The following is a 70,761-nucleotide window of genomic DNA, read 5'->3' as shown; positions in this document are numbered from 1 at the left end:
CTCTGGGGACGCGTCATAAAGTCCAGTTTCTTCATCACTCCATGTGGATCGGTGGGCTTGTCAGGAGCGCTTAGAGGGTCTTATATTACCGGGTTTTAGTCTCTCAGAGACTTTTTAATGGTGTATTTTAAACTGTTTCTTCTATGTCTACCCTATATTTAATAATTGAATGTTTTTTATGTCGTTTAAATTTGACCATTTTACATGAAATACTTTGTGGGTGACATCACAGTCTTTATATATGCCTGCTGATTTTCCTGCCAGAGGCAGTTTACAGCAACATACAGCTGTTATCTGCTCTATGACCATAACTCAACAATGCTAGTGTACAAATAAAGCTGATATTTTCCACCACATCAGACCAGAATTCCTTTATTGCAGTATTAACTTTGGAGAATGTGAGGCACTGACCCAAATCAGGAGCAGAATTATACATCAGAAGACTGTCAGATATGTCATATGCCCAGAAACAGCTCTGATGTACACATTGCCCTGTGAACAGGTTTAACCACATCAGAATGCCTGGAGTAAGACACATCCAGACATTAAAGATGTTACTGTAAAAATCCAGGTGAAATTCTCCATTCAAAGATAATACAGCAGGAACTGAACCAGCACCCTGCACTATGGAGGGATTTCATATGATGTTTCATTTTTATACTTCATTCTCATGACTGTATTCCTTTAGTCACCACGGTTACTGCGAATAGAGCTTTGCCATGCTTTAATTATTTTATGGTTTGTCCAAGTGGAAAATAACTGATAATTCCCACCATTGCAATAAGTACATGTCAATGATAAGCCTTGATTGCAGTCCATTTTAGTGTACATTAATGTTTGATAGACTGACAGGTCCTGCTGGTGAAAATTCCAGAATGCAGTTGAAGAATGATTGTTGGGTGGGCTTGAACCAGACCTCATAGGATCAGTGTACCACTAAAAAAACAACCCATATTCACCCCCCTTGTACATACCCATATGTAAGCAAGGTTTATATTCAGATCTTCACAAAGTCCAGACAGCCCCACTGTTGGCTGCTAAAATAAATCGCTGTTTGCTTTAAAGCCCTAGAGTTCTATTTGTTTTGAACACCAACCTCATTGCAGACAGACATCACAGAGGGGCAGTCTCCAGAGGGGATGCCCAACACCTCGTTGAGGGCCCTTACCAATCTGCAGAGGGCATTTGGACTCACCAGATGCCACCCACCAGTACCCCCCACCCGCCACAACCCCGGACTGAATGGCACACGCCTTTTCATGTAAACAAACAGCAAAGAGTGCATGTTTTCCCATGACTTACTCAAAACCAAAACTTAAAAGTGATTCACATGGCAGGCTTTGCTTTTACTCCTTGAACTTTTTTCCTCTTCCCTTTCATACTTCATTTTCATGATATTTTCCTTTCTAAACAGTTATTTGTGTTTTGCTGCATGTTGACAAGACAAATGACTTCAAGACTTTCAGAGCTTGTACCAGTCTGATACAGTTTCAGGAGCAGTGCGCTGCCAAAGCCTGTTACTTCAGATAAAGCAGAGTCATCTCTGTAATTTTCAACGATGCTTTCCCCCCCCCCAGGGTTTCAGATGGATGGACATTTCAGGTTTTTGAAGATGTTCTGAACCTGAGGTCTTAGGACTGCCTTAGACAGAGACGATTATTCAGCACAGTCATTGCAATTGTTAGGGGATTTGGGGGCTCTATTTCTGTAACTGGAAGGTCATGATGTCTGGTCCAGGGAAGTCCAGCTCAGAAACCTGCTTTGAATGGTTCCCTGATGTATTCTGACAGCACAAAAGGTCTGTCCTGCAGAACGAGGAAAAGCACATCATGTTTTAATGTAACCCACACTGACCTATTTGAGCCAAATCAGAAACATTTATGCACAAACAAGTACAAATTACATTTCTGAATACAACTCTACAATGTGTGCCTCACAGGACCTCGTTTAAAGTGTTTAGAGTAAACCTGACTCATTTATGGGTGTTTGTTAATCATAGCAAAAGGTGTTTCAAATCAGTCTAAATTAAGAACAACAGAGAGGGTTGTCAGTTATTGTGCATCACCTGAAGGTTCTAGAAATTCTACGAGTTGTATAAAGGGTCCTACCATAATAGGACTGAATTGCTTTGGTAAAAGTTAAGGTAATATAAAATTAAGCAAGATGAAAACAGCTGAATTTCACTCAATTCAGTGATCTAAACTGTTATTGTTCTCAGATGACAAAATAAGCAGTCTTCAAACAAGCCATTTTAACTTAGAGAGGGAAACTGGAACGTTCTGGAACAATGAAACTTCCATAAAACACCTCAAGTTAGAGCTGGCAGAAAATCCTGCATGGACTGTCACATGAATCAGATTCTGTGTCTGTACATTCATATACCCCAGGAGGCATTTCGTCTGCCTCCTCTCAAGAACCACAGAACTGAAGCTGGTCTTTGCAAATATACTGGTACTGTACTGCAGCGAGAAAGAAGGTTATAATGTACATAAATTTTCCAAGAACTCCAAGAGAACACATTGTGCAAACACTTCAATTTCACGCTTCTCCTCAACTAAAACCTTACATGACACATGTATTTCTACTTCAAACCTGTAAAATACAAATAGTAATCAATGCAGAATTAAAAGGTTGTTTTCCAGTTAGCCATTGTATTTTCATTCGGTTACAGAGAACAGACATTACTTGCTGAGTACTATATTTGGGGTTTCTGACATTGAACATACCTAAATTCCTTCTAAGAAAACTCATATCCTTTGCTCTCCATGATCTTAAGGACAAGATACAACTTTTGTGATCCCCAGGAATGAAATTGACTGTCATCCAGCAACACGGCAAGCATTAATAACTTCCAGCATACCCTCTAGATAGATAGATGGAGGGATGGATGGATGACACTCTGATGACACTATAGGCCTCAGAATGCAATATGGGGGACAGTCTGGACAGCTTTCTCTCTCCTCCACTTCCTAGGAGTCCAGTCTCAATTTTATCACAGCATTTACTTTCCAGCAAAGTGTGTTCAGCCTACCAGCTTCCTTCAACAGCAAAAAAAAAGAACTAATCACTGGTTTGTTATACATACTGTGGTACTTCTGTTTTAGATCTTTCTAGATTTAGGTCTGTCTTTAGAGCATAAAGATGGCCTATATGCCTCCTGCATAGAAATTCATCAATATGAGGCTTGTATGTCAATTTCAGAAATTGTGTACAGGTTTCACAAGTACCTAATATGTGTAGGTCTCGTAATGTTCTTTGTCCATAGGCTGAAATTTAGTTGCCGGGTCCTTTGGCTTTGGAGCATTAGTGTGCTGTATATTCCATCCGGCATAGAAATAATGGACATCCATCCACTTTCTGAAACCACTCTCTGGAGCCTATGGGCACAAGGCAGGGAACAACCCAGGATGGGATGCCAATATCCATCACAGGGCGTGCGTGCGCGCACGCACACACACACACACACACACACACAAACACACACCATTCACTCACCAACGCAAACCTATGGGGAATTTGGCAACTCCAATTAGCCTCAGCATGTTTTTGGACCCTGGGGGGGCAACATGAGGAGAAAATGCAAACTCCACACACATGGAACCCTAGCAGGTACTTGTCAGGCGAGAGTGCTAACCCCAATATAGGACATGTTAGCTTATATTATTTTTTATAGTATCACCAGTGTTAGGGGGCCCTGAATGTGCTTGCGATTTTGTCTATTAAACTTTGAAATGGAGCTTCAAAGTGTTGCATGTCTTCAGTAATAACCATTTGTTAAGAAATTCCTTGTCATTTTATTTATTTTTTATATATATATATATATATATATATATATAAAAAAAACTTTGCGGACTGTCAAAAACAAAGTCAGTGAGCGAACGCACATCGGGAGCTGGATTATTTCGCATTTTCAGAATTTACTGGATGTAATAATTGAATAACCAAGGTGTCTGTGCAGTTTTTAGGTATGTCACTATCACCAGTTCTGCGCCATAGGGGCTTTGGCAGGCAGCCTCGTTTTCAATTTGGTCGCCATTCCCCAGAGCACCAGGGTATCCCAATAGTTTTTGCCTTTTTGTTGTGTTATTTTTGTGTCTATTAGGGTAACCCGTTCTGATAACGTAAAACACACCTTCATCTGGGGATTTCCATTCAAAACACGGTAATCTGACTTTCTGATAACTTCGAAATTTCCTCCCGATCTTACCGAAAATTTCACTCGTTAAAACCTTCGTTGGGACAATAAAGGTAAGCAGAATTATTCTTCAAACTATGATAATTATATTTCTTAGTTAGTGTATTGTATTTAGGCGTATTTTGAGCAAAATGTATCGATCAGCAGTTCACTTTTTTGGATCCGCCGCGAGAGCCGGTGTTCTGTCGAAAAATACTACCTATCGAGACGTGCTATCGAGCCTTTCTGCGCATGTGCAGTTCCACCGTTTTGGGATTAGGGTTAGGTTTTAGTGGTTAGGGTTAAGGTTTTAGGGGTTTTGGGGGGTTAGGGTTAGGGCTATCGATTAGCACTACGGTAGCATTTTTCGACAAGGCAGCATATATCAACAGAACACCGGTCATGTTTTGTGGTGAACAGTGCAGCAAGAGCCGAAAATAGCATGATTTTCAGCATGGAATTTACAGCTTTAAAATGATGTGAAGGCTTTTAAATGAGGTTATATGTGTTTATGAATATATATTCTTGTAATAAAATGGAGTAGATACCCATCGCTTGCTTTTGTAACACAGATGATTGATAATTTTGAATGGGTTGGAAAGGCTAGAAATAGTTGCATATTGTCTTTGCAGTTACCTTTAACATGAAGAGAAAACGTAATCCTCCACAACCAGCACGGGCTGGCATAGCAAGGCAGCATCTCAAAGACTTCTTTTCTTCAACTCCCGGAGATCAGACAGTTCATACTGCATATTTACCTGTACCTTTTGATACTTTACTATGGACAATGCTTTTCAAATGTATTATTATTGAATGGATTATAATGATAACACAAAGTACTTTTTAATTTGATGCTGTGGACTCTTTGAAAAGACATTCTTTGTATTATTCACTACATACATTCTCCGGTGAGTAAATTAAATAATTATTTGTTTTATTTTCAGTGTATCTGAGACTGTTAGGCAAGGAATAAGCTTTCTAATGATACCTAGTTTATTAAAATCTGATAAACAATAACAGAGTTATGCTCATTTTTCTGAACACCATAAACAGGTCACAAAGTCAAGTATGGTTCTCTGTTACTAAGTGGATGTTAAAAAGCCTTAATTGGCGATAAAAAATATCCTATAACTTTCTTGCCATTCATCACAGAAAGAAGTTCTTCGTATCATTGGAAAGGTCTTATCCAACAACTTTGAAATTTTTTGTGACATACCTACAGTTTTACAAACATACATGCATCTGTGAATGTGGTGGTTCATTGTTTTTCTAATGTTTTAATAGAGTAAATAAGAAAATGTTCAATTCTGTGAATGTCGGGCGAATATCTAACTGACTGCTAACTTTACTCTGTCACCGAGCAACCCAAACAAGTCCTTATCTGTTATCTTAAAGCGATGCTGCATAACCCCTAGGGTTTCTTGTGGCCATATACTCACAGCTAAAAGAGTTAATGAATTACAGGAATACCGCGGTGCCTTGGTGTACAAGACCTCAATCTGAGCATCTAAGGCAGGGGTGTCAAACTCCAGTCCTGGAGGGTCGGAGCCCTGTGTAGCTTAGTTCTTTCCCTGTTCCACCACAAATGATTCAGCTCAACAGCTATGTGGTCATAAGCACAAGAAGCTGAATCAGGTGTGTTAAACGAGGGGAAACCCAAAAATGTGCAGGGCTCAGGCCCCCCAGGACTGGAGTCTGACACCTGTGATCTAAGGGGAAGAGGGCGACACAAATGTAAGCATCCGTCTCGTTTGCATACAATACCTCAAAATGCCTTCCCTTGTCGTGCCCTTAAAAAGTTGCTCAACGCATTGCAAAGAGAGACCGATTTAAATCCCAGGAGATCACTATGAATTCCTTAATGCCCGCCTTGAGAAGGTGCGATCGACTTATGTAACACGAATTCAGATGCAGATCGAGCCAGCAAATGAATGTCCCGTCAGCTGATCTGTCACAGTCACATGCTCCGGATCACAGGGTTCATACTGAGGGCTGTCATAGTCCACTGCCTTTCACCTATCAGCTTTTTACTTATTCTTCCTTTTCTTTCGTAGTCCTGTGTGCCGCCATGATTCCGTAAAGTGTGTTAAGTTGTACTCCCGGTATTCCTTCATGCGCCTGCCAAAGGCAGAGAAATCATCCATCTTCCCCGATCTCACGTTCCCCTAGTCACTCGAAGCAGGTAAGGCTTGCATTTGCCTCTTGTCCGCCTTTTTTCTGCTATACTCATCTGATTTTGTAACGAGGTTTTCCCTCAGTCAGTGCTTTTTCGTTGTTCTTTTGTATTTCAGAATAACAGCCACTAGATGGCATGCTTTCTTTTTTAATCGAGCCAATTTTTTAAAAATGTGACGTTCAAACAACCTGTTGAGTGTACAGTAGGTACAAAATGGCCAAAAGTTTTGAGAATGATTGAAAATTTGAGTATAATTACAAGCATTTCATAAGTGTCAAAGGATTTTATTAACAATTACGTTAAGTTTATGCAAAGAGTCAATATTTGCAGTTTTGGCCCTTCTTTTTCAATACCTCTTCAATTCACCCTGACATGCTGTCAATCAACTTCTGGGCCAAATCCTGACTGATGGCAGCCCATTCTTGCACAATCAATGCTTGGTGTTTGTCAGAATTTGTGGGTTTTTGTTGGTGCACCTGCCTCTTGAGGACTGACCACAAGTTCTCATTGGGATTAAGGTCTGGGGAGTTTCCTGGCCATGGACCCAAAATGTCGATGTTTTGTTTCATGAGCCACTTAGTTATCACTTTTGCCTTATGGCACGGTGCTCCATCATGCTGGAAAAGGCATTGTTCATCACCAAACTGTTCTTGGATGACTGGGAGAAGTTGCTCTCAGAGGATGTTTTGGTACCATTCTTTATTCATGGCTGTGTTCTTAGGCAGAATTGTGAGTGAGCCCAGTCCCTTGGCTGAGATGCAACCCGACACATGAATGGTCTCAGGATGCTTTACTGTTGGCATGACACAGGACTGATGGTAGTGCTAATCTTTTCTTCTCTAGACAATCTTTTTTCCAGATGCCCCAAACAATCGCAAAGGGGATTCATCAGAGAAAATGACTTTATCCCAGTCCTCAGCAGTCCAATCCCTGTACCTTTTGCAGAATATCAGTCTGTCCCTGATGTTTTTCTTGGAGAGAAGTGGCTTCTTTGCTGCCCTTCTTGACACCAGGCCATCCTCCAAAAGTCTTCGTCTCACTGTGCGTGCAGATGCACTCACACCTGCCTACTGGCATTCCTGAGCAAACTCTGCACTGGTGGTGCCCCGATCCCACAGCTGAATCAACTTTAGGAAACAGTCCTGGCGCTTCCTGGACTTTCTTGGGCGCCCTGAAGCCTTCTTCACAACAACTGAACCTCTCTTTGAAGTTCTTGATGATACGATAAATGGTTGATTTAGGTGCAATCTTCCTAGCAGCAATATCCTTGCCTGTGAAGCCCTTTTTGTGCAAAGCAATGATGACTGCATGTGATTCCTTGCAGGTAACCATGGTTAACAGAGGAAAAACAATGATTTCAGGCACCACCTTCCTTTTGAGACATCCAGTCTGCTATTCTAACTCAATCAGCATGACAGAGTGATCTCCACCCTTGTCCTCAACACTCGCACCTGCGTTAATGAAAGAATCACTGAAACGATGTCAGCAGGTCCTTTTGTGGCAGGGCTGAAATGCAGTAGAAATAGATTTTTTGGGATCATGTACATTTTCATGGCAAAGAGAGGCCTTGCAATTAATTGCAATTCATCTGATTACTCTTCATAACATTGTGGAGTATATACAAATTACCATCATAAAAACTGAGGCAGCAGACTTTGTGAAAATCTGTGTCATTCTCAAAACTTTTGGCCATGACTGTAGTACATCACCATTTGTATAGTACTGGCCTTATAATATTTTAAATTAATTAAACTGCAATTACATTTAGCAAGTTTCAAAATTAATATTAATAAAATTATCATGACAAGGCTCCATTGCTCATTGGTAAGTAGTATCCTCACTTAATGGTTGTGGGCCTCAATCTTGCTGCCTCACCTCCTACAATGGCTAAATTATTATTATCAATTACTCAATTATCACAACTGCAATATAAACCATAGACTATCTAACAAATATAAAATAAATCTGTGCAATATATTAACGAAGACATTCGGTGTTTGTTTATACAAAAGCTGTAGCTGTAACAGTAAATAAGTTCCAACTCATAAGAAAACACTGAATTATATTTGCTACGTGCTGTGTAGAAAAGGCACTATATCTCAAAGTGGATAAAGAATAATAATACATAGAAAAAAATTCTGAGCTTTGGAAGATATGTGTAATTCACATGCTAAATTTCATCAAAATAAAAAACGGTGATACAAAAACAACTTGTTGAATTAAAATGGACTGTTCCATTTATAATATAATAGCTAGAATTGACCTTTCTATTATTCAGCTGAATATGTTAAACCTCCACACTCAGACTGGGTCTGGCTAATAAGTGACATGGACGTGTCAGCTTGCGGTGTCTCCAGGGCACTAGAGGAGCCATGTGTCCCAGGTCATAAGCTACCAGGTGTTTCCATCCAGCTCACCCTCATCGCTTCGGTCTCACAGATTGCTGCCTTGTCTGTGCAGGTTGAAACGGTCCAGTGGAGCCCCTGTGGGACACAGGTAAATCATCTCTCTTAATCTTATTCTGATGGAGGAGACATAGTGAATATTTGAATGACCTTTTCCATCCAACTCTCATGTTAATTTCTGGATTTGTTGGTATATGCATAAGATCTACGTTTATATTTCTTATTATTGATTCCCAATGATTTGCCTTATATATTGTTTATACATATATTGTATAAATCTTGTCCATGATCTCTGAGCTCAGGGAACATTTTGAAGATGTACACCTTCTGTCTAACCCCATTGTCTAGTTACAGTCTACACCCATCCCACACCAGTGCAGAACTCATCCTCATGGCTCACAGACTGTTTGAGGGCAAGGGACATGCAGTTTCCTACCAAAAGTACAGATTATCCCCTTCGGAGCAACTAATAGGGGAGATCCTGGCCTTTCTGGAGAAAAAGGTAAGAGGAATAAGAGCAGAGAAGTCATGTGAGAGGCCTTTTAAAGACCTATGAACTCATTGGTGGTCTGAAGTACATTAGGTTGTGTGTTGTTATAACACCTGTGACCAGAGCTGAAACAAAGCTCACCTGCACACCTGATTCAAGACTCAAGATTCCTTTATTTGTTACGTACATAGTTATACAAGTACAACATGTGGTGAAATGTACCCCTGGTCACTCTGAAGACTGTACACAAATTTGGAAAATATACAAGGTATAGAGTATGCAAACTTCTTCAGCTGTTTCAAGTGGTAGAGACACAGACACTTTCTGGTGGGCTTTTATATGTGCAGTCCAGGTCAGCTCTTCTGAGATGTGAAGACCCAGGTGTTTAAAGGTGCTTGCCCTCCCCACTGCAGTCCTGTTGATGGTGAGGGGGGCATAGGGGCGCTGCTGTCTGCTGCTCAAGTCCACCACCAGCTCCTTAGTCGTGCTGACGTTCAGTTGGAGGCAGTTTTCCTGACACCATGATACCAGGTTCTCCACCTTCTTAGTATAACCTGTCTCATCATCGTTGATGACTTACTCATTTGCACCACCTGTCCGCCTGTGAGGAAGTCAAAGAACCAAGCACACAGGCGGCTGTTCAATCCCAGGTCCCTCAGCCTGGTGAACAGTGTGTGGGGGACTATTGTGCTGATAGCTGTTTATTGTTACTATAGTTTAGTTATCTCGCAAAGTTCCTAACCCTTATAGCACGGTGCTCCATCATGCTGGAAAAGGCATTGTTTGTCACCAAACTTTTCTTGGATGGTTGGGAGAAGTCGTTCTCGGAGGATGTTTTTGTGTTTGTGATACACAAGGGGCTACTATTGCAACAAAGTTTCCGGTTTCCAGTGGGAGAAAAACTGTGGGGCATTGTAAGCATTCACAACTTGCATATACTCTCGTGGATATTCAAACTGAATTGCAAATACCCGGTCGCCCAGAGGAGGATGGGGTCCCCTTCCCAGTCTAGGTTCCTCTCAAGGTTACTTCCTGCTGGAGGGAGTATTTCCTTGCCACTGTCACCTCAGGCTTGCTTGGTGGAGGTTCGGACTGGTTATATGTAAAGTGCTTTGTGACAATGACTGTTGTTAAAAGCGCTATATAAATAAAATTGAATTGAATTGACATACTGACGAATTGTATAAGTGAAATTTTAATCTATATTTCTGCCTGGCTAAAACTATAAGCTAAAGATCCTGACTATGTTCTTGGGCCTGGCTGTTTAACAGAAAGCGCGACCCTTCGGCTTGGCTGCGGATGTGGGCTGTGGGTCTGGCCAGGGTACGATTCGTCTCGGCCCGCATTTCCACCAGGTGGTCGGGATGGACGTCAGCCCTGCTCAGCTGCAGATGGCCCGTGCCTGTGCCAATGCCTCCAACATCTCCTACAGGTCATAAACACTTTCAGTAGAGGAGAATTGGGCGGGCATTAAATGTCCTCCACCCAGGTTTAAACGTTTGACATACCACGTCTGGTAAATTAATATTTAAGAGCAGAGTCTAAGACTGGTAAAACTATAGTTCTAATCAGATAGCGGATCCATAGGATGAGTATACTCTATTAGTCTCTGCCTAGTTTAACTTAACATCTGTATGAGTAATTACATTCTGCCCTATTCATTATCATCTCATTGCCTCATTACTACTTTTTGTTTTCATCACAGAAAAAGGAATAGTTTACGTAGAGGACAACTTGCATGTAAAAACATCTCATACTTTGCTTTCTCTAAGCAGCCATAGGGGGGAGAAGTGTGAGTTCTCTTATTTCACAGAGTACAAGGTAGGATATGGTCACTCGCAGACTGCAGGTATAGAATCAGGCCAGGAATTCAAGCTTGGTAGATCTCAATGGGAACTTTGTGTGCCTGAGGCCAGGGTATCAGAAATATTCTAGGCTGAAACTGCCCTCATAAGCTGAGAGAACCCAAGTACCAGCAAATGGTGTTTATCTTGGGCTAGGATGTAGAGTTTATAAAATGAGTAGAATTGAGACACAGCTGTTAAGTGTTCTGTTGGATTGTAATGTGTGTGCTTGACAGTAGATGTTTCACCTATGGGTGGTCATGGCTTTGAACTTTTGGACACAGGCAGTGTCCAGCTGAGGAACTGCCCTTAGAGGACGGCTCAGCGGACCTGGTGACGGCCATGTCAGCTGCCCACTGGTTTGACCGGCCACGTTTCCTTGCGGAGGCGTTCCGTGTGCTGAGGCCAGGAGGGAGCTTGGCCCTTCTCAACTACACCCTGGACATGGAACTTCAGTACAGGGACTGTTCCCAGGAGCTCAACCACATCTGCAGAGAGGTCAGGAGGATCCCTGTGGGGAACACCTTGTTTACATGGTGATGTACGTAGCCATGGTGGAACACACTGTTCAGCATATGAGCAGTGGGCATCACCGTACAACACTGGCAATGTCTGGCTGCACAAAACCATACCGTCCAACAGTGCTCTTAAAATAGGGTCTACTGATAGTCAATGCGATTCAGATAGCAACAGTTACTAATAGGGGTGTAACGATATACTCAACCCACAAGACGAGACACGATATTGGGTTCACGAGAACGAGATGAGATTTTAGCAATATTTTAAGGAAAACTTCAAAGAGGAAATATATTACTGGGAAGCAGCCTTTTATTTGATTAATTTGAAAGCCAAAAAATGCTTCGGTTCTAATGTGTTGAGTCGCCGAAACCCCGGATTTTCTACTACAGAAAATGGTCTCATGTCGGCTGCAATGAAAACGCCGATATCCTTCGTTATTGAAGTGGCTCTAGCACTTGACTGTGGAAGCTGGGGTGCAAACACATTTGTAACCCAACCGTTGTCTGGCTTTTTAATGTTTTTTTCACCGGTGCAGTGGATTTAAGTAAAGAGCTATGATGGTGCTGCAAATGGCTTTGTATAGTAGTAGCGTTAGCCGCTGTGTACGGCATTATTTTCCTACAATGCTTACAGATGGTTCGTGTTTTGTCTGTCACCCTTTCGCCGTTTATGTTTTCCGCCGGGTACCCAAAACGCTGCCACACAAAAGATTTAAAAGTGTCTGGGGCATCTACTATGGTAATTTAGTCAGACGCCGACATACTTCCAGCTGCTAATTTGCAGCGCATTTCGCGAAACCGATTTCTGCTACGACGAGAAATCTCATGTTGTAATATCACAATATCGCACCCCTAGTTACTCCCTTTCAAACTCCAAATGCCTTGCATACGTTTGATGAGTCAATAATAACCATTTTTCTGAATATTACTTCAAGATATTTTAGCAACAAATGATGCCTTATCACCCTGCAGTTTCACTCTGCTCTTCGGCCATATCGCTCTGCTGTCTTGGGTCCTGATTCAACCATTCTCTACAAAGAAATGTTTGACTCCATCCCGTACCCAGAGAAGGAATGGTAAGTATGACTTTCAAACAGAGGTTTGATGTTACAATGTTCTGTATTTTTATTGAATTGTGTGTGATTGTGCCCTGCGATGGGTTGGTGGCCCATACTGGGATGTTCCTTACCTTGTGCCCATAACCACAATGGTAAAATTTTAAGCACTGATTAATTAAAATTGCTTAAAATATTTTAGAAATTAGATGCCTACCATGTAGTAAGGGATATATTGTAAATATGATGATTTCTGGAATCCACAACACATAAGGTTATCTTGTATAAGTTGTTGGGAAGTGAGGATAGAGAGAAATTTACCTTTATTCTTATCAAACATCTCCACATTGACCGTTTTAATCTTGCTGGGATTTCCAGGCATGACTGTATATCTGTTAAGCATTCAGTACCAGTATCCAGCTACATTGGCATGGTGGAGTCCTTCTCCAGCTACCAGACCCTCCTTCAGAAGAACCCAGAGGAGGCCAGGAGACTGTCCCAGGATGTCACAGGCAGGTGGGAACTGAATGCCCCCCCCCCCTTTTTTTGTGGGGCTGAACTCATCTGTGCTGAACAGACCTAACCTGTTGGCTGCTGAACCCCAGGTCATACCTAACTTCCACTAACTGCATTATGTAACAGGTGCGTCAAAGACATACCCTGTATATCTATTTGGTTGTGTGAAAATCATACATGTAAAGACTGGATTCCATTCCACACTCCGTAACAAATTACTCTGTCCAGTGTTACAAATAACATTTCTGAAAACAATTACAATAAAATGCATAAAAACGTATCTGATAAAATGGTTAAAGATATGGAATTGTAATCAAAATGTACTTAATCTTGAGTCTAGTAGGAAGTCTTTCACCATCAGAATGCTAACTTTGGTGAACAGATTCTTCCCCATCCCCATCTATATTTCCAGTAGTTCAATTAATTGCACATGCACTTTATGTAAATTGCAGTTTCTAAGCATTACTTGTTTTCACTGCACTATTGTACGGTGGGGGGCGGGCAGACGGACACCGACAGGATTCATGGTGTTCATGTGTTTCTTTTAATGACAGCAGTCAAAAAAACGCAGATATTTTTGTCTGCTTTTCAGGTGGTTGACGTTTTCCGCTGGTGGGAGTGTGCTCACCTGTGTGTGCGCGCACGTGTTTGTGCGCGCGCATCGAGGCGGAACTCCGCCATGTGCGATACAGAGAGCGGAGGAGAATTGTAAACGCGCGACCGTGTAAAGAGAAAAATGACAAGCTGTTGTGTAAATAAGATAAATAACATAAGGCTATTTAGTTTGTTTAATAAAACTACAATGTATAGACCTGTTCTATAGGAAAGGCAACCTTAAATGACTTCTGTTGTGATCTGGCGCTATATAGAAAATTAAATTAACTTAACCTTCAAGGGGGGGCGGGGCGCCTGTAATCTTGAATTGCTTCAGACGATAGCTGTATATGTAGGTACAGTGTGAAAAATGTTAACTAGTCTCTCTAAATAAGGCATATACATTAACTAAATATCAGCAATGAAAATAATCAGAGTATTCACTTTCGTGGAGAACAAATGCAGTATCTTTGTGTTCTTTGTCTTTCTAGACTGCTAACTGTGATGAAAGTCACATCTCCGGAAACAGAAGTTGGTTTGGTGGTGAAGTATTACTATTTTCTGGCTCGGAAGCCTGATGTGAGCTGAAGTCATGTGTCACAGAAGCTGGTAATTAGCCAGGTGATGCAGCCTCGTGATTCTACAATCTTCTGCTATTACTTTGTATGTAACTGATTTTATGTGCATTAACCTACTATCTACAGTATGCCTGTCTGTCAGGTCAATTAAGGTAATCTTAAGCCCTGAAGCTAGTTATCAGTTGGTGCTGTAATTTCATAAGAACTTTGTTAATGTTTAATTTTAATCCTCTATAGTTGTCTTTTATGTAAAGAATTTTATCTGCATTAAACTTTCACCAGCACTGGCCTGTGGGGTTTATTACTTTTAATATTTTAATATGACACGATTAAACTAAATTATTAAAACTAAAATATTAAAAGTTTGTTACTGATTTTATACTTTCTTTAGTACTGTTTAATCTTTTCTGTTTTTGGTTGGACAAAGTCTGGGAGGTCTGTGCATGTTTCAGGGGGGGCTGGGGGGCGCTCAAGTCGCTCTACTCAGCAGTAAATAATTGATAACTGAATAACGCAAGTTTATTCTATATGTGAGGAGGACAGAGTGAGAGCAGGTTTTCTTTTGTCAGATACAGAAACATGCACTATTCATGCGTGTAGTGAAATGCTTTTTCCCACCTGCTTCCTGGATTGTGCTCAAAAGAGAAATATGTAATGCAAAGAAAAAATATGAACAAGATAAAATATTAAAACAGCAATGTCAATAATAAAGAGTAAAATAAGTCAATATTATATGAAAAGCAATGATATATACTGGCACTGATAACTATTTACATGAGACAGTGTACACCAGGAAGATGTAAAATGAAAAGTGAGGAATTATGCTAGGGACAGATCTACGTGAGGGTAGAAACATGTTCTCGCTCTCTTGGTGTTGACCATCAGGCTGCAGTAGTGCCTATCTGACCACAGCAGAGAAGAGGCCATTGTTGGGGCGAGTAGAATGTTTAATTAATGGTTAATGGATAATGGTTAGGGAAGCTCACTTGTAATTGAAAGATGAATTAGCTGCTATGTCACGACGTCACATATGGGTTAAATGCAGAGGACACATTTCGTTGTTGTGCACTCTGTGCTGTGGTGTCAACAGTGACCACTGATCTCTAAATTTGCTTTGTCTCCTGTAAGTCACCTGCATATTAAGGCAAATAAACCCAAGGGTGCTGTTCTGTTTGGTGCAGCTCCCAAAATAGATGATGACGTTGCCGGTTAGGATGCTGTCGAGGACATGCGTGAAGAATGCTTTGAATATCTTGAGAGGCAGCCTGCACTTTAGCATCCTGAGGTAGTGGCAGTGTTGACATGCCTTTTGTACAATGTCAGGTCCTCCGTGATGTGGACACCTAGGTATCTGAAACTGGACTGTTGATTGTGAGTGGGTTGCAGTGCCTCGGCTGTTTCCTCCTACAATTCACAATCCACTCTCTTGATTATGGCTAAAAATTGCAGCAATCAGGGTCCACAGACCTTGAATTTCCCATGTCAATTCAAGCCACTCCCATCAGAACTATGAACCCTGTAGAAAATGAGGAATCTCTATTGGTGATCATCACACACCATACTTTTAAAGGAAATTAATTCCAGCTGTTTGTGAAATGCTCTTCAACATAATGAGAAGTTCTTAAATTTAACCATTTGACCAAGACTGCAGTTTTAAAGCCTACTCATTTGACTTCAGCAGTGTTTTAGTGCCACCTTCTGGTATCATGTGGAATGTTATGTCATTACTACTGCAAAGACAAGTTGAGTTAAAAGATCCTGCCAATGAGAATAAGTAGTAGGGGTGTAAGTAGTGAGAGCAGCTTCCATGACCAAGCAGCTGCATGCCAGCCTCACATCACCAAGCGCAATGCCAAGTGTCGAATGAAGTGGTGCAATTGGATTCCGGAGCATTGGAAACGTGTCCTGTGGAGTAATGAATCACGCTTCTCTGTCTGACAGTCTGATAGATGAGTCTGGGTTTGGTGGATGCCATGAGGACACTACCTACCTGATTGCATTGTGTCAACTGTAAAGTTTGGGGGAGGAGGGATAATGGTATGATGTTGCTTTTCAGGGGTTGGGCTAGATCCCTTAGTTCCAGTGAAAGGTACTCTTAATCTTGAGCATACCAAGCTATTTTGGTCAGTTCTGTTCTTCCAACATTGTGGGAACAGTTTGGAGAAGGCCCTTTTCTGTTCCAGCATGACTCTGCCCCAGTGCACAAAGCACTGGTCCATAAAGACATGGATGTGTGAGTTTGGTGTGGAAGTACTTGACTGGCCCGCACAGAGCCCTGACCTCAACCCCAGAGACATGATATTCATAAGTGTGTGCATGTTCCACTGTCTAGCTACAGTCTGCACCCATTCTGTAGTAGTGGAATAGATAGTCCTCATGACTCTGTTTGAAGGTAAGGGAAACGCTGCCTCATACCAGAAATACAGATGATCCCCTTTGGAGCAGCTCATATTGGAGGTCCTAGACTGTTTTGGGCTGCTCCTGAAACTATGATGTACCATATTTCTGAGCTGTTTAAGTATAATTTAAATCTCTAGTTGTACCTGTGAATTTGCAGACACGCCTAAAAGCTAGTTGGCAGTGTTTATTTTGTAACAGAAACAGAATTGTTTCCATACTTCCGTGTTTACATTTTCAGAGTCAAAAGAAGCCACAGAAACCGCCGCAACTGAGCGAGTCTTGCTGTAGCTTGAGGTAATAAATCTCAAACAACAAATGAATACAAAAGAATGCATCGCTGGAGACGATGGTGTATTGGACCAGTGAATATGAAAGGCACAGGGAGGTGGAGTTTTTCCGTGCTGATACGAAGGTGATACGTAAGCCGTAAACAAGTATACAGTGTACTGTTTTTGGGTGCACTCGCGGCCATTTTGGTTTCTTCGTTTTTGTGTTTCCTTTCTAGACCGTGTAGGACAACGCGGCGAGAAGTCAACGGAGCGACTGCATTCCCACAGCGAACGGGAACTTGCAGAATGGCTTATGTAGCTAAAATAGGTCCATCCATTTTAAACAGCGACCTGGCCTGCCTCGGCCATGAGTGTACAAGGATGTTGGACTGTGGTGCCGACTACCTTCATCTGGATGTAATGGACGGGTAAATATCATGGGGGGAACGATTAAATGTTTTGCTGCACAGCTACCTATCTGACCTGGTGAACTAAACTGGTTTGCCAGATATTACGAAGTGGTGAGCGTGAGGTTTCTGACTGTCGTTAAAACTCAGTGCGTGGGAATTGCCTTATACTGATTTAAAAAAAAACGAAGATGCCAACATGCAACTAGAGATAGTGAAGATCGGGTTTTCTGGAGTAACCAGTGCACTTCTTTTTTCACTCATGTGCGATGTATTGATTACAGTGTTAATTGCAGAAAACGCAGCTGGTGGCGCGCGTCTCGCGTGCATCTATGTACGACTGACGTAAAGCGGCGCAGTAAGGTGCCTTGTTCGCGCGACAAGCGAAACATCGTGTGTCAGCTCAACATCCTCTCGCTCCCGTCCACTTGGTCTTTAATTTGCTATAATATAATATTTATTTTCACACTAAATATTTAAAGTTTAGTAACATACCACGTGATTCAGGGTGCTCGTATCCAAAATTCTACTTTTAAGTTATATTTTGAAACTAATGTTCTATATATAAATTAAGGTATCTGTGCTGAAGCATTTGTAAGAACCTTGGTTTTAACTCAAGTTCGTTTCATTAAGGTAGTAAATATTATGCACCTCAGATACAGATCCCAAATCCTACAAATCCCAGGATATTAATAGGCTGAATAGTCTATTTCTTTGCAGTGCAGTGAGCCGATATTTAACATATAAACTACATTTAAGGTACCGTAAAGTAAAAGCGCCATGTCACCATCTCACTTTTCACTTTTCAATTCACTTTTTAACTTATGATTATTTATTTTTTGAATATCGTTTAGGTTGGCAAGTAGAGCGTGTTATAGGTATACATGCAACCTTTTGGGAAAAGACACATATAAGTACAGTACATGTGTAGCGGTATGTGGTTATATTAACCATTGTTACAACGTAGCACTTGGACTTTTCATTAAGTTGGAGTTGTTACAGAGATGTTTTTTAATAGAAAATTTAACATGTGAATTGGGTCTTTAGGAAAGTTCTTTAACAGAGATGTCAATGTGTGGTAAATTATATTAGCTGAGCTATGCTGGGAAGGGCACTATGAAATATATTGAATTAAACTGAATATTTCCACATATCAGGGATTTTTATAACTGTGTGTTATTTTGTTTTTCAGCCACTTTGTGCCAAACATCACGTTTGGTCACCCAGTCGTGGAGTGCTTGAGAAAGAACTTGGGAGCAGATCCCTTCTTTGGTAAGTTGTGATAGCCCTGTCACTGTCACTACCAATGTGCATGCCAAAAAAACTCTTTAATTAGGTTACTCCACACATACAAAATAGACTGTTCCTCCTCATTTGTACATTGTATTTTATGCGTTTTTTACGCATGTCGCATTTAAATTTCGATATATTCCAAGAGTATACACAAGTGGCAAGTGCTTAAAATGCCCCTCAGTGTTTCTCCCACTGCCACCAGCATGACTTAAACTTCATTACAAATGCAGCCCCTTGTGTATCTCACACTGTAGTGAGCGCATGTAACAGCCCAAGCTAGCGACCCCTAAATCATCCATTGCTTTGTTCCTGTTACTTGCGTTGTATCGCACAATTACATGAGCTTTGTTTAGTGGGATGTTTCACTAAATCCTACTTCCACCTCACAAAGCTTTGTTTTTACAAAGATTGCAAATCGCTGTGCTACAATTTGTTAAAAGCGTAAAATACTTCCGGATTGTTATCCACATATCTGATGTTCTTACACACCTCCTACTGCAAAGGGTATGCGCATGACGTAACAGCAGGCAGAAGGCACTGCACTCACACCCACTGAGTGGCAGCATTAGCTTTCTGCTTGAATGCTGCGAAAACGCATCTAAAATGGGAAAGAATTCTCGTGTGATTGATTGTATAGATTGATTTAACAAGAAATTGGAGCTCTCTTTTTACAGACTCCGGAAAACTAAATAAGTAAGTATCAGACATGGATCAGTCACATATGGCCGATACCCGATCCATCTAATAGCTTTGGATCGTGCTGTCACCAATCCAAATATCGGGTCCATCCATCTCTAAATTTGTGTTGAACTTAATTTCAGTTTGGTATCCCATGAAGCTGAATATTTGTTGTGAAGGTGTTAAAATCAAGCATAGTAGGTGACATAGGAGGTGCTGGTGACCAATAATTTAACTTATCAAGTTGCTCTGCTATTTTGTGTTTTTAGGGAGATTGTCACTTCCTGGTGATGCTCTGGATATATACTGGTGATTTGGGTCTCAATAAACTTGTTCATCTACAGACATGCACATGATGGTGTCCAGGCCAGAGCAGTGGGTCCAGCCCATGGCTGCTGCTGGAGCCAATCAGTACACCTTCCACCTAGAGGCCACCACCAACCCTGGAAACCTCATCAAGCAGATCCGGGAAAGCGGCATGAAGGTTAGCAAGCGGGCAGCTATGTCTGGCCACATGTGACCAGGAGGTCACAGTCTCAGGTCGTTTCACTACTGGAATGCTTGTTTGTGTTCGTGATGAAAAGTATCTCACCACTAGTGATAAGGAAAATTCTGGCCAATACTGATCCCGATTATTGCGAAAACTGACACAGATACCGATTGTTTGGGAGGTCCTTCTTAAATAACTTTAAAGGGATACTCCACCCAAATTAAAAAATATATTACTTTTTATTTTAATTTATTATTATTATTATTATTATTATTATTATTATTATTCTTTTTTGGTAAGAAAACGGCGACTATAACATATTGGATACTACAACTGTCTCAGAGAACTATATTTTATAACTGTATACATCTTATATATTTATAACATTTATAATGGGGAATCAATAAATAATCAATAAGTGTGATAAACGCCATAATTTTCCAAGGAATATCTTTTGATTTCACACTGTCTGCACTGAATTTTCTTTTGCCATCAAACATTTGATTTACTGATGGACTAGTGTTATCAGGGGGCAGCTAATTCAGCGCCCGGGGAGCAGTGCTTGGGGGGTAGTACCTTAGTCAGGGTACCTCAGTGGTGCCTTGCTGGTTGGGGATTTGAACCTGCAATCTTTCAATTACAAGTGCACTTCCCTAACCATTAAGCCACTACTGCCCAAGTTTTTATCAGTAGATCCTCCTTGTGAATTTTTAGCAGGGCAATGTTTGCAAAATGCATTTCTGACTTCGTTTTCGCTAACGTTACAATTATTCCACAAAACCGACATTTTGTCACTGTTTAGTATGTGGATGTTGCAAAGCAATATGGATCACCATTTTAAAGGGAATTATAGACTGTACATATCGGTTCAATTTTAATCATCGGCTGATACTGATAATTGGTCAATACAATCGGTGCATCTTTATTCACCACCCAAGTAAAGTTTTTTTTATATTCAGGAACATCTGAGGTTATATGTATGAACTCAGCCCCATTGATGGGGCTGATTGCAGTGCAGTGTTAGGGAGAGATTATAGGCTGCTCACTTCTTAGGATTCGTTATCTGCTCAGATGTATACCCATAAAGGTTTTGTTCTAGATTGAATGATTTGCAAGCTGCCCATTTTTGATTGCTTTGGATACTTCATATCACTTTAAATGAACTAATTTAGAACGCCATTTGCATTCATATCTTTGAGAAGCTTGTTTGAATGCCTGGATGTAGTAAGGAGAGCAAAATTTTATCTAGAGGCATGTATGAAATCATACTTTAGTCAATGCTCACAAAATATTTTTTTATGTCAGTATTATAAGAAGAAAGGTTGTATGGAAAGTATGATGGGGATGGTTTGTAGGGTGTTTAGGCATCCAAAAAAGGATAAAACATATATATGCAAGTGATGTAAGGAAACACAGGCTGTGATCGATATGAATCATGGCAGACAGTAAGGAAAGGGTTTGGCTTGAGGTCTGCTGTGTGAGATTGTAAGCCAGTGCCCCATCCCTTTAGACCAGGGTTCTTCAACTCTGGACCTCGATTCCAAATCCAGGCCGTGTTTTCAGTTCTCCCAGGTAGTTGTTTAATAATTACTGATTCTGATTGGTCAGAGGCTTCACACCTGACTGACAGGTAAAGGAAGGCTGGAAAACCAGCAGTGCTCGGACCTCGAGGACCGTGAGTTGAATAACCCTGCTTTAGACACTTATATCCTGTAGAACAGAAGGTCAAGCAAGCAAAGTTTATAACACATTTTATTGACTGCGAAGTCTGTATAGCAAACATCCCAGACATAAATTTGGCTATGCAGTTTTTTCTAGTTTTATTGGGTATGAGGTATTTGTCTTCAGTGTCTTGGTTCTTTGGTCCCTAGAGATCCCTGTTTCTTTTAATTACACAATGATTAATATACAGCTGAGCTGCAGAAAATACTGAGACCACCGCACAATTTTTTGTTTCACTCATTTCTCAGTTTATCGGTGTGCATCTGTGAATTATTTATATATATATAAATAATATCCTCCACTGTTTCTCATTAATGAAAGCCTCCTTCCTTGCTTTATGGGACTTCAGTCCTGCTTCTAGGAGCCTCATTGCAGTGCACTTCACACCTATGCTTAGTGTTTCCCATTCCTTTTGAAGGTCACTTGATGTCATCTTACGATTCATGAGAAACTGTCAGATAAGTTAACAGTCATCTCTAGCATTAGAAAGTCGCTTTACCTGGCTGGTTTCTGGTCATTCCCAGTGTCTCCTGCTTCACCTTATTATTGTGTACCGCTGTCTTAGAAATTTTGAACCTGGAAGCAACCTGCTGCTCAGCGTAACCTTCTGCCAGCAGAAACAAGATTAAACCAGGATTTAAAAATGCAGATTTGATTAAATGTATAGAGTGGTCTCTTAATTTTTTCCACGGCTGTATATCTTTCCTGTGACCAAACACGGCCGGTTTGCACCATCACTGCCTTAATGTCAATGGGCTTCCGCACAGGTAGGCTTGGCCATTAAGCCAGGGACCTTGGTAGAAGAGCTGGCTCCTTGGGCAGGACAGGTAGACATGGCCTTGGTCATGACAGTTGAGCCTGGCTTTGGGGGTCAGAAGTTCATGGAGGACATGATGCCAAAGGTAAGACTGGAGTTTCTATGATCTGAAGGTCATATTGTAATGAATAGTGTCTGTTGTTTTTGCTTTGTTAGAAAGCAGAAACTAAAAAAAAATCCAGTTTCCATAAAATAGTTAGAGCAGGTGGTACAAAATGTAACATTAGTGTGAAAGTGCCTTTCTTGTAAAGATGGCCACAGTAACAGGCTATATAATTGTTATCCATTGACTGTAATAGCAATGTCCTGAAAGGTAGCACAGATATGTGAATAATTCAGTCTATCCATCGTTAAGCTGCCCGACCTGATCGGGGTTGTGCAGGAGTGGGGATGCTGTGATACCTTTAGTATTTGCTGTGATGATTTGTGGTTTGTTTAGGTGAGTTGGCTGCGCAGCCAGTTTCCCTCCTTGGATATTGAAGTAGATGGAGGTGTGGGCCCAGACACCATCCACAAGTGTGCAGAGGTGAGAAGGCAAACTATTGCTCAGTACTACAGCGTACGGAGCTCCATCAGCAAATGGATTCAGGAACACAAAACCACAAAGTGAAGCTGCTGTGGTCCAGTTCAGATCAGAAGAGAAAATATCCCTTTACTCATAATTGAGGCTGGTCTAGTAGCATAATTACAGTGAACTTTAGCACCTCTGCATTTAGTTAGTGTCTGTCTGATAGACAGTGTGTCGGGATTGAGTCAGAACCTCCCATCCACCCCCTGGGAAATGCTTCATCAAGCTGATAACTTGCTCTGTCTTTCTGCGCCCCCCCCCCCCCCCCAGGCTGGGGCAAACATGATCGTGTCTGGCAGCGCTGTCATGAAGAGTGAGGATCCTCGCTCGGTCATCGCCCTGCTCCGGAACGTTTGTGCAGAGGCCATCCAGAAGCGCTGCCTGGACCGGTGATCGCGGGTCTTCTCTCCCATGGACTGTCTCACCTCTTTGGCCTCTCTGATCCTTCAGAACGTGACCCTCTGGCAGCGTGACTGCTGATAGATTTTTTTGTCCCATGTTAGTTTGGTTGGTGCTTGAAACATTCCTTTGGACCTGTTTAATATAGATTTTTTGGAACAAGAAAGTGTGACACAATGTAATTAAAAACATTAAATAAGTACTGTGTTGCTTGTGATTTCTTACCTCTCTGATATCAAGGCCCTTACTGTATAACCCAAAATAGTACCTTTTATCCATATCTGTCAGTGGAATCCATGTTAAGAAGGAGAAATTTGAATATTGCAGGGAGGCAATTCATGTCGGCAGAAGAAAAGCATTTTTCGTAATTTGAAGCGTTTTCCCAGAAGTTATCACACTTTATCAAACAGTTTTATTCTGTTTTAAATGTTAATGGTTGTATGGTATTCTTTTGGCTTAAATTTGAATATTATAAGAAGACATTGACTTACCCAGGGTGACCAGCATTTAACTGAATGCGGAGGCTCTGGATGCTGTGCAGCCATAACTGTATCAAAACATTGTCTATTATTGTATCAGCTCCCTCTGAAGCATAATTTAGCTACAGTTGTATATTAAGACGTCCAACGGTTTATGTGACAATTGCTTGACAGCTGCCATGGTAACAGGTATTGCTTTTGGAGACGTTTTTTTTCCTGGCATGATTCATAAATTTTCATTTGGGAGTTTATTCCTTTGAATCCTGACAGGCCCAACCATGTAGAACCACATGCATATTCATAGACTTAGTCCTCATTATTCCTACAATGAAAAATTAGTTGGAGAAAGCTGTGTTAGTACTGCAAACATTTTAGAAAATGTCATCTCAGGTTCCCCTAACTGCATGTCTCAGGACTGGCAGGAAACTGGAATAATTTTATAGTTTCCTCACGCAGTCCAATTTTTTTTAATGTGGAATAATGTATTTATAATCAAGGTACAGTATAAATTGGTACATGCCTGTGTGAGAATTTGCCCATTGCGAAGTCTTTCAGGACCTGCATCCATAAACCAATGTCGCAGGCTAATGGAACGTCCACCTGCGCAGATGTTTGCGGCCTCTTTCTCAGTTCTGTGTTGTTAGTATGTCCAGCGGCTTCACAGCTTTTCATCCACTTCCTGCTTTGTCGTCTTGTGATTTATAGGCTTTCAAAACCATACATGTTGGTGTAGGAGAGAAATCGACATTGGTGGGGACAATAATTTAAATGTAAGGTTCTATTTTTTAGGAGGGAAAAATTAAGTCACATTAAATATTTGACGGGGCACGTCCCCCTGGTTGTAATATTATTTTCATTTGGTTCAGTTATAAAGTCTTTTTGTCAAATCCTCACACTAGATCCATTGTTCCAGTCCTTTTGACGTTGGACTGGGTATGACAAAAATATTTTTTTTAGTAGATCTATTGTTCCAGTTCTTTTGATGTTGAAACATATAAGACAAATAATCTGAAGCGAAAGGTCTCCTGGAGAATTATTTGTTGCAAGGTTACGCCTGCCTTATTAGAGACACACCTATAAGGAGCAGGCACAATGAGACGGGAAAGCTCATTCAGTGAGTTAAAGCTTACGTGGGCACACATTACTCTAAATGGGGATGCGAACTCTTCATTTATTGGTCAAATTCCTGGTGGTCTTGAGCACGTTGTGTGTCAAGTTCACTTTGTAGTTCTGACAGCACTGACGACTCAGAAGACTTTTCCGAAGTGAAACACTGGTAAGCTCCCACAGTAAGTTGTTCCTTAAAGGAGTATGCTACTGTATAGCATGCTGATTCGTTTTTACTTTCTCTACAAGCCGTTAGTTTGAAATCCAGTAAGTAAGGAGACAAGGTGAAAGATCACCACTTTGTCACGACATAGCAAAGATGGTCAGATGAAGCTGATAGGCTAAATCTCTATGACAGACCTCACGTAGAACGTGTGGGCCACATCAAAAATAATGTTTTGGAAATATCTGCTTTACATTTTAGTTTATAAATATATCATATCCACGTCAACAGGTATGTATTCAAATGCTGTTTAAGGTCATGTTCAGAATGTATTGGTTTACTTGGGGTTCTGACTGATACCACTGGGGTTTCAGATCTGATTTCCACCACACACGCCACATATCATCCTATCATGTAGCATTCAGTGTCCATGTGGAATGCAGGTTTAATGATATATGGCAGCTTTTCTGATTGTTTGCCCAGTGTCAACAGAGCAGAGGTGTGTTAGAGGACCTGCACACGGTGAATGACATGTATACATGAGGGGCAGAACGCAGTTTCTACAGTACAAAGGAGATCTGGTCACAATCAGCACACTACTGGCATGACACAAGAGTGAAAAGGAGGAACAGATTCATAACCATCTAATCCAATTCTGGTGTCCTGCTTAACCAATACCAGCGTAACCTTTTCAGAATTCTTGCTATGGTCTCCTCTCTCCACAGCTGTGTGACTTTAAAATCTTTACAAACCCTCATAGACTGCTGTACACAGATTACACCATATCCTTATCAGAATGAACTGGCCATTTTACGTGTGTTCATACTAGCAGGACCCTGCACCTCCCATTACATCCAACAAGTTTACTACTTACAGATTCCTCCTGTTAGTTTTGCATTATTAGAGGTTTTTAATGTTTTTTTAAGGCAGGCGCACATCTAACAATTGATCAAGAAGAAAATACTTAACATGAAATTCTACAACATTATGAAAACAGTCTGAGATGATATGAGCTTTGTGACAAGGCGTCTTATCCTGGTGGAAGTGTGTTTGTGTTTATAATTATTACATTGTCGAGATCGGATTTCCCCACAATGTGATAAAACCTGTTATTTTGACATGGTGACATATTTTGGTTGCCGCAAGTGGGAACTCAATTTTATAATAATCTGTGACTACAATCAAAAAACAAAAAAATGCCGAAAGTCTTGTATTTTGTTTGGTTACTTTTGGTTAAGGTTAGGACTGGGTAAGGGTTATGGTTGTCATTGTCGGGATTGGGATTTTGCCCATAGAAGTCAATGGAGAGTCCCCATGAATACATGAATACATGGACTGTTTGTGTGTGTACATTTTATATATATATTGTATATATGTATATGAACATTCATTCAAATGAAATCATTGTGTTTCATAATATTAAAATTTTCATGCCTGCTGTCATTCTCAGGAATTATAGATTGCAGAGAGACGTCTCTATGAGAACTGAAGAATCGCCTGTGGTTTTGTCCAGTGAGGTAATCGGGAACATGGACAGCTACAGTTTCAATAGCCTTTCCTGTGTGAAAGAAGAGACAGGCGATATTAGGGAGGTATGTACAATTCAAGGATGGTATACAACCCTGAGTGTCAAGTTATCTGGCCACTTCACTTCAACTTCTACCCAAACTTGAAAAGGGTTTAACCCAGGACTGCCCAGCCCTGCTCCTGGAGATTTACCATCTCAGTATTAGAGCCAGCTTAGCGTCAACATAGCTGACGCTGAGATGCTACTTAAGGGCCTGATTATCTATATCAGGTGTGTTAAATTAGGGTTAGGGTTAGGGTGGTAGATCTCCAGGGGCAGGGCTGTGCAGCGCTGGCTGAGCCAGTCCCAGGAACTGTCTGCCACAACTCGCTTATTTAATAACCTTTAGTGTTTTATTGTTGTTGGGTAATTTTGCTGTCGTTCACGGTTGTAAGCATTCACAATGCATAAATAAATAAGCAAACACAAAACTGCCATCATTGTAATCAATAAGCCTACACAAAATATCTCATATTGACTATGAATTAAACACAAACTAATCCGCAGAGCAAAACATTAAGAATGATATGCTAACAGTTTAACATCAGCCTAATGTAACAGCGAAGTCTAATAACAACATAGGTATAACTAACCCACCAGCGGCATCTCTGTAGAGGGCCAGTAAAATGAGGCTCTCCCCGCTCCAGTTTCAGTTTCAAACCCAATGCCTCTCACACAGAACCCGCTTGGTCTCGCTCCCACTGTGACTCCTCTTTTCCCTTCCGCAAATGAGCTATACAACATGTAAGGACTCACCTTCTCCTGTGTCAAAATCTGCTGCTTCAAACGCTGCTGCTTATTAAGGATCTGGCACTGCATGCTGATTAATAGTGCTGGTTGCTCTCAGAATGAAAAAGTATGCTATTCAGATGTACTTTTAAGAACTTTCCTTGACTGCCCAAGTGATTGTGTATGTGTGTGTGTGTTTGTGTGTGTAAAACCCAGGTATATTCTGTTGCAGCCCCCTTATCCCAGGATAGACTGAAGCTTGCTGTGACTGAATTGTTATTAGAAGTGGTTATACTACAAATCACCATGATAAACTACTGTTTGAATTAAGGTGGGCAGACAAAGGTGATGAATCAATTTTAACCTTAAGTATGATAGAGTAGCAATAACACAATGTAGTCTAACAATGAGAAGATTAAAAGAAAAAAATGGGCAACATGCTGACAGAGAATAGCACTCCTGTTCCATGTAAACACCGGACATGTGTTTCCAGAAGGAGCTGTTTCATCTCGCAGGGCATCCTTGATATTATCGAGAGGAGTTGCAGTGCACGACTTGGTGGCAACGCCAGTCTGTTCAGGGAACTGATGAGGACGGTTGTGAGGGTTCTGAGGGCAGATAAGGAGGTGATTGTTAGACTAATCTGTGAGCAGGTGACACACCATCTGTGGTCTAGTGACCCACGTCCTGCTTACAGAAAAATCAAAACATTATGTAGATCTGAATCTGTTCCTCTGAGACTTGCAGTCAGGGCGGGTTCAATTTTAGGACCACTATTGTTCCTAATTTACATTAATGATATTGACACGAATACATACAGTAAACTGGTTAAATTTGCAGACGACACTAAGGTGGGCGGGGTAGCAGATACTGATCTAGCAGCAGAGAGGCTTCAACGAGATCTGGAATTAATTAGCGAATGGGCTGATACTTGGCAGATGAAATTTAACACAGATAAATGTAAGGTAATCCATGCAGGGAGCAGAAATATACAGTACAGATATTTTATGGGTCCCACTGAAATAAAGGTAACTGATTACGAGAAAGATCTCGGTATGTATGTTGATGCTTCCATGTCCCACTCTCACCAATGTGGGGAAGCAATAAAAAAGGCGAACAGAATGTTGGGTTATATCTCTAGATGTGTGGAGTTTACTGTAAGTCAAGGGAGGTGATGTTACATTTATATAATTCCTTGGTAAGACCCCACCTAGAATACTGTGTGCAGGTTTGGTCACCATACCTCAAGAAGGACATTGCTGCCTTAGAAAAGGTGCAACGAAGAGCTACGAGAATGATTCCTGGTCTTAGAGGAATGTCTTACGAGGAGAGGTTAGCGGAACTGAATCTGTTCAGCCTTGAGCAAAGGAGACTAAGGGGGAATATGATTCAGGTGTATAAGATTCTAACGGGTCTGGATGCTGTTCAGCCAAATGACTATTTCAATATTAGTCTAAATACTAGAACTCGTGGCCATAAGTGGAAATTAGCGGGAGAACATTTTAAAACAAATTTGAGGAAGCACTTCTTTACACAGCGTGTAGTCAGAGTATGGAATAGTCTTCCTGCTATTGTAGTGGAAGCTAAAACCATGGGTTCCTTTAAATCAGAGCTAGATAAGATTTTAACAACTCTGAGCTATTAGCTAAGTTCTCCCCAAACGAGCTTGATGGGCCGAATGGCCTCCTCTCGTTTGTAAATTTCTTATGTTCTTATGTGACAGAACGGTCCTTACAGATGACACTGCAGTTGTGACCTGCTGGGCCGGCTACTTTGAGCAGTTGTTTAGTGCTGAACCTCCGGTTAGGATGATGGACATCTCCAGGTTCAAAGTTCTCGAGGCAAATCTTAGAATCAGCTGTGAACCACCCAATCTTACTGAGATTGCACGGGTGGTGAATCACCTGGGGGTAGGGAAGACCGTAGGACCTGTGGTATTCGGGGTGAACTTCTCCAGGCTGGTGGTAAGGCTGTTCTCCTGGCATTGCAAGAAATCTTTGCTTCCATTTGGGAGTATCATCCCAACTGACTGGAAAATGGGACTTGTAGTCCCTATCTGGAAAGGGAAGGGTAATCGCCTGGATTGTGGCGACTGCAGGAGGATAACACTGCTCTCAGTGCCACGTAAGGTCCTTGCTAGGGTCATCCTTAACAGGATCCGTGATCACTTGAGGTAGGGTATTATGGAACAGCCACTAGGTAATAGCGCCACCTTTTGGAAAGCCCCACTCTCGTCTGCAAGGCTCATCACTGCAGAACCACAGACCACAATTATGATAGGAGTCCATACCTTGAAGCCTTGATAGTTAGGTTTCTGTGGCTGGTACCATAATTCCAAACACCTTCTAATACCACAGGTGTTGTTTATGCAATAAATGTCCTGCACTCATTCACCAAAATAAAGTAAATGAAACCACTGTAAGGTTTTCTATGGGAAAGTAGATCTATGTGAAACTGCTAACCTGGGTGACTGGAGTACTCAAATACAGGATTGAATGTGCGAATTGCCTTCTAATTCACAATAGGAGAAGAACAAATAACGTGGTTTTATTTACTCCGACAAACCAGGAAGAAGACACCCAGTGGTGGGACCAGTGTCACAGCTACCTGAATTGCCATCACCGTCGAGTTCTGGAGGACTTGAAAGAGAAGGAGGTGCAGTTCTCCAGCATCCTTGTGGAGAACAAGGAATTGGAGCTGAAGGTAGGGCTCCAGTGTTGTTGCTCAGCAACGCTGCATCATTGCAAGGATGTCTGGCTGCAACCTGCAGGAATGTGCGGTTGGACAGCCAGCCCAGCCCACCATGCGTCACCTCACGAGCCTGTCAATCATGCCGCTCATTCAAGACACCTGTAAGTCTGTTGGATGCAATACAACATTGTGTGAGCCTTCTGTTGTGCACCTTCATTTTACAGACACAAAATGCATGCTGAAGTAATAGACTTGCAGTATGTAAGGTTATCAGCTGTGATATAACGATATATGGATGATAGCACAGGGCCGTTACTAGCTAGCTAATAACTTGCGTCTGTGAGGCTGGAAACACATATGAAGCATGCTTAACAGCTGTTTGAGCAGGCGCTATACTATCTGATGACGCACAGAGTCTGTAGTTATCAAGTTTTAAGTCTTGTTAACTTCATGGAGGCTATGTCATCAGCATAAAGTTCATTACCTAGTTATAGTTCAATAGTTAGTTGGCTAGACAGTTAGCTAACTGGAAAGATATGACTAGTAGCAAAACAACCGAGTACAACCACACATGTCACATAGTAGAATCTTTGTCTATTTAATGAGGGGCGTTCGTGTATCTAGCAGAAATGCTGGCAGCAAATGACAAAAAAGCTCTGGAATTATACTGGGCTGGGTTGGATTAGGGTCACCAGGTAATCCGTGTCAGGGAGGACACTTTGAGCTAGGACAGGATTCATAAACTACAATTTCAATTAAAAGGACCTGGATTTCACTCAAGCACTGAGTTTTTGCTGTGTGCTGATTGGTCAGTCTCCTATAATCATGCATGTGACACTAATGCTAATATGAAACAGCTGGATGCGTCTTTCAATGAAAGAAACAAACCAGACAAAGTGCAAGAAGAACTGAACTATTTAGCCAAGCACAGGAGCCTTTCAGTTTTAAGTAGTTCAAAGTAGTTTGTAGCTCAAAGTGTCCTCCCTGACACGGATTACCTGGTCACTCTGTGTTTGATGTCCAGCCCTGCCTTCTTGCACGTCGCAGTGAGAGGCTTCTCTATCATTCTTGTTAAAAGTTGGGCCTTTGGTTAGCTGCACTTCCCATCTCATATTCTCTCTAGCTTTCACATCCCGCCCTACAATATTCATGTGTACAGCACCTACCAGTGCTGTACACATGAATAGGGGACAGGTTACTGGATTCTGTGCAAAAAACACAACCTTAACAATTCAGAACCGTGTCAAGCTGGATCAGATGGCTTTTGTTTTACTGAGATGAGAGGAACACCAGGTGTGCTGTTATCACAAAAAAGCCAGAGAACAGGCACCTCGCCAACCTGTTTGAAATAGGCCAAAACTTTGGCTTTATAGAGCTTATTTATATTCGTATCCTGCAGGGACCTGTGTGTCTTTATACAGATGAAACCTGCAGCTGGCGACTGGCATTCCTGGCCGCTTAGCTGTCAGTCCTCATACGCCTGCCTGCTTTGTGTTCTTACCTGTCCCACCATCCCTTCTGTCCAGCTGCAGGTGCTGCAGGAAGCGGGGGGGGCCGCTCTGAGAAGCGCTGCAGGGAGGCTGCTCGGCCAATACCAGCATCGGGCCCGACGACAGAGGGAGACATACATCCAGCAGATGACTGCCTTACAGGTGGGGGGGGGGGGGCTTTCTCATTAAATTGAATTCCTGTATAACCTTATAACTCCAAACCACCAGATCAACCCACATAATTCATGTTTGTTTATCTGTCCATGTCTTAAAATGACTTTAGGGAATGTCTGTGTAAGTACTTGCTGACCTTAATATTAGTCAATACCTTCATTCAGTTTCTCAGTAATGATTAGAACTGTAGATAATGGCTGTAGGCAATACATTTTTCCATTTAAGCTGATTTTATCTGTCTGGTGGTGACTTAAAAGGAAATATGTATTATGTACAACAGTCTGTACTTGCATTATTACAACAATAGTTTCACTGCACTGTATATGCTGCATTAATATGGGGTCAGCCTGCAGGAGGCTGTTCCTGGACAGAATCCTGACTTGGTTTATATATTTTTGTTTGTTTTTGTTTTTTGGTTGTATAAGACACATATTGTGGAGCAGGAGCACAGGCTAAGGAAGAGCACCGAGGATTTAAAAGCTATGCAGAGAAGTCTGGAAGTTAAGCAGAGGAAACTCTCTGATCTAGAGCAATTTTTGGAGAGGATGGAGAAGGTAAACATCCAACTTAAATTACGGCAAATAGCTACTTTAATTGTTTAAACACAAGTGGCGAGGATACGCTTTGAATCTCACTGAAGCTTTTTACTGACCAGATAGAAACAGTAGGTTGACGTCAATGTAAGCACATGCATTTTGACCCCTGCTTCACAGGAGAGGGTTGCATTAAAGGTGAAGAAGGACTTCATTGAGCACCACGTCAGACGCAGTCTTTGTGAGCCTCGCAAGGCAGGTCCTGAAGCAGAGAGGTGGAGTACAGAGCAAGTCCCTACGCTAAGACACAAACAGTATTCCTATTAACATTATTATTCTTAATTGATAATAATAATTAACATGATTATATACTGTAGAATCACAGCACTCAGAATTACACACACAAAATACATATTATGAAGTCAAAGGGCAAAAGAAAGATGATAAAATTTTAGAACAATGGTCATTGCCATAGCTGTAGTGCGTGTGTTTTTGTGACTTTATATTATATGGATATTGCTGATTTCAGCTGCAGTGCTACTGGTCATTGTAATTTCAGTTTGAGGAAAAACAAAATTGAGATCTGCACTTTGGAGGAAAAGATCTGTCACTTGGACCACTTGGTCCACAGGCAGAGCAGTAAGATGCGCACTTACCTGAAACAGGTGAGCAGGTCCCTCCATTCTCAGGCATGTGCTACCTCATGATCTCACTGGCTCTGGGATGGGCTGAGATTAGACTACATCATGTGTTGTTTTTTAAACTGATTAGAACCACCATTTGTAAGAACGCGGCACCACCATTTTCCCATATAGACATTCGGACATTTGTTGTAATTACAGTAGCAGCATTTTTTTTTTAATAATCAGTATGTGGCACCCCAGGCATGCCACTTCTATCCATTGGCTTCTACTTGAGGTTTGTTAGAGCAATCAGACTGTGATGGATATATTACCACCTGCTGGTTCAGATATGCTATAACATGTGTTAAATCTTTTTAAAATGCTTACCAGTTTTACCCAGTGCAAATATATCAGTCATACCAAACAGCATCACACTCAGATTATTTTTATGCTAAAAAATATAATAGTATTAATCAGTGATAGATCTTAGGTAAAAAAATATATATTATCCTGTGCTTCAACAAGGCATATAAATAAACAGTACACGTTCAAGTAAAGCCTCAATGTTTTGTTTTTCCATAAATTTTAACAGAGGACTTTCTAGATAATGTATTTTTCCTTATTGTGTGTGTATTGGATGGCTATTCAGGGAGCTAATTGTAAATGATCATTAGGACATTAGCGATACCTCCCTAAGCAAAGGATCTATGTGGTAGAAACCAGCAGAGCCTCTATTAGTTATAAAAATGTATTTTTATAGGTCCAACAAAACATTCTTCTTCAGTGTGTGTTACTAATAGCAAAGGCCTCCTGTAAGCCCCTTTGCTTAAAGTGTTATATGTGTGACGAGTTCTCCTTTCAGACCCAAAGGTAACATGTGCCGTGTTGTCCTATGCCATCAGATTAAGGGGCTCTCGGCAGAAGTGTGGGCGCGAGAGAGCGCGGTGGAGTCATTGACAGAGAGACTGCATGCCGCTCAGGCCCAGGTGAGCAGGTTGACCACCAGGCCACAGTCCTGACTCCTGTGTACCAACATCTTCAAACAAACACTCACCATAGTATTAGCCATATAAACCAACTTATTCTCTGGTGTTCGTGTTTTATCATCTCTCTGGTGAGCTGATCTAGAATATTCCTTTTGCCTCAAACTTGAATGTCAGGAGCTGTTCATAATTCATAATCCTCCTACTTCATAATATATTGAGGTTTAGCGTAGTCATCCACTCACACTCATCCATGTCCCTAAATATAGGTAAATTAGTTCTTTATAATAAAACAGAGGAGATATTTAGCACCATAATCTTTTCACCTGAGCAATATACTTCATAAATATTCTTTTATTACTCAAGGATGAAATGAATAAAGATATTTGGGAATGAGCCCAAAATGGCTATTGAGAGCTCTTCATTTCCATTTTTTCCTAATAGAATGTGGAGCTGAAGTACAAACTAGAATTCTGGAGCAGTCAGGATCCCAAGAAGAACTCTTTGGGGATGTCAGTATGAACTGGCGAGGAGGCTAACCGCATTTTGTCCTGGTGGAGTGTGATGTCTGGCTGGTTAATTAGAATGTTTAATTATAAGTGTGTTTCAACTGGGAATAATGGGGATGAGGCATCCAGAAAGAATAGAAATACGGATTATAGCGACTCACAAAGGCGTGAATGTTACTGACCACAGAATGGGACAGGCAATGGATGGAAAGAATCGGAAGAGAACCCAAGGAAAAAGAGCTGTGGACATGCAGACACAGGGCTGATGGCAAAGGGGAAGGATAGATTCTGGAGTCAGTATAAAGGTGCATGTGGGCACCGATATCCTAACAGAGGTGCACACTATGTTAACTGTACAATTAATGCAGTGTAGAGCAGTATTAACCACGCTGCTTTGGTTTTAAGTCATCTCTCCAAGTGAATTGATAAACAGATACAGCTGAAAATAAAAGATACTTACTGAAAGTAAAAGAAATATTTGCAGTAAATATTTGTATATGTGCAAAAACACAAACTGATGATGACACAAACTAATGATGATAATGAAGCACAACTCCACTGACGTTAGAAATACCACATTGATATGTCTCTCTTGAGAAATTAACTCTGACTCAAAGCATCCAAGTGTTTACATGTTTCTCATGTTGTTAGGAGAGTTTTTCTATGAACCACACTGTGTCCACGCTCAGATTCAGTCTAAAGAATACTAGATGTCTCCTATCAAAATTAGGCATTTTTGTTTTCTTAGCTAATTTGTGCTAAACAAATCTGGTGCTTGTCCAATGACAGAGATTTATGTAATATCTGCGTGTGGGGCAATTTGCTGTTTAACAGTCACTGCATTTAAGAGAAACATTTCTAAAACACCAAGGTTGTGCAACATAATCATTTTATTCTAGTCTTACAAAGGTTTGATAATAATGTTGTGGATTAATGACTTTTTCAAAATAAATAAATAACATTAAACACTTGAAACCACTTCCACACAATAAGTTACTTCATATTACATATTTGATCAGCATTATAAACTACTGACATTTTACAAAATTAGTCTCTGACAGAAAGGCTTGTAATAGGAGTCATATGGTGTATTTAACATTTCAATTTAAAATCAGATTTGACCTCTGCTGAATTACTCAAACAATTTACTTAAGTACAAAAAACAGGCAAAAATGTAGTCTAGTAAATGTTGAAGTACCCCACTGGCCTTTCAACTTAAGTAAAAGTAAGTAGGTACTTGCTTGTAAATATACTTTAAGTATTACAGTAAAAGTATTTGAACTTGTACGCTGATGCAAATGTATAACATGGCATTGTCTATTGGACGTATATTTTGTTGAACACAAAAGTTCAGGCATGAAAGTGTTGCATTTTTCAAACATTTAAAACTAAATGCCAATTTATAATAGGAGCTTCAGAAATATATTCAATTGTATTAACTGAAATTAGGTTTACATAAATAACCAGCTACGGTGATTAATGCTGATAAGCACATCTAAGCTGAGCACATGCTCTCAGCCGCAGTTTTAGCTCTGATATATGTGTGTAAGGCTGTGCGCTATAACGACATATATCATGTGATGATAGAGAAACGTCTATCGTTTCATATTACACTTAACGATTTTTTCGTTGGGTCGCAAATTACAGGAAATTTGCGTGATCCCGGGCATGCAGTAACACCAGCCGCATGTACGCTATGTTTCGCGCATGCGTACAGAGCACAACATTTTACAGCGCTGCCTATTCTGCGCATGGTGGTGCGCATATTCCAAGTTTGCGGTTTTCCATTTATTTTATACATTAATATCATATATTTCGTTACATTTCTAATTAGGAATTTGCGCAAATGTTCTAAATAAAACGGAAAAAAATTAAATATGAATAAGTACCATTTATTTGTCGAGTAAATTATTCAAATATAATACAAAATAGGTTTTTCCATATGGTGGTTTTATATAAACTATTTATTCATTGAATTTACAGAAAATGTATTATATTGTGATATGTATTGTTATCGGGATGTGAGATTTTGGTCATATCGCAAAGCCATACATGTGTGTTATTAAATAAAACTTAGCAGCTAATGACAACAGGATGCAAATTTCAACACTTTTGTCATGATACTGTCTACAGGCTATTCACAATTCACCAGTAACGTAGGCTGATCACAAACATCCAAGGATCACCTCTTTCTATTTGCCAAGCCACTTCCCATAATATATCAAGATCGTATTGCCTGTAGGCCTACGTAGTACAAACTGAATAGCAACTCATCCCTCCAACCGCTAAGCAGAAAAACTAAAAAAAAAAAAACACACACAATGCCCAAAAGTTTTCAAAGAGCCGACAGGATTCTAAACCTTTGACGTCTACTGTCTGCTTCAGGTCGCTGGGCTTTACTTTTTGACAATCTCGTTGTTATCTGTCCCAATAATACCTTTCCCTGTCGTGATACATCTGAAATAAATGAAAAAAACTAGTGCTGTCAAACAATTAAATTTTTTAATCAAATTAATCACAGGGTTGCTGTGGATTAATTTCGATTAATCACGATTAAATATCATTCATTTTTAATCTAATCATGAATTCCAATTCTAGCCCGGTTAATTGCCATTGATGATTGTTAGCAATATCATTTGATAACACATTACGTGCGGTGCTTTACATATAAAACTCCGTAGCAACACATCCACAGATAACTTGGACGGTATAGCGTGTGCGACCGATTTAATGAGCCACAACTGAGAAGTAGTGCTTAAACAGTAAAACTACAACTTTCCCTTCTGTTGATAAAAGGCGCAGCCATCTTGGATTTTGAACTCGGAACTTCGGAAGTCGGGGTCCTTCGTGGAAGTTCGTGCTGCTCCGAAATATTTCTCGGATCTCCGAGAAACGGGAGCGCATGTCATCACTTCCGGCTTCAAAACTCCGGAATCCGACTCGGAATACGAGTTCCGAGGGCAAATGGAACGCACTAAAACTGCCCGAAATTGGTTGACAGAGACATTTCAGGGATTTTGAATCATTCTGCGCTGCAGATGGGTTAATTGCGTTAAATTTTTTTTTTTATCAGATTAATCATGATGATGGATTAATCCGCGTTAACCCGTTAATTTTTATTTTTTTAATTAATTAATTTTTAATTTTTTTTATTGCCCACCACCACCCTCCCTCTTCGGAGGACAACTTTATTTTACATTACATTCAAGAGCAAAGAGCGTGGCCGCTCCGAACTCACCCGCGCCGTGGAAAAAGGAAAAAAAAAGAAAAACAGGGGGGATACAGAAACAACAAGCGTAACAATAACAGACATCAATCACCATGGGGAGAGGGGGAGAGAGAGAAAAAAAAAAAAAAAGGTATACAGAAATAATAACACTAATGATGTAGGTGGGATGGAAAAAAATTAAGTATAGGGGAATACAGAATACAAACAACCATAAGAAACATAACACTCATCAAAGAATAAAAATGATAACAACATCAGTGATAATAATAATAATTAATAATGTGACAAATCGGTATTATATATAAGTAGCATACACACACGTGATCGTACCCTTATATATGTATATTTCAATTCCTATATCTATAACATACCCTAAAAAGTAATAATAATAATGATATTGATCACTCAACCATTCTTGTATGTATGTGCAAGTGTAGGTGTGACCTGATTTGTCATTGGATGTGCTGGCATTTGATGACGTCAGGGGAGGCGGCAGCACCCCCCCCCCCCCCCCCCCAGGCCCAAGGCAAAGGCAGGAGAACCAGGCAACCGAGGCCACCCTACCGTCCCCCCGGCACAAGGGCCCACAGCCACGCATCCCCGAGACAACCACCCGCCCAACCCGAGAGGGAGCCCGCGAGGGACTAAGGGGGCGCCAACCCCCGTACAGGGAGGCCCGCAGAGGGAGGATGGACGGCGAGCCCCCCAGCCCCACCCGCAACCCCCCCCACCGAGGCAGGTGGGTCCAGGGCCGAAGGGCCCCACCAACCGGGACCACCCCCTCCCCCCCCAGCGGACGGCCCCCCACACACCGGAGGGGCCCCAGCCCCCCCAGCCCATCCCCCGGCAGGACAGGCCGCCGCCCACCACAGCGACCCGGCATTCCTCCCCCCCAGCACTGCAGGATGATCCAAGGGGGGCCCATACAAAGAGCCCCCCCCCACCCGGAAGCGGACCCGCGGCAACCGGGGAGCGGCAGACCCCCCGCCCAGCCCAAACCGAACCCCCCAATCCGCCTAGCAGGGCCCAGAGTGTCCCAAGATTCCCCGGCCCCCGCCAGGGCCCCACCACGGCGCAGCAGAGCCAAGCACCACCCGGCCCGCGGCCCAAGAGAGGAGGTCGCCCACACCCGCCAGGGCCGCCCGAACCCCCCCATGATGGGTCTTCCACCCGGCGGGCCACCCCACCCGCGCAGGGCCAGAGACAGAGAGTTAGGGGGGGCCCCTCGGCCCCCATCCCCTCCCCGACCCATGTTGGTGTGAAGTGTGCATGTACATGTGTGAGAGAGTTGTGTGTTTATGTCTACAATGCATTAAAATTAGTGGGTGCAGTTTGGGTAAGAGGGCCCCACCACTGGCAGATGGCAGAGTCCCCCATCCTCCTCCCTGCACCCCCAAGGCCCTAATGTAATATGGACTGTGTATATGACTAAGGTGCAAAAAGTGGGCGAGCAGTTGAGGCATGGGCACCCCACCGCTGGCAGACGGCAGAGCCCCACCTGCCTCAACCCACCTCCTCAGCCCTAGTGTCATGTGGTGTCTAACATGCAAGTAAAAATTGAGGGACATTGTCTCGGCGCACCTCCCCACCGCCCCTCAAGGCCCTAGTGTTGTGTGAAATGTGGTGTTGGGCCCAGGGGAGCAATAAGGGTGTGCCAGGAGTGGGCCCCCCCCCGGCACCGGGGCCAGATCCCCGACTGGCCCCGATTAGTCCCCATACCCGACCCCGCACAGCCGGCAGGGACAGCCAACCGAAGTGTTCAGGGGCGCTACAGACAACGACCCACCCCCACCAGGCAACGGGCCCGGGCAGACCAGGCCCCCCAGCATGCGCCCGTTAATTTTGACAGCCCTAAAAAAAACATAAACGTACTTGTGAAATGCAACACAACACTATCGTTATCTGCGGGTGTGGTACCATCAGATTGGAAGCATGCTAATATAACACCCATATTCAAAAAAGGGGATAGAAGTAATCCAGCAAACTATAGGCCAATCAGTTTAACTAGCATTACTGGAAAAATAATGGAAGCTATAATTCAAGTGAAAATGGTAGATTACCTAGATGCAAATAACATTATAAAGGATAGCCAACATGGATTTAGGAGAGGTAGATCCTGCTTAACGAATCTGCTTGAGTTCTTTGAGGAAGCTACAAGTGAAATTGATCACAAAAAGGCCTATGATGTGATTTACTTAGATTTCCAGAAAGCCTTTGATGTTGTCCCCCACAAACGGCTCTTGTTAAAGCTTAAAGCTGCAGGAATTTTAGGAACTGTGGCAGCTTGGATCAAAAACTGGCTAACTGATAGGAAGCAGCGAGTAGTTATTAGAGGCACTATGTCACAGTGGGCCTCCGTTTATAGTGGGGTACCGCAGGGTTCAATTTTAGGACCACTATTGTTCCTAATTTACATTAATGATATTGACACGAATACATACAGTAAACTGGTTAAATTTGCAGACGACACTAAGGTGGGCGGGGTAGCAGATACTAATCAAGCAGCAGAGAGGCTTCAACGGGATCTGGATTTAATTAGCGAATGGGCTGATACTTGGCAGATGAAATTTAACACAGATAAATGTAAGGTAATCCATGCAGGGAGCAGAAATATACAGTACAGATATTTTATGGGTTCCACTGAAATAAAGGTAGCTGATTACGAGAAAGATCTCGGTATGTATGTTGATGCTTCCATGTCCCACTCTCGCCAATGTGGGGAAGCAATAAAAAAGGCGAACAGAATGTTGGGTTATATCTCTAGATGTGTGGAGTTTAAGTCAAGGGAGGTGATGTTACACTTATATAATTCCTTGGTAAGACCCCACCTAGAATACTGTGTGCAGGTTTGGTCACCATACCTCAAGAAGGACATTGCTGCCTTAGAAAAGGTGCAACGAAGAGCTACGAGAATGATTCCTGGTCTTAGAGGAATGTCTTACGAGGAGAGGTTAGCGGAACTGAATCTGTTCAGCCTTGAGCAAAGGAGACTAAGGGGGGATATGATTCAGGTCTATAAGATTCTAACGGGTCTGGATGCTGTTCAGCCAAATGACTATTTCAATATTAGTCTAAATACTAGAACTCGTGGCCATAAGTGGAAATTAGCGGGAGAACATTTTAAAACAAATTTGAGGAAGCACTTCTTTACACAGCGTGTAGTCAGAGTATGGAATAGTCTTCCTGCTATTGTAGTGGAAGCTAAAACCATGGGTTCCTTTAAATCAGAGCTAGATAAGATTTTAACAACTCTGAGATATTAGCTAAGTTCTCCCCAAACGAGCTTGATGGGCCGAATGGCCTCCTCTCGTTTGTAAATTTCTTATGTTCTTATGTTCTTATGTTCTAAGTAGAAATATGGTACAGTAGAAAGTATATTTGGTAATATTTGTTGTAAGATGTAGTAGAATAAAAGTCAAAAGCTACCTCTACTTCAGTACAGATATTTGGAAAATGTACTTAAGTATACAGTAGCCTAAATGTACTTCGTTACTTTCCAGCACTGAATACGGCAGGCATTATCATGGACACATGACCTTGATGTGAATGTTTCAAACATATTTTTTTAAATAAATGCTCATTTTCATAATTATGATTAATGTTTTCCTGGGGTTATACCATTTGACATGTATACCATAGCATACCTGACCATACCTTAAAAATGTCAATTTATCTGATATTTTAAAGAGACAGTCCTGCTAACCTTGGCATGCAGGAGTAGTGTCATCAGCGATCTCTGTGATGTTATTTCCTTACACATGGATTTCTTGTAGAATATGAACAAAATGGCTCCCAGAATATGAAATGATGAAAGTTGAACTGACTAACGTGAATATCCATTACTTATATTTTCTATTCTAGTGTAAGAATTAGCTAAACTAGTTGCTAGGGTATTTTATTGAGAATTTCACGTTTTTAAAGCAAGTTTAATTATTTGGTACACAGTTTTTACGGTTACAGTACGTTGACATTTTACCCCAAAATAATCTGTCAAAAAATTCATAAAAACCAGAAATTAGACTTCAAAAAACAATGTATGCAAGCAATCTCTAAGTTTGTTTTCCAGTGCTCAAGCTTTTCAATTGAACTAAAGCATATGGACACAAAAATTAGCGTCACGTCATACATACACTACTCACAATAAGTTAGGGATATTGTAATGACATGAGTGCTTTTCCAATTTGCTCTGAATGTTAATGAAATATGTAAAAGTTCCCTTTGATATTACTAATAATGTATGAGAAGAAACACCATTGTCATTAGCTTAATATTTATTACCCCAAAAATTTAGACAATAACAGGGATAGCCCCAAATAACAAAAACTGACAATGTCAGTAGCGGGTGTTTCCACCATTTGCCGCAATGACAGCTTGACAGCGACGTCTCATGCTCCTCTCTAGCCTCATGATGTTGTCCTGAGGCAATGTGTTCCACTCTTCCACAAGTGCTACACGCAGTTCTGCCAGGTCATGTGGGGGTGGGGGTACGATCATCCAGTCTCTGCTTCAACTGGTCCCAGACGTGCTCTATGGGGTTCAGGTCAGGGGACATTGATGGCCATACCATATGAGGCACTCCAACTTCCTGAAGTTGATCTGTGACAATTCTGCCACGATGTGGTGGGTCATTATCATCCATGAACAGAAAGTTGGGGGTGTGCTGGTGGAATTGGGGGATGATGATGGGTTCTATGATGTCTCTGAGGTAAGAACGTGCAGTGACTGAGCCATGTACAATAACCAAATCTGTTTTGCGCTGACTGGTGATGCCTGCCCAGACTGTTGCACCTCCTCCACCAAAGCAAACCCTGGGGACCATGTTGACCTCAGCGTATCGCTCACTCTGCCTTCTCCAGCAATGCTGACAACCATCATTTCTGTGCAAGGTGACCCGACACTCATCAGTGAACAGGACGGTAGACCACTGCTGCATTGTCCAGGTCACATGGTCTTGTGCCCACTGCAAACGTTCTCGGCGGTGTCTTGGTGTCAGTGGAGTCACCTGCAACCGTCGTCTGTCATTCAAGCCAAAGCGGTGGAGTCGGTTGCGAATGGTTTGTCTGGAAACCCTAGTACCCCTCGCATCTCGTAAACGGGCCTGCAGCTGTGTGGCAGTTGCATGACGATGTCTGAGTGCATAGGTCCTTAGGTACTGGTCATCGTTGCGGTCTGTCACTCGTGGGGCTCCACTCCTGGGTCTGTCCTGAACTCTGCCAGTAGTTCTGTGTCTTGATGCAAGTCTGCTGATGACACTTTGAGACACATGAAGTTCACGAGCAACATCTGACTGCCTGCCACCGACCCGAAGGCGCGCCATGGCCAGGTGGCGCTGCTCGTCCATTAAATGACGTTGTGTGTTCATGGCTGTTTGAATGATGAACTTGGAATGACTTACTGACAATACCAGCTTTTTATACCCACCGACTGTTGAAATTGATGCCACATTGAAAAGGGTTGTCTTTTGGTATTGGCCCCAATAATTAAGGCACACCTGTACACAATGAGACCATTACATGGAAAACACAAAATGAGGTGTGTCTATCACCCCAATACAATTGCCTCCCTATCCCAAAAATGTCTGAAGTGAAACAAACACCGTATGTATGACATCCACTAAGTCTCTCACAATATCCCTAACTTATTGTGAGTAGTGTATATGCTCATCAAGAAATGAGAACTGCCTCTCCATATTTCATCCTATTTAACTCTTAAATGTTAGGCTGCATACTGTGCATAGATTGTTTACGCAAATGTTCACACAAAGCTTTTTAAGGAGACATGCACCTAATTGAAAAAATATTAGCAAATGACTTTCATGAGATTTTTCTAAATGATTTACCGATGTGTCCCACTTTTGCATAGTTCACCCTACATTAAAATCACTTTTCCAAAACCCTCTTTAATCGACATTTTCATTCATTACATATCATGCGGTGCCCGACAAACATTCCTAATTATATTAATAACCTACAATTTCATTACAATTTTCCACAAATATTAACAGGACGGTCAAGATAAAAATTTCGGATTTGTCACTAAATCATACGTGGAAACCCGCACTGCTATTTTCCCAATCCGTTGAATTCTGCAACTCAACGCAAAATGCGATTGGCCTCTTTGCCGTCTCCTATTTGCTCAGCAGAGCTAAACATTGCTCCACGCACCGTCACCGTACTGCAACCTACTGCTTGTAAAATGCTGAACAAGAAGCGAATAATGTCACAGTTCAGTCAGTAATCTTGAGTACTAGTGAACAGGCAAAGCAGATGACGGCTATCATATAAAATGATTATACAGACACGTATAAAGCCCATCCGTTGAAGTTGTTTTGAGAAGGTGGAGCGAGGCGGACGTGCTGCGAAAGCGAAAGGGGGGTTTGTCTCAGCCGTGCAGCCGGTGGGCCGGGCAGGAAGTCGTCCTCACTCGGGCCCCCTGGCCGTCGGCGTCGTACGCGCACGGTGAAGCGAGCGGCATGGCGGAAGGGGAGAGCGACTCGGAGTCCGAAAGGCTCGGAGAACAGCTGGATCACCTGCAGGTTCGTCAGCCGGAGTGCAAGAGCTACTGCTCCGGGTTCTGCGAGGTATGTGCGGCGGCTCCGAAAGCTCCGAAAACGCGGTCCGACGCCGGGATCCCTTTCTGCACCCCCACCCTCCCCAGCAGCTCAATGCTTATAGACAGGGTCGCGCACACTCAACTATTAATGGTTACCTTGTTTACTTGTCCGTACTTTAAGTCGGTTTGTTTGTTTGTAACGATTCTCCGGGGGAATAAAACAAAAGGCTGCGCGGGCTGACAAGAAAAATACGCGAGACACAGTATTCGGACCCAAAGTCATTAAATTCTGTAAAGTTGTTATTTTTCTAAGCCTGTATAGCATCATCAATTAGCAGGATTACTAGTATTTATTGTGTTTGTCATGTTTTACTGAGTATTTGTTTTAGATTGTATTTAAGTAATCGTAGTTTGGCTTATAGTAATTGAAAAGCACGGTGTTTTTTAGGCACGGATCATGTTTTCATAACAGAGTTTAATGGCACTGAGATCCAGCTGCTCTTTCTTCTGTTGAAGCTTGTTTTCTGCGCGGTGTTACTGGTAAAAATTGTTAACCGACAGGAAAATATTTGTCATCGTTCTTTTTTGTTCGTAAATAGCTGTTGTTAAATATCCGTTGAAACACGTGTAGAGTGAAATAATGAACCACAACCCCTACCCCCTTTATGTAACTTCTGAAGAGTTTGTAAATCTCGGAGAGGGTCCACTTATCCAGTGAGCTTTATTTTGAGATGCATGAAGATACATATTCAGGCCCTCTGTTTTTTTTTTTCTGTGGGCAACTATGACTGGAATGTTTGTTTTTATTTGGTAATTATTGCTGTGAAACTTCCATAAGAGCTTCCATGTAAATATAACTTCTGTGTTACGTGATGAAGGGGAAACTCAAGCTCCCAGCAGCTTTGAGCATGGCAGTGCATATGGAAATACCTCACTAGACTGTTTCAGGACTAAGTGGCGCAAGTTCTGTGTTTTATACAGGCAGAAACAAAGTAAGCCCTCTCCACAGTTTTCACTTCCTGTTCCATCCCCCCCCCCCACTTCCCCGGTGTGTGTAGCTGGTGACAGAGCACACGGGCCGTTGGCGTGTGCCGCTGCCTCGGCTGCAGGTGCTCCGGACAGCCCTGTGCCGCTTCTGCCTCTCCTCTGCCTCGTTTCCCCCGGGGTGCGAGCCCGTGCACTGTACCCTCAGCAGCCTCGCCCTGTGAGTAGCTCCCGCTTGCCACATACTCACCACCCTGTCCTTCTCCAGCTTTGAGCTGTTTACACTTAATGCGGGAAAACTTATTCTATTCTGTGTTGGTTCCTGTTTGCCTTCGCAGGAGCTTCTTTGAACTGCTGCTGTTCTTTGGCAAAGAAGAGTTCCTTGAGTCTCCTTTAAGAGACATCCTCAATTCGTTTCAGGTGGGCTGTGGCACATATGTACTTTTCTCTAATGTGGTTTGAAAGTTCTTTAGTGTATATACCTTTTTTTCCTGGTATATGATGCCTCTTGGAACTTTTTTAAATGTCTTAATGAAAATCTGCTCTTTTGCCCTCTTGATGGTGGGACTATGGACTACTTCTGTTTTCTTTCTTCCTCTACAGGAATGTCACTCCCACCTTGCCAGGCACCACAATATTTACCTGTTGCTTGTCAGGCAGGTCATTGAAGGTGGGGGGCCCTGGGAGCCCCCAGTCCTCCAGGTTATTCTGAGGGATGCAGAACAGCCCCAGGCAGAGGGTGCAGTATCCCTTCCTCTGATATGAAATACTAGCATTTAGTTAGCATTGAATACTCACTCGTAGGGCAGTTCCATGCAAAAATGTCTTTGATGTCACATCCACAACACTGAAGAAACACTATTATGTATCTCTAATATACAAGTTAATATATGATTTTTGCGGATTTGTCTGTATTCAGCACAAGAGCTTACATGAAAATATATGTAAATCGACTCATTGGTACTAAGCTTGTCCATGCTCTGAGGTATTTTGTTTGTCAATATGTCTAAACGTTACATCCATAATGCTGGAATTGCTCTGTAAACATGAGGAATTCTTGTCTAGCTTGGCCCAGTTGCAGCTTCTGCAGGATAATTATGAAATCATTAGGAGTTTGGTTTTCTTTTGGGGGTGTCTCACTCTCTTGGGTCAGGGGCTACTTGACTTCATTGAAGAGATTTGAGAACTAATTAGACTTTCCTGCTTCCTTCTCCTATGTGGTTCATATAGATTTTTTTGTGTCTTTATTTGTTCAGTGGAGAAGTACTTGAGCTCTGAAGTTCCCATCTTCTTTGAGCTCCGCGTGCGTTACCTGCTGGCTTGCAGCCGAACCCAAGAGGCCATTGCCTTGGCCAAGTGCTGCTTAGAGCATCCAGAGCTGGGGAAACATCTCTACTTCCACCAGGCCTACTTGACGTGTCTCTGGAAAGCATCTCACTACGACCATCTTCAGAAGGGGGTAGGATATGATATGCTTTGGTGTTGGTGCTTTGGGGGGGAATATATGTGTTAAGGAAAGTAGGTATAATTGTTGGTTACATAGAATTCCAACAAAGACATTCAGAGGCAGAATTCCATGTTCACTTGTCCTTTGGGAAGACCCGCCCAGCTGAAATGCTAACCCAAGGTAGTTATTCCTATAGGTTCTCAAGTCATGATTTTGGACGTGTGAGGGCATTTTTTTTATAAACCATTTTGGTGTCCTGCTGGATAGTGAAAATTTAAGGCAATAGCAGGCTTTTTAAGGAGCATTTGTAAGAGGATAGAGTGCCCATTCCATCCATTCTTCTTCTCTTAAGCTTTGTCATTCCCACTGAAAGGCAGCAGAGAAGTAAAAGCTTTCTCTGCCAATCTTAGCCACCATACTTTGTAGAGCATTTAAAAAAATCAACATTTAGACCAGACACTCCATTTAGTTTAATAAGCCTATAAAACCCCATTTTACTAGATTGTTTTTGTGCTTCATTGTAAATGCTGCCCACTTTGACATGGTGGTTTCCTATTTGCTACCCTGTATATACAAGAATTAGGAATCTTGGGTTAAACCAAAAGCATGACTGTCAACAACCTCTTCAGTCAAGTGCACTGGTATTTAAAGTACTTAATTAATTGATTAATTCCTATTTCCCAGTGTTTATTGCCTAGGAAAAAAAACAATTCTCCAGTTGATCTGGGCTTAAGTGACAACAGTGTACAAGTATTGCTGAATATTTATGCATCCATCTTGTAACCCATAATCCGTCTTTGGGTCACCTGCAGTCTGTCCCCGGTAGCTCAGGGCTGGGGTGTACACACACTCTATGGTCAGTTTAGAATCACCAGTCTGCCTCACTGTATGTCTTTGAAAGGACACTTGTGTCATATGAGAGTTGCATGAGAGCTTGGCTTGGGCAGTGTATGCCGTTGTATGTTTGGTATACCGCAGTGTTTTTCTGAAATCTGTGAAATTTATCATGGGGAACAAACCTAATGAGAGGAGTGTACACACAGCAGTGGTGGGATTCAAACCCTGGAGGTGTCGACAGTGCTACTTACTGTCAGTAATGAAAAAACAGTGTTCTGGAGGTTTGATGCACATGCTGAGGCATTAAAGGCTTTGATAGTCATAGTTGGCCATTATTCATGTTTTGCCGCTGTGTTTAGAGAAACTCCCTGATGGCTGGTGTCAGAATGCTGCTGAACGCCATATCACAGTCCAGTACACTGTGTCTGCTGTGATATTTGCTGGATACCATTCTTGGTCTCTTACCTTACTGCTTACTTGCATTAAAAGTCCTTTATCTTTGTGGTTCAGTTTCCTAAAAGCAAAAAATAAATGAAATGGCCTGGTGTTTGCTTTAGCACATGACAGTAAAATATCGTTTAAGAAGTTATGAATGGCTTATGACTAATTTTGAGATGGTAGTGGCTATTTAAATTGTTTTCTGTAGAATTACACTGTGTTTTTATATGAATTTAAATGTGTTCAGATCAAATTGTGTGAATATATTTTAGTCGTTTTGCCTGAGATGCTTGTCTCATGTGCAGTTCGGTATGCTTGGACATCCACAGATCGCACTGATAGATGGGAGAGATGCTGTGGAAATTATCTGTAACTGTGAGAGTGAGGAGAAGGATGAGTTGCTGTTGGCTCTCTCTAAAGCCTTCCTAACTCATCAGCTCAGGAATGGAGACATGTACTATCTATGGTGAGTTGTCAAGTATTTATATGGTCGTTAAGTATTTTTAAATCCTGTGAATCCTTTTCAAACTTATTTTGGGCACCTTTTTAATATTTCTTTTAGGGACCTCATTTTCATATGGAGCAAGTTGCATCTCAGGGCAAACCCTTCTAAGAAGGACTTCCTTGAGGAATGTCATCAGCTTATATCTTTGGCGACAAATGTCAGGTCCATCTTCCCTTTTATGAAAATCATCACAGCTGAGGTGAGCGATCATTCTGTTTGTGGAGATGTGACTGACACTGACTGTGTGTGTAGTGCTGCACTCCATATGCAGCTTTAAATTCTGTCTTGGTTAGTAGCGATTTGCATCATAGTGCATGTTTTTCTTCACCTCGGTGCTTTAATATCAAACTGTCTGATGCAGCTTTAAATATGGATGTGTGTAAAGCTGTATGTTGAGGTAGAAATTCTTCATACTGTGATTTGGTCATGACCAGTTAGAAGTAATGGTCTTTAGATGTGTGTGTGTGTGGTTATATGTTGTCACACACACCTTCACGGGTATAGTAAAGGGAATTGCATATATGTACAGCACAAACCTGGCATTTATTTGTGGTAAAGGTTATCTCTGAAAAGTTAGTAATTACCGCTGGGCCTGAATTGTTTTGGTGGCTGCATCAGTCCCACTGACTCGGTTTAAAAATCACCTTTTTTGCAGTTGAATTGAATTGTAAGGCTTGTTGGTCTCTGTTTGACAGCTGGGGAATGAAGGCTTGCACTTCTGCATGGAGCTGTGTGCTCAGGCCCTTCAAATGGACCTCCATGATGATCCCACCGCCAGCTGTCTAATCTACAAGACCATCGTCTATTTGCTGCCCAATGACCTGGACGTCTGTCGTGCTTGTGCCCTCTTGGTCTTCTTCCAGGAACGCACTGTAGAGTCCTATAAGACTGTATACCTTCTCTACACCCATCCGGACCAGGAGTACCATGTGGACTTCAGCCCAATAAAAAACCACATGCGCTTCGAAATCCTCCAAATATTGAAAAAGGGACTGTTTTTTGACCCTGAGTTTTGGAACCTTATCACCCTGAGGACGAACTGCTTAAAGCTGATGAGTGAGAAGGTCATGAAAACTGCTCTGAATGAAATTATGGAGGAAGAAAAGTGGATACCAGATTACTGTGAGAAGGAGTCACATAAATTACATTATGACTCATCAGAGCTGTACACCAGAAAAGTATTTCAGAAGCCTGTCAAGAACAAAAATAAGCCTGTTATGCGTCGAATAGTTGTGCCTCCTGAAGTTACAACAGTCTCTAGTGTAAAGAGAAGGGGAAGGAAACCAGGGTCACGTGTTATAAAGGTATTAGATGACCCACAAAGAAGATGCTCTTACAGAACTCTTGACATAACTCAGGAAAATCTTGTCAAACCCTATGGCAGTAGTTACCTAACTAGATCAGCTGGTAAAAACGCTGCAAAACGACGTGGCCGGAAACCACATTGCTTTCAGGAAGGATCTGTTGAGGAGGCACAGAACAAGGCCCCTAACCCAGTCGAATGTCTTGATGACAAAACTGAGTCACCTTCAGTGGAAGATACAGTCCTTGAAAACACAACAGTGGAAATGGACCAAGGACAAGAGATAACCCAGGTGCAGACAGATACCCAAGCGACTTGTCTTTCAGTGACAGAAGTAACATGTGAAGCTGTACAGGAAACAGTGCTAGAGACCATGCCTCTCCCAGACGACCCATCTGTGTCTTGTGGTCATGGTGTTATGGTGGAGGCCTCCCTTCCTGACAATGTAGTGTCTGATTCTCATTTCAGAGAGCAAGTGCATCAAGTGCTAGAGCCCACAAGCACACCTGAGCTTGCCTTCAGTATGGAAGTATCTGTTGGGACAGAGGAGTTTCCCGTTAATCCACTAGATGAACTACAGCCTACTAGCACATCTCAACCTGACTTCAGTCTAGAAGTATCTGCCAGAGAGGAGGAGGTTGGCGATAAGTCGCTAGAAGTACTGCAGTCCACCACAACATCTCATCCAGACTCAATTTTAGAGGCACCTGCCCAGGAAGAGATAAGCTTCCAAGAACTTGAAGAACATTGTGAAAAGGAAGGCGACTCTGCTGTAGAGCTTCTGGATGAATTGAAGTCTTCTGCTTTGTCTTGTGCCGATAAGCCAAATACATTTTGGAAGGCTGCTGTTGATGTGAATTATGCTACCATTTTGCAGTTGCACAACTATTGCAAGATTCCTGAGGAAGCTGTTGAGGATGATTTTGAAGTCATAAACGATGCACCATCAACATTACCTTGTGACCTGGCAGAAAGTCACCCTGAATGCACTGGATGTCCACTGGAGGTGCTGGTAGAGCATAATACTTTGCGTGGGTGTACTTTGCCAGAAAAAGAGATTTTCCTGCAGAAGTCACCAGAAGCTACCGTTCATTCAATCTGTGATGCTGGAATCACAAAGCCAGAATGTACTGTAGAAGTTTTTGTAGACGCTGGAACATTTAGTCAAGGTGACACTGTAGAACCAGGGACTGTTGAAATGGTGGTAGAGGAGATTGTCACTGACAGTGTAATTGCAGTTGCTGATGACACGCTTCACATTCATGCTTCTGAAAAGGATATTCCCAGCAGCTATTCAGCTGCTCCTCATAACACAGCTGGTGCTTCCGATAACACTGTCACTGTTGCTGATAATGCATTTGTCTCTGACGGCACTAACCACGTTCAGATCAATGAAATAGCTATCCCTAACGAAACTGTTATAGAAAGTAACGCTTCCCATGTCCCTACTGATATGCAGCTCTCAGTAGTTGGTCTTGAACGAAAGCAAGTGCAAACCTCCACCTTGGAAGAAACTAAAGAAACAGTTTTAGGAAGCGACTTGGAAGCTCCGTTGGTGGATGGTCATGTTAAAGCTGAGAATCCTGTCATAAGTCATTATTGTAAACTGTGCAATAAGAATTTCAGGGGTGGTAATATAATATTACATGCAGTTGCTCACCTACAAAAGGACAAACTGAAATGTATGTTTTGTGGAAAATTGTTTAACCGCCGTCTCATAGCAAAAAAACATGTGTTGGAACATATTGAAAAACTGAAAATTACCTCTGTGCATGGAAATGGGCTTTGCGAAGCTTCGCCATATACAGAACCGTCGCCTCCGAATGATAAGCACAAAAACAAATCTGCCACAAGAATAGCATACAGGATTTCCACACGACAGAGGAATGTCAGCAAGGAGTTAGCAGGGCCAAAGGTGTCCAGACAAATTTCAAGTTCCAGAAAAAAGAAACCTACAACTGACAGGCAGCACAGGATTTCTTTGCGCAAGAAGAAAGTTGGTAAAGTACAAGAGGACCAGAAGATGCAAGAAAAGCTCTCAAATCCCAGGAAAGCAAAGTCTGTGGACAGCAGGAAGATAATGAATGAAAATGAGAGTGGAAAGCCTAGACACCATTGTCCTGCAGGTGGATGTACCAAGACCCCTTTCAGAAATGAGTCATCTCTTCTCAGACATGCAATGAAATTGCATCCGGTGGACATGAAAGTGCTGGAATATATCTTCCGAAGGAGAAATGGAAAGTGCCAGTTTTGCCAAAGAGAGTTTAAGAGTTTGGAGCATTTCCAGCATCATGTTAAAAGGCATGAGCACCCTCTGAAACATGCATGCTATCATTTTGACTGCACGCTCCGTTTCAAGACTCGTGCCGAGCTCAGGGATCACATGAAGAGACACCGGCCGCTTCAAGCGCAGTGTGACTTTGCTGGTTGCTCACAGCACTTCTGCCACCTTGCCAGGCTGCATCATCATGAGCAAAAGCATTACCTGCCTCCTCAAGAAGACCACAATGCTGGTGACTGTAACATCCAGGCTGAAGGAAAATGCACGGCAACTGTGAGTGAACCTGCTTGTGAATCACTGAACAGATCAGCAAAGAGGGGTGTAAGTTGTCCAGCTGGCAACGGTATCACGAATATTGGTGAAGAAGTGGTTTCACTTGGAATGCCAGAAAAGCATGACGACGTTCATGTAGACAGAACTGCCTCAAACAAGCAGCTTGTGAATGGACACACCAAAAATGGGGACTGGGTTGCTGTCGTTTCCACCCAAAGTCCGCTAAAGGCTACGTGCCCTGAAGGACAAAGAGAGCAGGAGACTCGGGAGAACAATAATGTAAATACAGAAAGCAATGGAAAACCAGAATGTACCACGGAGGGACAGAAGGAGACGTCTCACACAGCCCCTTCCTATGGGAAGACGTCTAAGAAGCCTTTTATGCGTCCACCGCCGACTGCCTATCTAGATGAGCGTCACACTAGCATGCCCAAGAGGAGGAAGTCCTCAGACGTGCTCCCACCGTCGCGTGAAGAAGAGAACAGCCCAAGCCACAGCACTCAGAGGCAGCGATGCACAAACTGCTTCTCCTCTTTCCCAAGTGCTGAAGCATTGCAGATCCATCTCTCTTCCAGCAAGTGCAAGTCTCTCTTTGGCTTTGATTCTGATGATGAAAGTAAGTCTCACTGTATAAACTTGTATTCTTGTGTAATCTAGCTTTTTCAGCTGTAGGGAATTTTTGAATGAAACTGAATGGTAGGTCTTTCTGGGTAATATTGTAATCTCTGTATGTGTTTTGCCAATTCCCAGGTGCCTGGTAGATAGAAATATGGAGCATGTGGCGATATCTGGTTTCCAAGATGCAGAAGTGAAGAATCTACTTGTTCTTGTAAACTTTGATTGGGCAACTGTCTGCACACTCCATCTGCAAAGCTAAAGTCAAGAGAGATTCAGATGGCACCTTAGAAGGGGTTTATAATACTGAAGACTGACATGTGGGAAGAGTAAGACTGCAAAGAGCACATTTCATGGCTGCCTCTGGGAGGCACTAGGTGTCTGTGATTTATTTTTTTTCTTTTCATTCTTTTTTTTTTTTTTTTTAAAGAAAAAAAACAAGCATTCATTTGCCGTTTTCAGTGGAAGGAACAGAATGTATATGGTTAATCCCCCCCCACTCAAAAGGACATACTATGAAGTGCTTGGAACTACCTGGTCAACTTCATGCAAAGATGTTTTCTAAAGGGTCAAAATAAGACAATGTTATTAAAATATGTGGTGGTTCCAGTGTTTGAGACGGGGACTATTTACAATTTAGACGTACCCTTTCCTGTAAAGAGAATTTGGTGTGAACCCAGTGTTTATCCTGCTGTTCAAGTAACATTAAAGCATTTCTTATGTCCATTTCTTTGTTTTGACTGTTCAGTATTGGTTTACCTTTTTTTCTCTGTAGGTTCTGCATGTATAACTGGATTGTGCAGTTTTTGGACAAAAAAGCAGAATCTTCTTTCATTGCCTTTCTTTTCAATCATTTCATAATATTAATAGAATTCCTATGTTTGAGCAGAATATTCCAGGTCTTCTAAAATAATAGGAGCCATTGAACACTAATTGAATTCAGTGCGTCTTGGGGTTTGAACTGATTTTTCATCTTTGTTTTTAATAATGTACAGTTGTGTGGTTTTTTTTTTTGTTTTTTTTATGGAAGTGAATTAGAATCCCAAAGTTGGCAAATAATTGTATTTTTCTTAGTTCTTTTTAAATGGTCAAATGTGCATTTTGGCAGAGATTTGTCCTAACAACACTACTTTTTCATAGTTTTTTTTCTGGATTTGTCAAAGAATAGATGTCAACGGACTGATGCTGCTTCTAAGAAGTGACACATTAATAAATACTCCAAACTCAATAAATCCTTTCATTGTGGCTAAATTTTGGTAGTTTAACTGACTTAAACTGTGTTAAATTGATGTGTACTGGTGGAGGAAAAACTACATTTACTGATTTGCAATTCATTTTTCAGTTTTTATCATGCATGTGGATGCTTTTATATGACATTGTTGACATAACACATTTTTAAGCACCATTATCTAAAGTTATGATTATGAATATAACGTGCTTATCAATTCATGTTTTTCCCCCACATGTTGGTTTTCTGTATAGATACTCTGTGTACTACTGGCTGAGAAACCTTGTGTGTCCTGGTGTTGGTCTCTTAAGACCATTGTCACTGGAATAGTTTAGTGGATGTTTGGATTTGTGTCTTTATGTATATAAAATCTTATTTTCTATATATAAATGAATATCCTCTTCTACTGTATTTTCCTACAGATACAATGTACCTTTTTAAACCAAAGAAAATATAGAATAAAGTTGCTAAATGCTGTCCAGGTTAAATAATATGTGAACTTCACAGTTTGAAATTTCAAGTGTTTTGAGGTTTGTGTATCTTGTTAAATTCTTAAGAAGGCAAGCCACACTATTCTGACATCATGCAGTGTTTAAAATTCCCTTCCCCCCTCAAAACAGCATACATCTTAGGTATTGCACATTTTGTACATTAAAATTGCAAATGTGTTCATGCTAGTTATTACACTTAACATACAAATGTATGAAATAAACTTTTGTAATTTTATTGCAATCTATTTAATTATACGATGGTTGTGATAAAGATTTGATCTTTCATTTTGTGTCCTGTAGGGAAAAAAAAAACTTGTGCCGTTGTGAAGCAGCCTGGTTAGAAGTGGAAAAATGTTCACTTTGTCCTTATAATTTGGTAGACGGGCGTATAGATACGAGTTAAGGCCATTTGTTTTCATGGGTCAAATTGGTTCTTAGTGGAGGCGATGCCATAGTTTCATAAGACTGAATGATTCTTAAGTGACAAAGGGGCATTAGACCACGCAGTGCTTAGCCTAATTTTTAAAATGGGGACTAACATGAGTTATATTTATTAAGCATTTAGTATATTACATATTTCTGTTCCTTTTTTTGTATATTAATCTTTGAGATATTCACGAATGTGTTGGATGTATGAGTCTGGCTTTTAAGAGTTTCTTGAGTATTCTTATGCGAAATCTTAGGTAGCCAAAGAAAATGTTTGAATGATCTTCATATTGGTGTAAAGCTATGCTATTATGTCTGTCAAAGTGTGTCAGTTTAGCCATTTCAAAACGTGCTAAAATCACCCCAGTATTTGCAGCAACCATAAAATACACCCATGTATGTTTTGAGTCGACCACTATCACACCTCGCATAACTAATCAATTTCTCGTTATTTTTTTAACTAAACAACTAGGCCTAACTAATTAAATGAGCTGGTGGTGAAAATGAATAAACACGGAATGGCTGGGCGTTAAACATTTCTTTTGACTGCCAAAGAGTACACAGTACTTTACATACGGGATTCTTATGATGTCGCATAAACGAGCACCAGGAGATTGCAACCGAACTCTCAACTCGCAGTCGATGATGTATAGGAACCTAAATGAGGAGGTGTTTTTTTTCCAGTCGGAACGTTTGACATGACGGACTTAGACGAAAACACACCTTATCGTAAAACCAAAAACGACCAAGAAGTTTTCGATCATGGCAGGCCTGACGGCCATAGAGCGTGATGGTTTTATACAGATTTTAGGTTTTCTGTCGGAGGCTGATTTGCGGGGTCTTTGCGACACGGTAACCAACAGAATGATCGCGGTTGCAAACGCTAAAGGTGCGGATGATTCAGGTTTCAGTTGACAGTTATGTGTTACTTCCGTTGTAAGGAGTAGAATATGTAGATAGTTACTTATTCTCTAGTGATGCACCATATTTTAACTGGATATTTTTCGATGTCGCAGTCCTTATTTATATGATTAAAACGACATTAACATTTTCCATATTAGTAAATATCCTTGGCCTTGAGGTATATGATCGGATATCGTTCTTTTGCAGAGGCAAGGGAGGCTATATTGGCGTATAGTCAGGATGCCGAGGAGTTGCTAAAGCGTAAGAAGGTGCACCGAGACGTCATTTTCAAGTACCTGGCGGCCCAGAATGTTGTCGTGCCACCCACGGCTGAGAAGAGTCAGCTAGTGAAGGCCACCCTTCAGCTGTGGCGCTCCGGGAAGGTGATTACGGTGCAGCCGTGAAATTTACGTTGTATCTCAGTGTATTCGATGTAGGTTGTGCACTGTGTAGAAGTTCTAATGCAGTGTGTGGACTAGTAATGTTTCCTAATGAAGGTTTCTCTTTATAGGCGTCAAGGCCGGCCATAGAGGAAAAGGAGGACAATTCAAATGTGAATGTATCTGATTACTTGACTCTGGGGAAGGCGTTTTGTCAGTGGTTTTTCCAAGCTCTGAACTCTCAGAACCCTGCTAAAGATCAGCCCCCTGAGCCCTGGGGTCCACAGCACTTCTGGGAGAATGCATGTCTGAAACTCCAGTCCACCATGCAAGCGGAGCAGCTGGATGAGTTCCAAGGGGCAGAACTGGTCAGCCTTCGTCTCCTGGCCATGGCTAGAGAGGAAAGACTTCTCTTTAACCCTAACCTTGAGCCTCATGGCCTGAAATGTGTGGCCTCACCACACGGACTGGTGGTAGTGGCTGTGGCTGGGACCATTCATAAGGAATGGGTCTGTATGGGCATTTTTGAGCAGGTCTTTGGGCTCATACGTTCCCCATTTGACAATAAGAACTGGAAGATTAAATCACTCCATTTAAAAATAAGACACTGTGACACACTCGGAGGAGAAAATCTGTCATCACCAGCTTTAACATGCAACTCCAGTCAATTACAACTCTATGGTGAGTGAGGATTGTATTGTCACACCATGAGCTCTGTCTTCATTTTCAGTGAAACAAAGCTGAAACTTTTAGTTCTATTTGGTATCTTTCTTAATGGTTTTACTCATTTTATTATAATAGTGCCAAGACTTTAATTTAGGGTTTGATAAGTTGTTCTCTAAATTTTGGTTAAGTCGGCATGTGAATGTGATAAAACAAAGGCCACGCCCCCTTAGTCATACTTTACTTATTTTCTCGTTACCTTTTATTATTCATGGCCCATGATATAAGTTTAAACTCTTTTGATCTAAAAATCAACGAGACATTTCATAACTCATGTTTATAATTTACTTAGATTAAAAATTTAAACTACTGAAATCTGAGGTATTTATATATGTTATGGAGTTGGATCATTGTCAATATGTCAATGGCTAGTATTGCAGGGTTTCGGAAGATGTGTGTGTTTGTATCTCCAAATGTATGGTTTGTGTATTATTTTATGAGTAATGTAAATGGACCATTTATCAAAAAGTTTACTTTTCTTAAAAAAGAATCTCTGTGGGTTAAAAACCAGTTATTGGTTAAATGCCTGGCTTGACCCTTCTTGTAAATAACATTGTTTTTTTTCGCCTTTATCAGTTTGAAATAAACATTGACTGCATAACTCTGCATTGGAATTTGAGCTTAGATGTATTTCCATTAGGGCTGGGCGATATCATATCGATATTATATCGTGCATGCGCAATAATCACTAGGGCTTCAGATGACAGACGCAACATTTGGCCATGCGCCAGCCTTTCGGTGCTATACGGACATTTATTTATGCCCATAATTTAAGCAGTTTAGTAGTATGGCTAAAATATTAATGAGGCTTTGTATGACCTCCAAAAGTCATTATTAGTATAATTACGGCATATCCTTACGTTTAATAAAAGTGTCAGACTTTGAACTGCAAAAAGTACCACCACACCGCCGACGTCGTTTTACCTTGTTTATCCACAAGATCTCCTCTTTTAAAAGATGTCGTGATAATATCGATATGATATCGCCCAGCCCTAATTCCCATGTCAAATTCAACTCCTTTCTGTCCACTGTAGAATTTGGTGTGTTAGACTACTGATCCCTTTCTCCATTAATTTTACTGACTCAAGTCAGACATTTTTCTAGTATCCCTGAAGTGTTTGAAGATCTGAGGTAATTTTTGAAAATAATACATACTGTTCACACCAATATGTTCTTTTGCATTTTAAATAGGTTTTCTCTCTTGGGTCATTCTCACAAACTTTAGAATAAAAAAAAAAAAAAAAAAGTGATTTTTTTTATTTTTTATTTGTGTGTATGTAGAGCAATTGTCATTTGTTGCTCTGATTGAATAATTGAAATGATTTCCCAGATACGCTAATGGTTTCCTTATTTTTAAGATCAAATTACAGAAAATGAAATAAGAATGAAATCAGTGCTGTTTTTTCTCATCTTTGCTGAAATACTTTTATTGCAGAAATAAGTGGTGATTAATAAAGCTGATGAAATAAGCAAACTACCCAGAGGCCAAACAAATAGTTCAGACCCTGTAGGTCTGGGAAATACGACAAAATATTTTGCCGCAATTATTTTTTAAAAACAATATTGAACAATTGTCATGATATAAAGTTATTTCTTTACTTCAAGGGACAATTTTTGCTTAAAATTCCCATAGAATTTACATTTACCATTAAATAGTTTCAGAACATGAACAATGTGGCAGCATGTCTGATATTCATTAAACCTAAACGTTCTCATGTCACACCTCCCTTCGCTGACACCCTTCTGGCACCAACATCAAGGCCAGGTCACTGGTGCTGGCTTGCAGGTCCATCAATGGACAGGCACCCATCCCTACCCAAAGCCCTATATCCCGTCTCGCCCCCTTTGGTCAGTAAACCAACACTGCTTGGAGACCCCTCCATCATGCAAGAAGTGTCACTCCAGGTGGGTCTCTTGTGTGGTTCCCCAGATGGTGGAATGAGCTCCTGGACTACTACTGGTCACCAGACTCCCTCTCTATCTTCAAGAAACACCTCAAGACCCATCTGTTCCATGAATTCCTCTACTAGCCTGATGCCTCTTTGTTTCCTGAATGTTCCTATGTTGCACTTCTAGTTCTTGAATAGTCTTATCAGGGTCTTGCTCTGTTTGGAAGAACTTGTGTAGCTCCTTCTCCAAAACCGTTTATACCTAGACATTCACTGGAAGCTCAGCCTAACTGCATTTATGCCTAGCCGACTCCTTCATAGTATGAACATTTGCAACGTGCTATTTGCCTCACTTGTACGTCACTTTGGACAAAAGCATTTCAATTCAATTTATTTTTTCAATTCAGTTCAATTTATTTGTATAGCGCATTCTCACAACATTACATTGTCTCAAAGCGCTTTACACATCCCCGCCCAAAGCCCCCAGTGAGTAAGCCATAGGCGACAGTGGCAGGAAGAAACCTTAGGAGGAACCGGACCGACCCAGAGCAGGAGCCCATCCTCCTGGGGCTGGCAGGGAAAGTCAAAGTCCCAATTCACATTTTCCCAGTCTTAATACTTGAGACACAAAGCGGGGGGCAGGGAGGTCGTCCGCTAAAATGTAAAATAGTAGCATAGTAGGTTGTCTGTTATTAAAAGACTGCAAAATGATTGGGTGGAATTGCGAATTGCATGTGATAGGCTAATAATAATAAAATAATAATAATACATTTTATTTTCAGCGCCTTTCAAAACACCCAAGGTCACTTAACACAACAAATCACAAATACATAAATAAATAAAAAAAAAAACATAGTAAAATATATGTCTGCTATTGATCAATTGCAATCAGGTTTGCATCCGGGCGGCAGTCCATTACGGACCTCAGTACGTATCCCTGCTACAGTTCCATGACCTACAAAAGGCTGTTCATGGCTGCTACTGGGCCTCAGACAAGTGGTTGAGAATGAAGTTGTGTAATTTGAGTCTGTCTTCAAACTAATTTTGGAAATTTGAGAGGACTGATCTGTTAGTCAGTGGGTTTGTGAGAATAACCCTCTCGTGCTGCCTGGGACATTTTCAAGCAATGAGGATTAATAATACCTTTTTTCCCCAAAATATCTGAATATACTCCATAAATCAGAAAAGTAGGTATTGCAATGTGAGAGCATGAAAAATGCAGTCTTGTGTTCAGTTCATGTTTGGACACATACATTTAATTCTTATTTCAGTGCACTCAATAATTAAATTATAAAATAATAATACTAATTCAACAAACAATTTTCCTGTATTTCTACACTGAGAGCCTTGCCTCCTAATCAGTCTTTGACTTTGGACTCATTTCTTGAGTACAAGGGCGTAACTTTGGCTGGAACATTGGGGTGGTTGAGGTCTCCACCCATTATGGGGGAAACATGATTATTTGGGGGGGGGGATTGTATTAGCTGGTTTTGGTTTATTAGGGGGGGATACACCCCCCCTTAATTTATGCCCATGCTTGAGTGAGATGAGAGTCTTGTGTCTACAACCCCTGGCAAAAAATATGGAATCACTACTCTTGGAAGATGTTCAGTCACTTGTTTTCCTATTTGGTCCAAAAAAGAAATCACAGATATGACACAAAACCATTTTACCTAACAGCTGAACATTCTGGCTTTGTAAAACTTACCTCCAAAAAATAAAATGACATTGTTGCAATTAAAAGCTGATCTGTCAACTGAGAACGAGAATGTTGGAACCTGATTGATGTAGAATATTGTTTTTCATTAGTGAAGTCCATGCCTCAAAGAATTCAAGCCGTCATAAAAGCCAGAGGAGGTGCAACAAAGTACTAGTACTAATTGTGTTCTTTTTTTGTTCTTGATTCCATATTTTTTCCCTCTACTTCATATGAAAAAAAGATGTGCCATTAACTGGAACAATGTCATTTTATTTTTTTGAGGTATGTTTCACAAAGCCAGCATGTTCAGCTGTTAGGTAAAATGGTTTTGTGTCATATCTGTGATTTGTTTTTTGGACTACATAGGAAAACAACTGACTGAATATCCTCCAAGAGTTTTTGCCAGGGGTCGTATGTGTAAAAATGTCAAAATGTTTGCAAGGTTTAAATCTATGCTGATTTTTCAGTGAATATTAAGTATTTGGACCCCGTTATGGTTTTGAAATTGGTTTTGATATAACACCTTTAAATCGGTTTTAAATTATTGTTATTGTTAATATTATTATATGTTAAAATTTGCAGGTTATTATTTATCTGGAATGAATAGATGCAGCTTGACATAATCACCACAAGGTGGCATCAGGGTTCCATCTGTGGGATGCAGTCCAGGTCATATCATATTTACACCCGGTACATGAGGAATATTAAGTTTCAGAGCAACTGCATTCTTGAATAATTTAATTAGACTTATTCCCTAAATAAGATACTGCACCATACTGCGCACGAACGAATTGTTGGGTAATAAAGGAAACGGGTAATCCACTCAATTATTAGTTATTCAAATGTGTCTAAAGTGATGCAAAAGAAAAAATTACAAATATGTCGGTAGTCTTTAACCTTGAAGTGGAATGAAAATTGCTTTGCATGTCAATGCTCAGAAAGACATGACTGACATGACAGGTTAAAAATAAAACCACATTAATATAATTCTGTATTAAGATAAATTGTATGAAAGTATTTGAACTGGTAAAGCCTGAATTTATATTGTTGTACTGGAAAATTTGGGAGTGAACAGAGCAACATGATCTTGACTAATTGACTATTTATATATCTTCTTTTGACCCACTGTTTACTCGGGTTAAAGCTGTATGCTATATTGTTTTTATTGTTTTGTTCTACTCTGCAAACTTCATCCTCTCCAACATGTAGGTCCGGTGTTAATTATGTGTCCGCCTGACTCTAAACTGGGACATCATATCTCCACCAGATAAAACTCACTGAAAACATCCGGTGTCTGCCGTTTTCCAGCGGACATGCTAGCTTCCTCAGACACTGCTATGATCCAGAGTTCCCACTAGGTGGCAGCCTAATTCCGCTTGACAAGCTGTCGATGGGTTTGTTAACGTTAATTTGCCAACTTCCCGGCTCCTGTGTGCTCCCGGTAATGCTCATTCATTTCTGCTGATGAACAAAAGGCTTCCTCCACTAACTCAGTGATGTCGCCATTGGCACATGCGGGACCCGTGAGCTGCTGTTAGCGGCAAGAAGCAGCCTTGTTCATTATCTGAGATTTTTAATATGAGATAGATAGATAGATAGATAGATAGAGAGAGGGAGAGGGAAAGAGAAGTATGTTCAGGTTAGTTTAGGCCACTAAGCCCACAGGGTGACTGATTTTCATGGCTAATCAGGTGTAACATAAGGTCCAAAAATAGAAACACTTCAAGGAAGAAACACACAGAAACATACCTTCACACACACACTTAGAATGATGTGTTTTATAAGAATATATAACCATAATCATATATGCATATAAATAATTTGTCTCAGGCAAAACTGTAAAGGATTTTATTTATTAGAGATTTTGAACAATAACAAAAATACCTTTTATTCCTGGTTTAATTTTTTCATGCTTGTGTCAAAAAACAATTCACATTACTTATAGAGAAAATGAAACAGCCTTAATCGTTGCTTCCAGCAGCTCTTAGCCTGAAGAATAATTTTTTGCAGAGAGACTGTTAATGACATTTATTCATGCATGCACTACAAAGTAATCAAAGTTTTGAAGAGGGATATTTCCCCTCCTCAGTTGTTTACTTATTTATACATTACAGACATGATGATCCGTCCCTCTTTGTGAGCTGTGTCTGGAGTAGAGGTGGAGCTGGGCATTTGGTATTTTGAAAATATACCTCCTGGAAGTATATTTTTGAGTAGGCTTACAACCGAGTCCTTGTGTCTCAGAGTAACATCATAATCGGTTTTTCTCACCCATGGGTAGCATCAGAGGATCCGCAAGGGGGGGGGGGGGGGGGGGGTGGATGGAATTATGATGACTCCAAGGGCCCCTGAGTGACTGGGGGTCCCAATATGTTTAGCAGCGCCCTTGGGTGACATGATGCCCTAATGGGATGCTGATGAATTTCCTCACACTTTATGCTGGTAGCTCTGTAGTGCCTGAACTGTCAGATATAATTCATATTGTTTTATCAGGATTTTTCCGTCTGTATTGTTATTGCCCATGTATGTTTATGATGATTACAATGGAATGTGTCAATCAGATGTAGAGTGACTCTCATGGTTCCTGCAGGCTTGGTGGGGTGTGTGTTTGTGGACGATTACATTGGCTTTGACTCTGTGTTCTCTCCAGGCGAGACGCCTCACCTGTGATCCACACTATTTGTTCTGTTGAGCAGCTTGCTTTCCAAAACTTTTCACTAAACGTAGGATAAATTGCAATAAAATCTGATGGCCCCTTGGCTTGACCCACACACTCTTGGTCTCTGTTCTTGCACCTGGATGTTTATTCTCTTTCCTGTCTTTTGACTTGCCTTGTTAATTAACTACTTTATTGCCCTCAAGTAAGTGACTGTTGCTACAAGTGATATAATGATGGGATTTTGCACTTAGGAAGTTAACACTGCAATGTCCTTTCAACAATGTTCATGATGTAATATGGCAAAAAATGATAAATATAATATTCTATTAGGGAAGGATCATGGTGAATATTAAACAGAGCATTTCATATTTAAACACAAGTATGTGTGTATATGTGTGGCCTGTAATGAACTGGCATTTGATCCAATGTGCACCCTTGCCTTTGCCTTGGGATAGACTTCATCCTGGATAAGTGGTTGGAAGATTGATGATATGGTTAAGTATGAGTGCTTAGAGATGGCCTGGTATATTTTTGAGGGTGCCTCCTGTCTAGTGTCCTGGAGTGAAGAATATGTTACGGAATATGGATGGATGGATGAATAGATGGATGGATGCATGCATGCATAGGGTCACCCTGGAACTTTGTGCTGCCTCCAATATGCAATTTAAAAACATGCTTACACACAGAATTGGCCAATAACTGCCATAAGGGGGACCACTGCTCGGATGATCTATATACTAATAATTGATAGCAAACGCTGCATATTCTGCAGACACATCTTACCGAAACAAATGACCACAGGAGTCTTTTTGTCAAACTATGCTTTACTTATATGCTATGATAAATTTTACTCATCGTTAGCTACAAGTACTTTGTTACCTAAACACTTGGTTCAGTTTTAGTGAAGTAGGCTTCACTTTCATGAAGAACAAAGAGGCTGCTTACGTCAAACCAGCACCGATGAGGCACTCAGGCGGTGAATTTAATGGAAATACTGTGTTCCACGAAAGCATGAATTTTGTTTTTGCACAAGAAATTACGAAGAAAGTGCAAAATATCGTTCACCCATTCATTAAAATAACCTATAAATTATGTAATACAGAATTTAAATATAATAGTAATATTAAAACAGATTAACATAATCGGAAGGGACCAAACACCAGTTAATCTTTAGTGTGTTACAGTGACCCAGAGGTATTTTTCTTGGTTGCTTGATGACAAACTAATGATGAGTAATAATGAATTATGATACATATTATTGTTTATTGCATCTATACCATGTTTTGCTGGTATATTGTATATACATGCAGTCCCCAGGTTAAGAACACCTGACTTGCAGACAATTCGTACTTACGAACAATCTGCCATAAGCCATATTAAAAATTTTGGTTGAATACAATAGCTGCTTTGTGATGCTCGTGAAAATATTACACGGCTTCGGCAGTTTGTCAGATCAAGGTACAAGGTATTATTATTATAAACCGTATTGTTATTTTTCTGACACTCCCACAGATTCAACTTAAAGACAAATCTCGTTCGTAACCTGGGGACTGTCTGTATTGTATGTTATTGTTCGCTATTCTGTTATTGCTGCTTATTGTTCTTCATCATTATGTGTTGTTTATGTCCACAAGGAGGTACGCAAGCAAGTACTTCATTGTACTTTTGCTTGTACAAATGACAATAAAACTTCTGAATGCCCTTTAATCCCTTGTTCCCTAAGAGAGAATGATTTCAGCCTGATGGCTATTTCAGAGTCTCTTGATTTCCTTTCATATGCAACCTCCCCATTCAGTACGAGGTACAGCCGTAGAGGCAGCAGCTATGAATATTCAGGCAGACATCTGAGTTTGAACGATGTGCTGAAATGGATGCTGCTGCAGTCGTGCCAAGCTGCAAGCTGCAAGATTTGTAGGTTCACTAAATCGCACCAGAATAGCAGCTTAGCTGATGTCCTCGTGCACCCCTGTAGTGAGACTAGGGATGCCAAACAGAAGCTTGTGACATGGAGACTGGGGGGAAGGAACTCTGTGTGTAGAGTTGAGATGTGTCTTACAAAATGGTGGAGAGAAGCAAAAACAAGAGGCGGCTGTTTTTGGCATCAGCATAGCAGAAACACAAGTAAAATGGGCACTGGGTCATGGACATGGTGTTCAGTGGGGATCATGCTCATGTGTCATGATCTCGGGTTCTGGACCTCAGCCCAAAACAGAAGAGAATCCTAAATGATTAGTGGTCAGCTGAGCTGGATGAATGTCCTATGACCAGACTTTGTGTGACCAATGCCCCCCCCCCCCCACCATCTTACGGAAACCAAGGCTTATTTGTGCAATCAAGGCAGAAAAAAGGCCTTTACAGGCTCTGACTGGGTTTATTTTACACTGATACTGTCAGCAGAGAGACCCATTTAATTAAGGCACAGTCTGTCAAATGTCCTCCTAGCGTTTTCTAATTGAGTGAGAGGGTTTATTTTGGAATGAGACGGTGCTCATCCGGTGGCACGCTGTCATAAGTCAGGTTCTGCAGGATTGATAATCTAGCTGTAAACAGCTGGCAGCTTGTTTAGTGGTGATATACACACAGATGAATACGCCCTTGAGATTCGCCTGTTTCCCGCCTTTGAAGGACAGTATTTCATTGCGCAATGGACCGGGCAGGCAGTGTTATTTTGGGAGGAGGCCCGAGTTGCCTGATTTTATGCTTGCCACCGCCATTGCAGGGAAATCATATTCCCTATAGCGCTGGCTAACCTCGCTTATCATTCACCCTTCGGAGTGGCGCTTCTTCCAGTTTCAGTCCTCAGCCTCAATGGAAATCAAACACTATCAGGCCAATGAAGATTTTTTTTCCCAGATCCTGCATTAAATTCCTCTGACAGAGACTGTGCTGTGATGATAGTGCTGGTGAAGCAAAATCCATCCCCTTTGCAATGAGGGTATTATCATTAATATTCACTATAAAAATACGACTATAGCCTCTTTTTTAGTCAAGTGCATACAGAGGGCATTCTGGGTCCCTTCTAAATGTAGGTAGTAGCAGTTTGTGCTAAAACCGTGTACTAAACGTAAAGATTGACCCCTCCCTCTAAATCACTGAATCTCAGCGGGAAGTTGAATTTCTTTTTCTAGTTTTGACTTGAGGGCACCAGACGTTTGGCAATGAATCACGCTTTCTGTTCCACTTTTGCTGGATAAATAATCCCTGAGACGGCGGTATTTTGTCCTGCACCCCACTTGTGTCCCAGCGTGGCGGCATTTCCTCGTCCCCTTTACTTGCTACATGAGTAACGTCTGTGCAGATCATTTATAAACATGACTGTGATGTGAGCTCACTTAGCTGAACATGAAGAGCTTTATGGAGGTGACAATTTGTCTGTTTGTGACAACATTTTACAAAGCTTATATACTGCATTACAGATCCTTTATGAATGGGTACTACTCAAATTTGGATGGGAGCCCCCCACCACAAGATTTGCCGAGCGGGGCGTCCTGACTGTAACAGGTCAGGTCAGGCTGGGAAGCAAGCACTGGTACAGTGACATGCGATCCAGCCCCACCCTCCGCCAATGGCTGTCTATCTGCTGCAGCCAGGTGTTACGTGGGCGTCCCCTCAGCCTGGTCCAGCCACTCAGGTCATCAGCAATGAGGATCTCAGGGAAACGCCGTAGTGCCATAACTGACGCTCCATCACAATGCAGGTAATGTGCCTCATTCGGGACTCTCTGACCAACCGCTCATTTAACACAAAGTCAAACCAACAGTGCCCAAGGACTCCCGGAAGAGGCACAGTACCGAAGCAGCATTTGTATGAAATGTGTACGGAAATACAGGAAAAATCACTAAACGGATTTAGAATAATAATTTTTCAGGAGGACTGGGACAAAAGATGGGCTGGCTGAAGCCGCTAAATTGGGTCTAGAACCCACTTTGCTCTTCACTATGGCATAGAGCCATATAACATGGTTAAGCATTGTCCCAAGGCACTGGCCGTTCTCATGGCTTCAAATATTAATTAAATACTCAGCATTTAAAAACCTGCAGTGGATGTTGAAGTTTGGACTGCGGACCTATATCTCAGGGAGTCCATGAGAAGACAATATCTATTAGAGGTCAGAATATTTTGAGCTGATTCCAGGAACATTTTCGATGCACTCCAGAGACTGTTTAGTGTTATTTCCAGCACTGAATTCACATTCTCAATAGATTATTTTGTATTGATCTCAAGATTAAAGACTGTGGATGTGTAGGGAACTTTCCCAAGGACACCTCTGGCTGATTTGTTCTGATTGAGCTGGTTAAAGCCGACTCCAGAGAGACCAGATGGGACTCAAGATGGAGCAAGAGCTTCCCCAGGAGGACTGTGTGCCCGGCATGTGCAGTGCTAGCTCTCCCTGTATGCACTGCCAGTGTGATGTTAGCGTGCACAGGGATAACTGTGCCCTGTCCTGCCAGTGTGATGTTAGCGTGCACAGGGATAACTGTGCCCTGTCCTGCCAGTGTGATGTTAGAGTGCACAGGAATAACTGTGCCCTGTCCTGCCAGTGTGATGTTAGAGTGCACAGGGATAACTGTGCCCTGTCCTGCCAGTGTGATGTTAGAGTGCACAGGGATAACTGTGCTCTGTCCTGCCAGTGTGATGTTAGAGTGCACAGGGATAACTGTGCTCTGTCCTGCCAGTGTGATGTTAGAGTGCACAGGGATAACTGTGCTCTGTCCTGCCAGTGTGATGTTAGAGTGCACAGGGATAACTGTGCTCTGTCCTGCCAGTGTGATGTTAGCGTGCACAGGGATAACTGTGCCCTGTCCTGCCAGTGTGATGTTAGCGTGCACAGGGATAACTGTGCCCTGTCCTGCCAGTGTGATGTTAGAGTGCACAGGAATAACTGTGCCCTGTCCTGCCAGTGTGATGTTAGAGTGCACAGGGATAACTGTGCCCTGTCCTGCCAGTGTGATGTTAGAGTGCACAGGGATAACTGTGCTCTGTCCTGCCAGTGTGATGTTAGCGTGCACAGGGATAACTGTGCTCTGTCCTGCCAGTACGATGTTAGCGTGCACAGGAATAACTGTGCTCTGTCCTGCCAGTGTGATGTTAGCGTGCACAGGGTTAACTGTGCCCTGTCCTGCCAGTGTGATGTTAGAGTGCACAGGGATAACTGTGCTCTGTCCTGCCAGTGTGATGTTAGCGTGCACAGGAATAACTGTGCTCTGTCCTGCCAGCTCCAGTCGGCTTCCACCCCATATCATGGACAGTCAGATCCTGATAGACTCTTCCACCCGGTTAATTGAGGTGATGGATACCTGTGGCATTTATCTAAGTTCCGGAAAGGTGATTAAGATATATTTCTTTCATGATTTGTTCCTTTACACCAGGCAAGGTCATTTAGTCAGGGTTTCTTCAAAATGTCCATTTCATTTAAAGTTGTGGAGTTTTTTCAAACCTTTTAAAATATGACATAATGTCTTTCTTGAGTCTAACTTATTGGCTTGAAATCAAAGTAATACCTGTCTTTCAGGGAGTCTGCCCCCCTACCTACCATTTTATATTCTTCCTGTCTAAAATGAATGCTGAGTGACATAAATAAAAAGGTTACCATCTACGCTGCTCCAAAAAGCCCTCTCTTATTTAATCATTCATGCTACATTTACCTGATTGCCCTTGGCATTTTTGCTGCCTGGCAATAATCAATTTATAAATCCCCATTCGGTACCTTTCCGCTGCATAAGTTTCAATTAAGAGTTGATGGGCGCCCCCCTGCGTTGAGGCCATCAGTGCGGTCTGCCGCCATCTCCACGAGCCATCCCCACCCAACTTCCTGTCTGTGTCACAAAACCACTCACTGCTCACGCTGCGTCCGCCCTGAGACCTGAAACCCTAACCTGTACTTACTCCTACAAAACTCCACTTATTATACCTCACAAACCAATAAAATAATTATACTAATTAATGCTGCTATTGGTGTTATTGGTGAAATTTTAGGGTTTCTAAACCCACGTAAGTAGCCACTTATTACAAATAAGCATTCAAATAACGGCCACATTTTTCTAGTATTCCACGTTCTGTAGGACACTTTCTGTTAAGGTGACAGCAGACCATTATCTTTTAGGCTGTGAGAAGGTGAAAAACTCAATCTTTGCCTCCCAGTCAAAGGCGTACAGTATGTCTCTCAGGTGCATTGCAATTGTAATGATAATCTGGTTACATTGTCTAAGAAACTATAATATCAAAGACAATTTAGGCAATTGTATCATTGCTGCTCAGAATATTTCACTCTGCAAAGATTTCTTCTGTATTTAAAGTTTTTAGAAAGTAGCTGCGAGCTTTGGGGTGCAATTATCCCACAGTTTTACCTGCAGCACTGATGAAAGGTTTGTTCGGCCCCTGTCTGCCCATGTGAAAATTACCCATCTCCCCCAGCAGCTGCATTATTGGCTATTGTGTCTCCCACCATGGGGGAAATACAGGGGTGACAAACATATCATTGTAATTAGCAGCTGCCTCTTCTTCCTCTCCGCCCTCTTTGACGCAGCTTCAGTTTTGGCCACTTGTGCATGTTTAGCTATTATAAAAGCTGTCAGACGGTAATCAGCTCTGTTTCATGCCTCTTGGATCACGGCTCTGACAGCTCAGACATGGCCCCCGGCAGAAGACACTGGAGAAGGGCCTTTATAACAGATTCGAAAATAACCTCTCACGTTGCTCCTTTCTGCTGATGCCTGAACTGACCTCTCAGTGGCCCCCAAAAAAGTTTGTAGTCTGCACAGTGCACTGCTGACGCTTCCTAAGCAATGCTGGCACCAGTCAATCAAAATGTCCACAACTGACGCACATATTGTTACTTATTTATGCAGTGTCTGTTTACAGTATCTGTACCGTAATTGTGAATCGGGTGGCACAGTAGGTTAGGCGTTCAAATCTCCCCTAGTGTGTGAGTAGTTTGCATGTTCTCCCTGTGTTGTACGGATATCCTGCCGCAGTCCAAAGACATGGTGGTGGAAATCTAAATTGCCCACGGTGAGTATATGTGTCCTGTGATGGACTGGAATCCCTTCCAGCACGTACCCCTGCCCTCCAGGTGACCCTGACCAGGCTAAGTACTTACATAATGGATGGAAGATTGTGAATGCCATTTTAATCATCTTCGTGTAGTTTAACATTGATAACATTTCTAACGATGCCTTAGCAGTGTAATGAGATGACTCTGGTGACACCTGGACCCTCTTACTGGAATAACTCTTCCGCAGGACTTGCTGACTGCAGCAGCTGAGCTGTCTGTCTGTATGTATGTGAGGAAAGGATTGCAGGCATAGAAGCATAGAGACAGAGCTCACAGTCAGGCAAATGAGAAATATGAACATGCAGACAATGAGACAGGCAAATGGACAGACAGACAGGCTGGCAGGCTGATAGAAAAACAGATAGACAGGCTGGCAGATGGACAGACAGGCAGGAAAACAAGAC

At 41.6% G+C, this 70,761-nt stretch overlaps 5 protein-coding genes across 6 annotated transcripts; all 5 read left to right on the top strand.

Moving 5' to 3' along the window:
- Positions 1-6,183: 6,183 nt before the first annotated feature.
- LOC111852066 (putative methyltransferase DDB_G0268948) lies at positions 6,184-14,637 on the top strand. 2 transcript variants are annotated; one of them, XM_023827579.2, is made up of 8 exons: positions 6,184-6,356; positions 8,811-8,846; positions 9,104-9,257; positions 10,517-10,677; positions 11,374-11,587; positions 12,580-12,683; positions 13,041-13,178; positions 14,264-14,637. In XM_023827579.2, the coding sequence occupies exons 3-8, from the start codon at positions 9,147-9,149 to the stop codon at positions 14,358-14,360; spliced, it is 825 nt and encodes a 274-aa protein (XP_023683347.2). In that variant the 5' UTR covers positions 6,184-6,356; positions 8,811-8,846; positions 9,104-9,146; the 3' UTR covers positions 14,361-14,637. The 2 variants fall into 2 exon arrangements, with proteins under 2 accessions (XP_023683347.2, XP_023683346.2); XM_023827578.2 differs by having other exon boundaries at positions 8,790-8,846.
- A 2,360-nt stretch (positions 14,638-16,997) lies between these two features.
- On the top strand, positions 16,998-23,595 carry rpe (ribulose-5-phosphate-3-epimerase). The gene is made up of 7 exons (XM_023827573.2): positions 16,998-17,162; positions 17,256-17,447; positions 18,619-18,698; positions 19,742-19,881; positions 22,377-22,511; positions 22,866-22,952; positions 23,265-23,595. The coding sequence occupies exons 1-7, from the start codon at positions 17,080-17,082 to the stop codon at positions 23,385-23,387; spliced, it is 840 nt and encodes a 279-aa protein (XP_023683341.1). The 5' UTR covers positions 16,998-17,079; the 3' UTR covers positions 23,388-23,595.
- Positions 23,596-31,365: 7,770 nt separating this feature from the next.
- LOC140578875 (coiled-coil domain-containing protein 68-like) lies at positions 31,366-34,821 on the top strand. Its single transcript, XM_072700961.1, has 7 exons — positions 31,366-31,422; positions 31,656-31,781; positions 32,219-32,347; positions 32,507-32,601; positions 32,886-32,991; positions 33,852-33,935; positions 34,377-34,821. Exons 2-7 carry the CDS (start codon positions 31,767-31,769, stop codon positions 34,452-34,454), a joined length of 507 nt encoding a protein of 168 aa, XP_072557062.1. The 5' UTR covers positions 31,366-31,422; positions 31,656-31,766; the 3' UTR covers positions 34,455-34,821.
- A 9,008-nt stretch (positions 34,822-43,829) lies between these two features.
- LOC111852081 (uncharacterized) lies at positions 43,830-54,859 on the top strand. The gene is made up of 9 exons (XM_023827609.2): positions 43,830-44,250; positions 45,281-45,426; positions 45,545-45,626; positions 45,810-45,945; positions 46,463-46,665; positions 48,258-48,394; positions 48,491-48,632; positions 49,129-52,906; positions 53,041-54,859. The coding sequence occupies exons 1-9, from the start codon at positions 44,143-44,145 to the stop codon at positions 53,049-53,051; spliced, it is 4,743 nt and encodes a 1,580-aa protein (XP_023683377.2). The 5' UTR covers positions 43,830-44,142; the 3' UTR covers positions 53,052-54,859.
- A 771-nt stretch (positions 54,860-55,630) lies between these two features.
- On the top strand, positions 55,631-57,662 carry c16h3orf38 (chromosome 16 C3orf38 homolog). Its single transcript, XM_023827611.2, has 3 exons — positions 55,631-55,939; positions 56,161-56,336; positions 56,465-57,662. The coding sequence occupies exons 1-3, from the start codon at positions 55,813-55,815 to the stop codon at positions 57,020-57,022; spliced, it is 861 nt and encodes a 286-aa protein (XP_023683379.2). The 5' UTR covers positions 55,631-55,812; the 3' UTR covers positions 57,023-57,662.
- Positions 57,663-70,761: the final 13,099 nt, after the last annotated feature.

Source organism: Paramormyrops kingsleyae, chromosome 16, assembly GCF_048594095.1.
Source record: "Paramormyrops kingsleyae isolate MSU_618 chromosome 16, PKINGS_0.4, whole genome shotgun sequence".
In the NCBI taxonomy this organism is placed as follows: domain Eukaryota; kingdom Metazoa; phylum Chordata; class Actinopteri; order Osteoglossiformes; family Mormyridae; genus Paramormyrops; species Paramormyrops kingsleyae.
This window is presented reverse-complemented; position numbering and strand designations above follow the sequence as displayed.

What these genes read in the sequence shown, in the direction of transcription:
- LOC111852066 (XM_023827579.2), top strand. Translation starts at nt 9,147, where the DNA reads ATGGCTCACAGACTGTTTGAGGGCAAGGGACATGCAGTTTCCTACCAA. An exon ending in TGGCCTTTCTGGAGAAAAAG is followed by an intron (nt 9,258 to 10,516) that starts GTAAGAGGAATA and finishes GCTGTTTAACAG; the next exon opens with AAAGCGCGACCCTTCGGCTT. An exon ending in TCCCAGGATGTCACAGGCAG is followed by an intron (nt 13,179 to 14,263) that starts GTGGGAACTGAA and finishes TTGTCTTTCTAG; the next exon opens with ACTGCTAACTGTGATGAAAG.
- rpe (XM_023827573.2), top strand. Translation starts at nt 17,080, where the DNA reads ATGCATCGCTGGAGACGATGGTGTATTGGACCAGTGAATATGAAAGGC. An exon ending in TTTTCCGTGCTGATACGAAG is followed by an intron (nt 17,163 to 17,255) that starts GTGATACGTAAG and finishes TTTCCTTTCTAG; the next exon opens with ACCGTGTAGGACAACGCGGC. An exon ending in TCCGGGAAAGCGGCATGAAG is followed by an intron (nt 19,882 to 22,376) that starts GTTAGCAAGCGG and finishes GCTTCCGCACAG; the next exon opens with GTAGGCTTGGCCATTAAGCC.
- LOC140578875 (XM_072700961.1), top strand. An exon ending in TTTTGGAGAGGATGGAGAAG is followed by an intron (nt 32,348 to 32,506) that starts GTAAACATCCAA and finishes CCTGCTTCACAG; the next exon opens with GAGAGGGTTGCATTAAAGGT. An exon ending in TGCGCACTTACCTGAAACAG is followed by an intron (nt 32,992 to 33,851) that starts GTGAGCAGGTCC and finishes CTATGCCATCAG; the next exon opens with ATTAAGGGGCTCTCGGCAGA.
- LOC111852081 (XM_023827609.2), top strand. Translation starts at nt 44,143, where the DNA reads ATGGCGGAAGGGGAGAGCGACTCGGAGTCCGAAAGGCTCGGAGAACAG. An exon ending in ACCCTCAGCAGCCTCGCCCT is followed by an intron (nt 45,427 to 45,544) that starts GTGAGTAGCTCC and finishes TTGCCTTCGCAG; the next exon opens with GAGCTTCTTTGAACTGCTGC. An exon ending in ACGACCATCTTCAGAAGGGG is followed by an intron (nt 46,666 to 48,257) that starts GTAGGATATGAT and finishes GGACATCCACAG; the next exon opens with ATCGCACTGATAGATGGGAG.
- c16h3orf38 (XM_023827611.2), top strand. Translation starts at nt 55,813, where the DNA reads ATGGCAGGCCTGACGGCCATAGAGCGTGATGGTTTTATACAGATTTTA. An exon ending in CGCGGTTGCAAACGCTAAAG is followed by an intron (nt 55,940 to 56,160) that starts GTGCGGATGATT and finishes GTTCTTTTGCAG; the next exon opens with AGGCAAGGGAGGCTATATTG. An exon ending in AGCTGTGGCGCTCCGGGAAG is followed by an intron (nt 56,337 to 56,464) that starts GTGATTACGGTG and finishes TTCTCTTTATAG; the next exon opens with GCGTCAAGGCCGGCCATAGA.